A 72,089-nucleotide genomic window follows, 5' to 3' on the forward strand; every position below is an offset into this window, starting at 1 on the left:
CAAAAATGGAGCCTTCATAAGAAACATCAGATGCAGTAAGTGTTATATTTGTTAAACAGGTTCAACTAAATATATATTTTTTTAACACTAAATCAATAACTGTTAACCACAAGCACAAAAAAAGAGGTATAAAGTTAAAGTAGTATACTTTCCCTTTAGGTAGTTCATCGAAATGATATTGTTGCCATGGCAATACATTATCTCTCCACTGGTTTCCATAACAACAGTATCAAACAGTGTGGCTGTCATCCAAAAGTAATGTTAGCAGCAAAATTACTTGGAAGAAAGGATGAATGTGAATTAAACGGCAAAAATATAAAGCTATGTCACATTTCACAGTGTAAAATATGTCTATACTTTAGCAAGTCAAATTGAATTAATGTTAGGTTAAGTTTTATATTCATAATATGAATTATCTAAAGAAATTGTCCTTCTACAACTCTTTAAAAAAATCTGATCTAAATACATATTTTGAAACAATATCACATTTAAAATTACTTAATGAAAAACGAAACAAAACGATAGAAAGATTTGTTAATCTTGTAATTTTATATCAAATGTAGTCAGTCCTTGTGTGTTTTCATACTTAATTTAATGAAATATCCGCTGTGGCTACACCACTGCTGTCCTAGCATGTCCTCAGTTCGACGCCAAGAATAATGTTTCCCATCACACCCGAATAAATCGAACTTTAGCAATGTCATGGCATGGTTTGGGGATGTTTTCTGCAGCAGGAGTTGGGCCTCTTGTACAGCTACATGGCAGGGTGAATGCAAATGTTTATGTGAACCTCCTTTGGCAACATGCAATACCTTCACTGCATCTGTCTCCCAATCAGGTGCAATTTTCATGCAAGACAATGTCGCGTCACACTGCAATACGGGTTCAGCAATTCCTTGAAGTTAAGACTATTGAAACGATGAAATGGCCAGCCCAGAGTCCAGATCTAAACCCCATAGAGAATCTCTGGAAAAATCCTTGGCAAGAAAGTAATGGCTAAGAAACCCACTACAGTTACCGAACTGTGGAAGAGACTGAAGAAGAATGGACAACGATCAAACCAGAGGAGTGTGAGAAACTAGTGATGTCCTGTGGATGCTGATGTGCTGAAGTCATTCAAAGCAAGGGCCTCTACACTTCCTATTCTCTTCTGACTTAAGAGTAACTGTTCTCTAATTTTGCTCGCTGATTTTTACACAAAATAAATGTTTTTTGTTGAAGTGCCTTGGTTATTTAAAACAAACATGCTAGGACAGCAGTGGTTTAGCCACAGCGGATATTCTATCAAATTCTGAAAAAAACAAAAACAAAACAGTAAATGAAAATTAACACATTGTTCTTTCATTTTGATCTCCACTGTATATACAAATATTACATTAAGAGCGGTTTTATTTTGAACACGGTGTGGATCGTATCCCGGAAATACAGTAAATCTTCCGGATGTGACGTCCGGTTAGCGACAAGAAGGCAGCGGCTAGTCTCGGTTAGCTCATCTGTGTAGTTACAACTTGAGTTAGCTAATAAGGAGCCTTCATTCAGCATATCAGAGTGAATCTTGAGCGTACTCATAACTTAAATAAATATGAGTATAAATAGATGATTAAGTAAGCGCAGCTAGAGGTAAAATAGGTCCCAAAAACAGCCGGTTAAGGTAGCACAACAAAAGCTAACGGCAGCTCAGTTAGATACCCGTTTGTTAGCATTGTTTTGAAATTACAGGCATGACTCTGGCTGTCGACCGGGAGCCCAGAAAGACTGCGGGGAACCGCCTATCAAAACTACTGGATGCTGAAGAAGAGGATGAATTCTACAAAACCACGTATGGAGGCTTTAACGATGTGAGTAACGTTAACATGAACCAATGTGACAGATGCAGGGTGAATTAGCTAAGACGTTAGCATTGGCTTACAGCTACCTTGAGTTTGATTAGCTGCTAACACTGATTTTTTTCTTCATTACAGCCCAGAAGGGACACATCATATTATGCTGTAACAGACTAAAATTGAGTAATAATTAACTATTTATTTTTTTATTCTATGACAGCCCTAACATCCGTATAGACACTTAAACATACAAACTGCATTGTAGTTACAGGCATACATGGGGTTTTTATGTTGTCTTTTTGCTAAAACTGTGAGGTGAATATCAAAATGCTAGTGTAGAATAAAAGAAAATCTTCATATTAAGACAGGCGTGAAAAAACAGTCTGATGTAGCTTAGGAACGTAACTCCATGTTTCTTTATAGTCAGATAAAGACATTTTAAAAGCCTTCTGTCTGATAATCCAAAGCACATAACGCTTCGTTCTGTGAGTAAAACAAAAATCAAATCCTTCAATAAGGTTGGCCATTTAAAAAAAATCCGTCCCAGGTTATCAGAGGCCACAAAAGGGTCATTATCTTGCAAAATACCTGAACAATAAACAAGATTCCTTGAATTGTCATGTTTTTTTTTGTACCCAGCAGCTAAATGTAATTTGTAACCACTGCTGTAGATAGACAGGTTACTAAATGGACTAACTGCCTGCATTGTACCAGTTACAAGGAGAAACATAAAATTGACTTCATAGGCCAATATGTTAATGCATTATTTTAGAAGTAATTAGGTTAAGTTAGATAGCAGGTAGGTCATTTGATTTGAGTCTTATCTCTCTGATATAGATGCTGTGATCATATCAGTGGCAGTTTAACAGCAGCACACACTACAGTGCTACAGTATAACCATAAAGTTGAAATGCCATGCTGTATTTTTTCTTTTCAGGTTCAACATTATTAGGATTTTATCTTCATAAAGGTTGGATTGATTGTAGGGCTGTTACTTTTAGCTACGTGTACCTCTCTACATCTCAAAGCCTCTGTAGTGAAGTGACGCTAGTTTGACTGTGCTCCTGCCATCACTCCTGCGGTTAAAGCACAGCCAAATTTTAGGAAGATCATGGACATCAGTATGGGATTTTTATAAACTGCTGCTTAGAGCGCAGGTTTTGGAGAGTGAGATAAATACCCATTAGCCGGTGTTTCTCGGTTCTGGGTCTAGTGCTTGTCAAGTGTACTTAAAGCCATAGCAAGATGAGAAAAATACAAGCTCAAAGATGGAACAGATATTAACCAACCAACATGAAAATGCCACATCAAAGAGTGCATACAAAATGTGCCTTTAATTAAGGCCTAAAGCAGCTTTGGCCTTCAAAACCACCATGCCAATGTGATTCATCCGAAAACTGTGACCACCACTCCAAAATGTCCTGGCCCAGTCTATCTTAACAGCTGACAAGTTTGTGGAGGCCGTATGAGAGTGCCAGCCTTTCCTGCGTCACACTCGAAGAGAGAGGAAAGCTATAAAGGCTTCAGGCTATATTGTGAGTCAGACTATTACAAACTCTTACTTGATATTGCAGCAAATTAATTTAAGGCTTACATTTTAAGATGTTGTATCCTCCATTTACCGTCTAGGTAATTTTCTTCAGGCATCTGCTGCTTCAAAGGTCAACTTGTGTGGGGGGATTTGGCAGCGACTGCTCTGGCAGTTCTGACGTTAGTCTCAGCTGAATTTGACAAAAGTAGCTAAATTATTAAAAAAAATCTCAAGCAAATCCTGAGACTCCTCAGTCATCCCTGCTGGCTCTTCGCTAAAACAGTGTGACCCCTTGAACATATTTAAATTCAAAGACTAGTCTGACTTACTTAAAATTTCTGGTGAGTATTTTTAGCTTGTGACTGACGTTGGTCTTTGTCACCAGCACAGTTTGTTTGTCATCATTCAATAACTTTGTCTTATCTGTGCACTTGGCATTCAAGAACAGATTATTTTTGTTCCTTAAATTTCTGTTAATTGCCACATGCTTTGACAAGATGCAGATTTCCAGGACACTTTCAAAACATATGGCTGATTAGCATGCATTTAGCTTAAAATAACTCACTTTGTGTTTGTAAATGTGATGTTCAATGAGAATTTATGTTTTAGTACACACAATGTTGGTTATACTTTGTCTACCCCTTGTGAACACACTATATGGGCCTGAACACTATGTGTTTGTGTTGTTTATCTGGGAGTGTGTGAGAGCTGAGTATCTGAATTAAAAATAAACCTCCTTTTTGACTACATCACACCTTTTTTATTTTCTAACAGGAATCAGGAGATGATGAGTATCATGGGGAACATTCAGACACGGAGGATGAGGTGGACAGTGACTTTGACATCGATGAGGGGGATGAGCCAGACAGCGACCAGGAGGAGGATGCACCTCGGAGGAAAAGTCGGGTGGTCACTAAAGCGTATAAGGTAGGCACAATCATTTCAGGAGCTATCAGACTTTGAATCAAGTTTCTGCTTCGTAAATGAATTACATTATTCTCATCAGTCTACATTCAAATCTGAGAGACCTTTTTAAATGACAATGCAGCATGAGTCAGTCGACATCTTAAGAATTCTGGGACTCTGGACACAAGTATTATTGGTGACAGAGATGAATAAGGATATTCATACTTGAATGAAAAAGATTTGCAGTCAGTAGACTTTCTTTCTCTCTCAAATCTTCTTTGCTTGTTATAATTTATTGTTTCTTACTGATGCTTCTTCTGTGGTTGCGTTCTACCTTTGCTGCGGTAATAAGGACATTTCTCCTCTGTGGGACTAATAAAGGAATATCTTATCTTATCTAAATCCAAGGAACCAATTAAGGTGGCAAAACCAAAACCCAAAAGACCCTCTGAAGAGCAAAAGAAGACTGAGAAAGTGAAAGTGGAGCTCAAAAGGAGGATTCCACAAGAATTCCAAGATTTTGCCGAGAGTAAGATTGGTACAAAACTTCTACAGTTGCCTACACACTGTTCTCAAATACCTCCCAATAAGCTTTTGAACATATGAATAATTCTTGAACAGGAGTCTTTCTTATCAACTGTATATTGTAATTATTCTACAGCTCGGAAGTCTGTGCGACAGTCCACTAGTGAACATACCCGAAAGACCAATCTGCGATTGCAAGAGCGTCAGGATGCCCCTCGGAGACGCAGAGGTGCTCATCGGGACCGGCCCCTTACCCAGGAAGAACTGCTGGCTGAGGCAAAAATAACAGCAGAGATTAACATTAGATCTTTAGGTAAGAACATGTTGGTCAAGTTACTGCAATGTAAAGAGAGTTTTGTTCCCAGAATGTTCTGTCTTCAGTAGAATGTTATGTGAACAACCTAAGCTTCAATACATACACTTGTATGTTAGTCGTGACACAAATTAACTGAGATGACAATAGAAACGTTAAATAAAATTAAAACTACATTAAGTTATATTTCCCCTAATGGACTTCAGACCGTGTCAAGTCCATAACCTCTCCAACATGGCCATATGAGACAAATGTTGTATCTGTTAATGGTTCAAGTGTAAATAAAAACGTAGTTGGTTTTGTGTAGTTGGAGGAGCAGATGCCACTAGCTGTAATGTTACCCAATGTAAATGTAACCCATCTGTCAGGCAAAGAGATACACAAAGTCAAAGTAAATACTGTTTAATGATTACAAATGTATCAGTGTATTGTCTCTGTCTGAAGTTGTTTCACTTAATGACAACACACCTGGAATAAAGATGCACATATTGAATTTTCTGTGTGTAGAAAACTATGAACGTCTGGAGGCGGACAAGAAGAAGCAAGTCCACAAGAAGCGGCGTTTTGAAGGACCAACCATTCGTTATCATTCAGTCCTGATGCCACTAGTTTCTCATTCAGTCCTAAAAGAAGAAAATGTGGATGTTGAAGGGTACGTTATATATGATCCTGCTGCACTTAACTGGCTTCAGAACCATTGTTTACATTTCTGTCTACTTGAAATAATCTGCTTCAGCTGCATTAACCGAAGTATTTAACCAGGCGAATCTTGCATAGACCAGCGGCATATAGTATATACTGTATGTGTAAACATTTTTTGTTTGTTTGTCATTTTCCCATTTTCCATAGGTTGGATCAGGACGTCCCACAGACTGCATCACAAAATCTCACCACACCGTCGCAGCAGCCCGCCGGAGGTCTCTGCTCCCGTACTTATATAACATTCAGTGAGGACGAAGCGTTCGAGGCAGCCTTTCCACACAGCGGCCAGTCAAGTCCTCAGCTGCCCGTCCAGGAGGTTTGTCCTGTAACCCACAAGGCCGCACTATACCGAGACCCAGTCACTGATATACCTTACGCTAACACGCGAGCCTTCCGCATCATCCGAGAAGCGTACCGTAAATACGTTGCTGCTCATGGATTTCCAAACACTTCGGGAGGGGTGGCGGGACTTGACTCCTCAGCAAACAAGGGTTCCCGCCAGAAAATGGTTGTCAAGCAGAGTGCTATGGCAACATAGATTAGTTGAAACAATATTTAGAAAATAGGGCTCTGCTTCTTTTTTAAACATGTTAGTTCAGGCAGAATGACTTGATTGAGAGACATGAGGAAACACTGCCACCCGCATTTGTCCACTAGCTTGGGCTAAATACCTTTTCTCCACACAACAGTCATCGAGTTTAATCTCCATCCATGAAACGGGATCCTTGGCACTGGAGATTTCTCGTAAATGTTGCAGATGTTTTGGGATTTAGAGGTCGCTGTGATTAATACGTCACAGTTGTTGAAGCATTTCAAGGCAAGCGCAAATAATTTCAGTGCTACTGTTGAATGGACAAAGTATGAAATAAAAGTAAAATAATTCAGTAAAAAACAAACATTACCACAAATCAGTTGGTGTTTTCCGTTAACTGCAAAAAACGTCTTACTTGTGATTTCTCTGTGTACAGAAATTCGTTTTGTACATTAACACCCTGAAAGTAGTTTCCATCTGTGCATTGGCAGCTTTGGAGTCCTTTTTTTCTGTTCTTAAATGCTTTTTTTTGTTTTTACTGTCAGTATATTTGGTTTCTACAAATGTACATATTTCTCAACAAAAATAAATATACTTCATATTTACAATTTCTATGAACTCTTGGTTTATAACACATTTCACACTTCAGCAGCTACACTGTAGAACAGCACACTCAAAAACATAACCATCATTCTGTCATTTGAGGCTTTTGTTTATTGTTTTTAATCTGATTTACAGCTTTTATCACCCCATCACATTAAAACTAACTCTGTCTGTAATGCCCCTCAAATCCATCTTCAATCTACTCATACTGGGAGTTTTTTTTTCATTAAAACTAGTTTAACACTGGCTTTCTCAGAAGCCAAAATGACTAAATGTCATATTTGTTTTTAAAAACCTAAATTTCACATTCAGATGAACGCCATTACTGAAATCCCATGAGCGCTTTGGGAAAACTGGGACCAAGAGTTTAATTTACTGTTTGTATCTGGCAAGTCATTACGATCAATGCTGTGATTCCAGAAAAACGTCCTTTTTCTTCCACTTTTAATATTCTTATTCCTTCTTTCTTGATTCAAATTTCCACTCCCTGCCTCACTGTGTAGACAACGGACAAGACATCTGATGAATGCCAGTCACATACACTCACCGGCCACTTTATAAGGCACACCTGGTGCTTAATAAAGTGTCAGTGTGGTCTTCTGCTGCTGTTCCCTATCTGCTAGAAAGGAGATGCTCTACTGCATTCCTCTGTTGTAACCAGTGGATATTTGAGTTACTGCCTTTCTATCAGTTTAAACCAGTCTGTCCATTCTCCTCTGACCTCTGGCATCAACAAGGCATTTGCTCCCACAGAACTGCCGCTCACTGGATATTTTCTCTTTTTCTGACCATTCTCTGTAAACCCTAGAGGTGGTTGTGCGTGAAAATCCCAGTAGATCAGCAGTGTCTGAAATACTCAGACCAGCCCATCTGGCACAAACAACCACGCCACATTCAAAGTCACTTAAATCACCTTTCTTCCCCGTTCTGATGCTCGGTTTAAACTGTAGCAGATCGTCTTGACCATGTCTACATGCCCAAATGCTTTCAGTTGCTGCAATGTGATTGGCTCATTAAAAATTTGCATTAACGAGCAGTTCGAAAGGTGCGTGTGAATCACATTAAAGTATCAAAATAAAACAGACAGTCGATTTATGAGTCAGTCGTGAAGCTGGTAAAAGAAAAGGTGTTATTTCTGTTCCTGGTAAATAACAAAAATGTTTCAGCTCCAGGGTCGAGTGTCACAGCGAAAACAATATTACTCTCTTGAACCCTCTAGGACCTTAAATTATGTTTTCTATAGCCATTCTCTCAGGGCACAGTCACAGTGCAACAGTGTTACCCTGAACCTCCCCAATACACACGTACATGCACACACACACACACTTTGAACAAGAATCACTCTTCTCAGCATCCTGTAGCTTCTGGCCGTCTCGACCAGTCTGTCGACCAGGCCCAAAGGGGAACAAAGATAATGTAAACGTTTAGTCACCCGAGTTTCAAGGGTAAAAATTAGGCTCTTGAAATACAATGAGTAGCTTTCACATTATTTCTATTATTAGTTTGTAATTCAACCGCAGTAAGGCAGATGACTTTCACACTTCAGCCGGGAACAGGGTCGATAAGGATGTCGGAGTCACGGCTGACTGGTGAAGGCGACCTTGAATTCCTTTGGAGTTTCAGGTACCAACCCAGTCTGCCTTCATCTGTTAAGCCCTCAGCAGATGGTTCAGGCAGACATTTTTAATTTTAAAGGAAAGCTCCCAATATTCAGATTTGACGTTGCTGCCAAAAGGATCATGTTGCACTCAAGCGGATTTTCTCCTGCTGTTGCTGTGATGTCCTGGTGATGTTAGGCAGAGCGTCATGCTGCGCAGTCAACCATGTCTTTGTTCTAAGTTACCAGGCTGTTGATGCTAAAAAACAACAACAACTCGGGCTTCATTTCATGTTTTTTACCTGTCAGCTGGTTCTTGATTAAGGAAAAGAAAGAAGAAATACATTTTACATGATTTCATGTACTCGCTTCAAATATCCTGTAAACTTAGGTTGTTTTGTTGGGTGACGGAATAAATTATCTGATAGAAAAACAACCTTAAAGGAGAACCATCACATCCAGGATGAGCCGACCAAGACAGTTAGAGGTGAAACAATTAGTTGATTGATCGATAAGTCTGTTGGCAGAAATGTAACGGGCAACAATTTAATGTAGTTCAATGTCTTTGTATGGTTTCTCACAGTTGGTGGAGAAAAACAAGCAATTTGAAGGAAATTGTAATTGGCCAAACAGTCACCATAAAAATAATATGCAGTGTCTTTGATTACTGATGAATTATGACTTGCTTTAATGCCAAAATGACAAACATTCCCTGAGTCCATCTTGTCAATTGTGAGATTGTGCTGCTTTCATTATAAACTTTATATCTTTTGTTTTTGGACTGTTGGTCGTACAAAAAAAACAAGATAATTGAAGATGCCATGTTGGGCTTTAGGAAATCAGTAAGGCTTTTAATTATGTCTGACATTTTGTAGACACATTGAAACACTACCTCAAATCGCCTGAGCTTTGTGTTGGATGTGTTAATGGATAGCCGACACACTGTCAGTGAGGACCTCTTTATAATACTGTTTTGTACATGTGTAGGTGAAATATAAGTGCTTTTAATGATGACACCGTGATCTACTAAGATAAGATTGGCCATTATTGACTCCCTTCAAGAGAACACAGGTGACCTACAGCAGCAACAGCCTCTCCGTATAACACAATAGTCCATTATATGACAGTCATTCACACAGATATCAACAGTGATTTTATATTTATATTTTGTGTTTATGTATGATGTATGAAAAAAACCCCATTTACATTACATAATTTATTATTTTCACTGATATTGCAAGTGCGATACTTCATAATATTGAAATGAATAATGCATTTTGCATCATTATTCTCATTTTTATTGAAAAATACTGTATATTGAAAAGATCAGGGAGTATCTGGACCAAACAGGTTTTTCCTTAAGTCTGTAGAATCCGACTTGCACCACAATACTTAATTCAGAATGTTGTTTTGACACATTTTGCATTAATAATAAATGCTCTGCCTCCTGTGATTTGAAAATTGATTGATTGAATTTTGATTAAATGTCGATCAATTGTTAACTTTATATCATCGTGAATGTCACAACAAACTAGGCTACTCAAATGACACCAGGGAAAAAGACTCACTTTTCACACAGTCAGATGCTCTCTGTCATGATACAAACGATGGTGGTGAAGTGAAGAGCATAGGCGGATCGGCCATCTGGAAGTTCTCCTGGTGGGCCAACTGACCTTACTTGCTCTGTATTTGTCATATGCTGAGCTGATAGTGACAGACCGATTGCACTTTATATTAATCACAACAGTGATTAACATCAAATGACAGAAGACCAGACCAGGACGATTCCCCTCAGACAAACGTGTCCAAACACCACACATTTTGGTAGCAGTATTAGTTATGCTAACAGCAGCATACTCTGCTGCTCTGACAGTCAAACAAGCCGTTTTGAGACAACATGAATCCAGATTAAGATGAAAAGACTGTGGAAGGATGGCTAAAAAAAGGAGCGGTGGGTGTAGCAAGGACTCATTGTGTCTAATCATTTCCCCAGCCTTTCTATGGTTAAGACACAGTATATAATTTAGGACACAGTGTAAGCACCCTTGTTTGATACATAACACTTCAAGTCAACATGTATACAGCACAGTGCCACTTTTTTAGCAAACACATTTCAAATCTGTTACACAAAACCATCTCTTAAAGGTTTTGAATTGTTATGGTGTCGCTTTACACCAGCAGCGGGAGATATATTGGAGAAAAGTCATTTATGTTATCATGCCCCTTCAATTCTATCAACCGCAATTCTTGTTATTTGAAAGCAACTGCTGCCCACACACTGTGCCACTTGCTTTGGCGAAAGAAGAAAACAACACATTAATTCAAAAATAACAAGTTATCCCTTAAAGCGATGATGATGAATTCGGTGTCAGGCTAAAGCCAACGTCTCTGGTGGATAGACTGACGTAACGGATGCGGTCAAAAACATTTAGTGTAAGCCAGTAGTGTTTAAGAAGCATTACATTGAAAGTATTTCTCATATAATCTGCAGCAACAGAATACTGAAGCTTTGTCTCCCACATACTGCACGGTGCATATGGTACCAATTGAACAGTTTTCAGAATCGGAAGAGAGGGAACTGCATTATCACTCGTTCTAGTGTGGTAGTTGCCATGGAGACTAGTGTAGGTGGTGTACTGTGCTGTACTCTGTGCTGTACTCCTTCCCTTGTCCTCTCCCCTCTTCTGTTGCCCACCCTCTCTGTTCTGCTATCTGCAACATCCGCGCAACTTTCACTCCTTCATATTTACTCAAATCCTTCTGCTTGGTTTGGATTCTGTAGCATTTGCATAAAGTACGTTTTTCAGTTTGAGCCACACTTGCATTAAATGTGATTAAATTAAGCCCCTAAAAAGCAAAAAAAAGAAAAGAAAAACTGACAAACTTAAATTGGGTTGAGTGTATTTTAGGCTCTAGTCTTTGTGGATTCAAAATGTTTACACAAGTATCATATTATTCAAGTTTTTGGACATTATAGCTGGGTTAATTTAGCATTTCTTCATATCATATTACTGAGAGCCTTTCTTCTGTTTAGATCTATACATTTATTCCTGTATTTTTATTTATTTTTCCATAAATTTGTTTTTTGCTGACTATCCAAGTTATTGTATATGCTTTGCCAATCACTTCTTTTTGCAGACCAGCTAGTCCTTTATCAGTTGCCATGGAGATGTATGTGTTTCTGTGTGAGTAAGGGGTTGAGGGTGAGTGAAAGAGAGGGGATGTTTCATTTCCAGTTTACGGTTTTGGTGTATTATTAAAAACTAAATGTGCCGTCCAGTGTCCCAAGTTAGTCTTTGACATTCTGTGACATCACCGTTTGCTTCTCCCCATCTTCCTATACTTGTCTTTGCTCTTGTTCGGCACGGATCACACTTTAAATCCCAATAAAATGATCATAGTAAAAACCTCTAATTTATACAAAGAAGATAAAAGAGAGAAACATCTCAGTGACTCTAGTGTAACCGACATGTTTCATAAGTAGAGCCATGTGACCGTCTATAAACATGACAAATGTTAATCTGTTGTCTGTTTTAATGCTTTGAATCTAATGCATGGTTTGTCTGTGTATTTTAAACATATCCAACCTTAAGTGATCCATTGAAAGGATTATTACCATTTAGGAAAAAGGTTACCTTTATCATGTCTCTAACCATTTCTATATCCAACAGCCTCATGTTTGTGATATGGAGACCTCCTTTAAAGGGGATTTATGTAACGGCGTCTTTATATAGGCCCACAAAATGATCTATGACACATTCAGGATGCAACAATTAGCAATACATATTTATGTAACATGTTTACATAGTAGATATACAATAAAAAAAACACTTTGAAGCAGAACAATAGCTGGTGCCTCCACACTTTTGCACCTATATGGACACTTGTTTGTTGGACTGTCTGGCATTCTTTCAGTGACAACAATGAAAGTGATTACAGACTATTAAAATACAAATGAGTCACCCACAGACTTTGACTTTTTCCTGTGTTTGGACTGAAAACAATCCACTGAGCACCATAAATGATTGGCTCACATTCTTCAAGTCTGTCACACTGAATGAGTTCTTGGTTTTTGTTACTCTTTCTTCTCCAAACTCACTTGCTTGAACTCAAACTGCTGAACCCTCACTTTAGCTTTGGCTGAGCTGAGAGGGACACTCCGCTGCTTTTATACACCAGAGTCAGTTTACTTTAGTCACTGAGAGTTCTGCAGTTGTAATTTCTTCTGTGGCTTTGTTGCAAACTTTTAAAGTTTTAGAAACCGACCCTGGTGATGTCATAGTGGTTTCATCGGGGTTTCATCGGGGTTATCTCAATTTGATTGAATCAAATCATAACAAAAGATTGAGACCCTTCACATGTAGCCTTGTAAGACCATCCGGATCTTGTGAGCTGCATTGTATTATACTCACAGATCGGTCTGGTAACGTGCAACAACGAAAATTAGGAGTAATTGCCAATCAGAGTTGGTTTCAAGGCGAGTTTAAGTGTGACGCAACGCATGCAAATCGGACCTGATCTAGACATATTTTCAGACAGCCGTAGCCTTAATTCTGTTAGCTGCTCGCTGACGCTTTTTTCTCTAAGATCTTTCTGTTGGAATATGGACCGGGCACCTGAAGTTGTGCCTTTTATCCGTAAAGTTTCATTCCACAAACGGCAAATATCCTTTCCCCACATGTTGTTAATGTTTACTTTCTGAGCTTTGCCTTGACGCTGTTAGTACATCATACGTTTTGTTGATCTGATTAGTTGATTTGGCCCGATAGACAGATGGTTTATTGAATCAGCAGCCAATATTTTCGCCCCTTCCCAAAATAATTTGCAAATGAGAGTTCCCAGATGGATATGCTGAGCAAATGCGAATCACGCAAATCAGTCTATGTCATAGAGCTACATATAGAGTAGGTCAAGACCACACTATAGTTTCATTCATGATTTACAGAGACCCAACAATTCCCCCATGCGCAGTAACAAGTCGCACCATCTTTAATAATAATTATTCTTATAGTTATATATACAGTAGTTATTATACACAGTATTAGTCCAGCAATGTTGTGCAAACGATGGCGATGAAAACCTTCCCTTTAACAGGCAGGAACGTCGAACAGACCCAGCTCTATGGAGGACGGCCATCTTTCTTGACCAGTTGAGGAGGAAGAAGATGAGAGAGAAGAGACAGACAGACAGAAAGTTAGTGTTACACAATATCATGGAGTTTGAAAGACATACATTGACTTGTATTATGGGAAACGATGCAGTGTTTTTGGACCTTGATGCAAAGGGACTTTACCAGCTTTGCCACACAACTCCATTCTGCAAGGTGCTGTGTTGGCCAATCAAATACATGCACATTGCTGGTGGTTAATGTGAAAGCTGTATTCCTGCTTATCTTGTGATCATTGTGACAAAAGAAAAAAAGAGTTCCCACTGAGATGACTTTCCACTTTATCTCATAGTGTTATGAACAGCTAAGCAGTGTTTTGGCGTCTAAAAAGTCACTAATTCACAAATCTGTTTCTCAAACTGGACGTAGTCGTATGTTGTGTCTCACTACCTGAAGCATTCCCCTGTCAACACAACCCCTTGTGTTGTTTTAAGGCAGGGCTGATATCAGTCTGATCGCCCGCTAAAAGTCTAGGTACCTCTGCTGTTTCCATTTTGACCATTCTTTACGGCCAGTATGAACAGGAGAAACAAGAGAGTATCGTAACAAGACAGACTTTAAAAAAACATATGAACCTCTCCTTTAATCTGTTTCTGTTCTTGTTGTTGAATGAACTTGAGTGCCCCCTGTCCTACATGTAAATCAGATCTACCCAAGGCCAGGTTAGTGTACTAGGGGCATAATTTCTAAGCTGAAGCATCACATATTAATATAGGAATATTAAAGCATCTCCTAAAATAATACAGATCCTTAAACAAGATTTTCTTTAAGGTTGGGCAGGAAAGCAACATCCGTTATCATGCCAGTTGTGCATATTATATTAAAAAACAAAGCAATATAGTGAATCTTTTTTGGGGCCCCTGGGGATCTTGTTACCAGAAATCTGTGGTGCCAGTGACCATCTGACAGAATAGACTGTTTTTTTCCCATCCATCTCCTCATTGGTGTCCATACTTGCGGCTGCTGAGGAAATATTAGGCTATTTTTATGTTCTGAATGTCCCTAAAGCTGTAAAAAAGCGTCTAAAAATAAGTTTATGGTAATTTTTCAGGTGTGCAAACTTGAGCCTTATTAAAAGTGCAACACCCCTATTTTAAGACTGTGCGTGAGACATTAAGCCCTACATGTTTAAGAAGTAACTCAAATTCACTTTTATTCCCCACCGTAATTATTGGGCGCAGTGGGCGGCCGGCCGTCATAGTTACATTTTTTTGTGGTATAAACTCCAGAGATGCTACAGCGCGGGGCGGGCTCGAGCTGCCTTTGGAGGCGTTGGTTTTCTGTTTCTGTCTATCTTACGCGCTATCTCCGCCCTCAAGGGAGAGACTTCTCCGTTTACCGAGCACCTTTTTTCCCCCACGCACTGCCGTTAAATCAAAATTAGGTGTGACGGACTGCAAGAGCGCGAAAGGACACAGCATTAATACACCACCGGATCCCCCCCACCCTCCTCGTCATGAATTTTTGGATTATGGGGACGTCGTTATGCCACGCAGGGTGAACTACAGACGCTCTCCAAGATTAAATCACCCGAGCTAGAAGCAAGGAGCACACCAAAAAAAATAAATGTGCATGAATCAGATTCTGCACACCATCTGGATTTCGTCTGTAAATGCCTCTGGGATGTTTATTTTTGATGTCTTTTGTGGGTTTTAGTGTGCGCAATGTGCAGTAGGTTTGCCCGGAGTTGGCATCACCTTGATAATTATCCTCATTTTAATATCGGTTATCTGCGTGATACATGTGCAGCGTGCAGTAGTTGTAACCATGCAAAACCCGTGTGGGGTTGTTAAGAGTGTTTTAAATGTAAACATAAGTGATAAATGATGATCTAATTGGCTCTGTGCATCGTTAGACCAAACGCGCTAACAGGAGTTGGTATCATTCCCACATAATAAAGCGACGCAGGGGCTGCTTGAAGTCACATGTGCCCAGAACAAACAATTAAGATGACAAAAACCGTCCTCAGAAGAGATTCTCATTATTACCGAGGAAGCTGCATTGGGATCACATCTCAGTTTCTGGATTGCAATAGAGTTGGAGGACAGGGAGCAGAGGAAGAAGAGAGGGAGGAGAAGCAGAGGAGAGCTGCTGAGCTGCACAACAGAGCCACAGCTGATGGGCAAGCTTTGGCTGCAGTGATGGACTGAGCTGAAGGTGACGGAACCCCCGTGCACTCTCCTGTGAGAGCCAGCTTCGCGTTTTCCCTCCAGAGCCTTCACACTTGAGAAAAGGCATGTATGGACACACGGCAGTATAGGTGAGAACAGGAGGAGCTGCCCACACCGAACACATCAGATTGGCCTAATGGTTGAAATACAACTATCTCTGAAAGAGGACAACTCTGGCCTTGTATTTGGAAACAGTCTCTCAGGTCTGCACAAACTGATTCTACCTTTGTCCCAAAAAGAACCTGGAACCTCATCCCCTTCCCAAGTGCCCAGCTGGGAACCCGGATTCTGTCTGCAACCACAGATGTAACTAAGCTGTCAAGATTTCGTCACCAGGAAGTCCTGTGATTTTGGGTAAGTGTTGTACACAAGTAGGCATTAGTGACAGAAATCTACCTCATCGCACAGTGAAGTGTTTACCAAATGTTCGTGATAGCTGGCCTGGAGAGGCTCACTAATCGAGGTGTTGAAGCTGGTGGTTCACCTTACAGCCTGAATATTTTTCTGCAACACAGGCAGTGGGGTCTATACCCGCTGAGGTGTTTCTGAGCCTGTCTTTAAGTTGATGCATTGCAGGCCGAATCAGTGATGAGTTCAGCTTTAGTGGGACTTCAGCACAAAGGGAGAACATTTAGGATTTGCTTAATAATTTCACATGAACACCTGGTTCCTGTGAAACACGTCTTTCATGTGTTTTCATGCTGCAGTTTATTAAGAATTGTTTTACCAGTCTAAATGTAGATTATATTTTCTTAAAAATGTGTAGGCTTTGAGGGAATTTGGCACAAAAGCAAAGTAAGCCTCATTGGGATTTGCCTACTGTACCGGAGGACCCGAGAGGACCAGAGGTTGGCCTGATTGGTGGATGTTTGTAAGGTATTTTTTGGAGAGTTTTACGGTGGCCAAGAAGTGTCAAACAAACTGTATATCCGAATCCCTTTGCAAATTTGAAAAACACAAGGGCATTAACAGTAAACACAAATGCAAAAGCCACAACAGACAATAGGTTTTGTGTTTTCCATTAATGCATGTTTTTTAAATTTGCAAAGAGTTTTAGATATGCAGTTAGTTTGACACTCCTTCGCCACCGTAACGATTCCACGTATAAAGTTAGGATTATGCGCCCCGTTCTTTGCATAGGGTATATGAGGCCTCAACTATCACATGTTGAATTGGCATAGGGCATAAAATGCAGGCTGAGCCACTAAATGTATGACGTGTTTATGAATGCAGTTTTCTGAACACAAGTGCAGTGAATGTTGCATTGTATCTGCATTTTCATGCATGAAATGTCTGTTAATTGGCACAAAGCTGCTTGCATTAAGTGTCACTGCCCCCAAGATGCATTTTGTTCACGTAATTATGGATAGCAAATTACCTATACCATTCTGCCACAAAATGCAGCATGTGACACTGAGTAGAATATTATTTATTCACATGTTATTTTCAATAGAATTTTAAATGATCCCCTCCAAAGTTTAAGACAGTGTAAGGACCTGATTGATGGGCAGCTTGCTTCTGTGAAGTCAACCAGACTTTATTGCCATTTCACACTGATGTCAGTGATACCTGTAGTTTTCTAATTAGCAATCTCTGAGTGTTGCATATTCAACACCTGCACAGTTTACACAGGGAGGAGATGCAAAATGAGGCATGCAAATCAGATATTTACAGCTCTACTTTTACTGTACTTTTCCTTACGTCAGAACAATGTTTTTTTCCCAATAAGTTGACTCTGACTCATTACATTATCCAAAAAGTGTTCCAATTTCCCTGGACATTGCACTGGGGTCTGTGTGTGTATTTTGGATGATTTTTTTTTCTGCTGTGACAGTTTTCTTCCATGTCAGCTGGCAAAAACAGATGTACTTGATATTTGGACACCATGTAATGTAGCACAGGTATGACTGAATCTTTACAGTTCATGATATTGTACTGCAGGCTCTTGCATACAGCTACAAAAAAGGAAAGAAAAAAAACATAATGCAGTTGAGAGAAAGAGAAGAGCTTCAGTTAATGAAATGTCTGAGGCTGCACACTTGATCAAACGAGATAAGTCCGGCTCACTGTGACTCACTGCCCCTCGCAGGATTTCCTGATCCTCCTCTGTATGAAATGCAAGATATGAACTATCTCATACATCTCTTTATGGAATAATTTTTCCTAGTTCAGCTGAAATAGAGAGGCGAGAGTCATGGATGTCTATTAATCTTCCTCTGTTCCACGTGAACTGTTGAGAATCTGGACTCCTTGCCTCTCTGCCACAGTTGTCAGCCGGGAGCCTGACAGCCGGCAAAGAGCTGCATCTACTCCAACACCAAGTTTCCGTCATTATTCTGCTGCTCTTCAGCCATCTTCAATGCAACGCATGGAGGGGGCTTTCTCTCGCTGCCAAGGACAGAAAGGCTTTGTCAGTCTGTTTGTCAGAATGTTCTCTAAAAAGAAGTAGGTACTCCCTGTCAGCGAGATCCTGTCCTACAATCGTCTCAAATTGTTTGCTTTTGCCTCGGGCCATGAATTTCTTTGCCATCCTCCATTTTTTTTTTTTTTTTAGCAACCCAAAAGAGGAAACATGATATTTTTACCCTTCTTGTAATTCTTGTCCATCCCGAGCCTCTGTTCTCGTAGATTTAACAACGCACTGCCTCTTAATACTATTTTCTGTTTTCTCTTGCAGAACTGCCTAACAAACCTCTCCTTATATTAACTTCTTCTTAATGTGTCCCTTCTTGAGTTAGCCACCTCAGAAGGCTGTATAATGTCTGTTTTTGAAATTCTAATCAGAGAACTAAGAATACAACTCTGATGTGTCGGTAGGAATGCTTATCAATTAATCATAGTAACAGCTTGTGGTTAAGCAGCATGACATTTAGTCCATAAGGCTATAAAGGGCAGCTATGATAAGTCGAATGTTGCTTGTAACACAAGTATATCATTTACTGTGGCCTGCAGGGTTTCAGGTTTTTTTTTTAGGTGAGTGAATTAAATTAAAGGCTGTTAACCATCAACACTTTTGGGCGTAAAAATCTGATTTGTTTCAAGACACATAGACAAGTTTGTGAGTGTGTTCCCATGCTCTTATTAGGTCAAGATTGTGCCTCCCATGTTTTATCATTGCATTTGATTCACACAGCTAAACATTTTTCTTTAACTGATGCATTTATTTTTAAGAAAACCCAGAGGGTCATTCAACAACACTTACTGCTGACTCTCTATTCCCTATTCTAAACCTGGAAGTAACATTTCTCCTTGTTTGATTTGAACCTTATTCTTTTCATCTTTGATCATATTTGTCTATATTAATGTTTCTTTCCTTTTATTTTTTATTAACATGCACAATAATGTTTTTTTTCTTCTCCCTGTCGTTGTTGTAAATATCGGTTTCTGAATCTTAAAAACTGAAGACCACACTTGTGTCTGTGCAATATAGCTGCATGGACACATCTTCAAAGACGTGGCTGCCGCATCAGAGTCAGTTTGGGTTGGGTGGTCAAGCGGAGGTTTGCTGTGGCGGACCTGGAGTTTTAACCCCAAGTGAGTCCGTTCAGAGGTCTACTCTTCCCTACTGTCAACTGTACCTAACTTTTACAGCCTCTGCTCCAGTCTGTCGTGGTCCAGTGCGATTTTTCTGTTATATATGTTTTATATGTTTCCTTTCAACCCACTGTTTTCTCTGACATCCATCGACACGGCTGTTGCCAATGGTTATTGAAAGGTTTAACATACACTCCCGCCTCAGCTGCGACATTCTGCTCTTTTTTCCTTTTCAAAAGTACTTCAATATATTGAGGATTTTTTCTTTTCTTTTACCTCTCAATTCTCCACTGGAGCATCACTCACTTATTTTTACATCCTCTAGATTTGCCTTTTTACTCCGGCTTTGATACACTCTGAGGCTTCCTCCTCTCTCTGCTCTCTTTACTTCCCCAGATGAAAGCCGCCATTTCTGCTCCCTCCAGCAGGGACAGGAAGAGAAATCATTTTCTGTTAGCGCAGCGTGTAAAGCTGTTGTTTCATTTCAAACACTAAGACGTAGGCAGTAATGTTTTGGGAAGAAACAAACAAGAGGCAGTTCATATTATAGGGGGATTCTTCGTTGAGACTCACCTTATTTCAAATAGTGATAAGATAATACAGAAGTATCTCAGTACAGTCGTTGAGAGCTTCAAATTGCTGCTTGATCTCCAATTTAATTTTCACAATTTTCAGCAGTTTAATTTGGCTCTGCTCATTTACAAGCACAGTGATAATAAATACAGTAGTAAAAATGAAGGTAGTTTGATGGAGAGCTGTGCACAAGCTGCGAACATGTTCCTATGGTAACTAGGCCACACTCCCCTTGGCTCGCTCTCACACACGCAGGCAGGCAGACGGACAGGCAGGAGTGAGACAGGAATGCTGGAAAACCCACGTGATGGAGAGCAACTTCAGATTGTTTATCCAGGTTACTGTACATATGTCGTCCCGCACATGTGAAGGGTATTTACATTTTGAAATGTCTTTGTCTCTGGGCTTAGAGGAGTCGTGGTTACATTGGATTTTCTTTCTGCTCCTCCAAAAATATCAAGCCGATCTCAGGTTCTTTCCCGTGGCTCCCTCGCGCCCACACTGCCCCTGCTTCCTCAACCCCTCCACCCACCTCTGCTTTCAAATCCTGCAGCTCTACCTCTTCTGTGCATTTTCCGTTTATTTGATTACAGATGTTTCTAAACGTAGTACCGGAGTGGTTCTGAACACTCTTACTGTGTCACTTGTCCCTTTTTGGTTAACTTTTCTTTGCATAAATTTAACGGGACTATTAAAACGGCTTAAATAAAAACACTAATGCTTTAGTGCCATTATCATTTGGACCTAGATTTATTCCATCAAGCAGCTGATTCTCTTAATGCCAGCAGTGTACGTCTCTGCGCGCTCAGCATCTGCATCTGTCATTGAATGAAATGTCATTCTATGGTTTTATCAATTGCTGCTCACTTTTAGGCCGTGTCAAACCTCCTGGGGCGATGCTGCCGGCTTGTCAAAGAGCCCAAAGGTTGACACAGTGAGGTTTTCCGCCTGTCAGTCATGCAGGCTGATTGTTTGGACAGCTCTCGGTTAATGAAAGACCTTAACTTTCTGCACACATTCGCAGTGTCTGTTGTTTTTCAACAGCTGAGATGCTGTGATGAATTTATGATGGCAGATAAACTACCTGCTTTAGCCCAATGTACTTTGGCAATTGGCATTTCTTTCTTAAACAAGCCCTACTAGAGTCAAGCGTTGGCTTAAAGAGTTAATTCTCTCAAATTAAAAACACGAAAAACAAATAGATTTTCTCACTCGCCCCTTGTGCTATCTGATGATTTAAAGTGCGACTTCACACCCTGTTTTAGCTTGAATACATTTAAAAAAAAAAAAAAAAGGATTCAAGTCCAGCATGCAATAATCACAGACATCAATTTGCTTAGTACTTTGTGGGCATGTAAAAGACTGATTTTTCTGATTTGTTTGGTCAGTGGAGCAGAATAATTCCTAGGTAGTTTCCTGGGAGAACTGCTAGTGCAAGAAACACTTGATAGATTAATAAAGTAACTCTACACACAGTTGACTAATTCAAAAAAAGTAGATTCATTATAAATGACTCTTTAGAAATAAGAAGGGATGATATTGATTTGTTTACATTTTTAATATCTCAAATGTTTTTTTTTCCAAGAGTTGCAACTAAATATCAAGTGGGACATTTAACACTTAAAATACATTCAAAGAGCCTCATTTATACCCTCAATATGACCGATACAGATCCAGATTTGAGAGAGGATAATGTAGAAGGCTGCTTTCTAAAACTAATAACTTTATTAAAGAATATGTAACATTCTTATACATGATAGATTACATTTTCAATTAATTTTTGGAATGAACACTGAGAAAATGAAGAGTAACTAAAAAATAAAATAAATAGTTATATGACACCATTTTTAAATCACCCTGAGCATCATTTTATGCACTAAATGTTTTGTAAAAAAGATTTTTATTTCAGGGAAACATACCCCAATACTGCTATTGAAATGTCTGTGACAATATCAATTGATATTGGCCAATCGACATATTGGTCTGCCTCTACCCTTAAATATTATATATTTTATTTTCCCAACAGTTTTATGATGGGCAGATTTTGCAGTTGGGTAAATAGTGCTTTTGATCACAACAGCGTAAAATTAAGACTTAGTCAGTACACCTTGGCATATCGACATATGTTATGGACGTGCTGGAGCCGTTGTAAAAATTCTGCGCCAAAATTAGCATTTTGTTGTTGACATGAGCACTATTTACGAATATGGCAATTAAGGAGGCTTGCATATGACGTGAATGCAACATCTGCCCCAGCAGGCCTGTCTTTGAGTTTCCAGAGACTCCTCGTTGTCAGATGCTCCACACCACACAACAAGATCACGGATGTGTGTGAGATCTGTAACTGGAAACACTGTCACGCCAAGACAAATTCTCACAATCTCAATAAAATTCTTAAACTCACTCAATTTTCTCTAAAGGCTCAGGTCCCCCCCCTTGATGCGGTGAATCACAGATGTGACATAACATGAACAAAACACCTGTCAGAGGGCACACAGTAGCATACAAAATGCGGATTCTCATCACGACTGAAAATGCAAATGATGATTGGAGAGATGCTTTAGTTTCCCAGTATAAATGGGTTTTTGCTTTGGGATGCAGAGTAACATCATTAAAATCACCCGTCTTGGCATAATTTGTCATTTAAAATGAAAACTACCGTCATACTTCTATGTCTAAACCTGACTGAATGTGATGTAGTGACTGGATTTGAGGTGTTTAAAAATACAAGCATTTATATTTATACTTTTCTAAGATGCAGGTAGAAAAGTGACTGTATTAAATAATAGCCTGGCATCTACAGTATGTTTTTTCCCAGCAGTATATTTGGATTTTCTTTCTTTTTCAGTCATGGGTGTGTCCTCCAGATGACATTATTTTAGGGGACACAGTCAAACTTTAAAATAACTTTCCGAACAAAATAAACTGTGGGTGAAATGAAACGCCTTTTTAAAAACAAACAAACAAACAAAAAAAACCCAGTAAGTCCCAATACTTTTGTGATCCCATGACTTTTTCTCTTGGGCCTCTTGCGCCTGTGAGTTTGGCAATTATTGTGAGTGACAATATAGTTTTAGCAATTACTATACAAAAAAAACCCTAACAACACTCTTAATTAAACCTTTATACTAACAGGTAGGGCTGGGTATCATCCATTTTGGTTCTGATACCGATAAAACAACGATATTGTGTTTGTGTGTCAGGGAAACGGCTGCAAATGCACAGACGTCATTCAGTTTGGGTGCTGCTTAACCCCCCAAAAAAGACAGTGACTGTGGATCTGTTTACCGGATCCCATTATTTTATCAGAGAGCAAAACAGAGAGCTGCTGCTTGTGCTGCTCTGAATCACCAGCATTGTAGAGCGGCCGTGTTTAACTCCAGTGGCCAGAACACATCGCAGCTGCCCGATACAATCCAACCACAATCCTCTCCCTCTGCCGTACATCCCAACATAGGGCCACTCAGAGCTAATGGCAATAATAAGGGAAACTGTACCATAAAGTACTGAAATTTGGCACCGTTTTCCTTTCGATACCAAGACAGACATATTCCAGTTGGTGCCTTATGGCTTGGCATAAATGACTTTAGGGTTTAAATCGCTAGTTTAAAGTCTTCCTCAATACATTCAATTTTGTGAATGATGGTCCATTTAGAGTATAACAGAAGATAAAGCAGGGTAAAAAGCAGGTTCAGGGCATGGCTACCTTGTGATTGACAAGGTGCTACCACAGCACACGGAGAGTGTCCTCGGATCTGATCCACCCTCGCTCTTCCCCGGCTCAACCCTCTTGTCCAAATATGGTCACTCCTGGCTCCGAAAAAACCAAGACGGCAACGGCACAAATGCCAACTCGCTTCAAAACGTCAGTCTGCAAACCAATGTGTGGCGTCACAGTGGCTTCGACCACTTATTTTGTACATTCTGTTGTCACTACAAGTTTAACTTCACAAACAAAAAGTGTCTTTAAGATATAATACTTTTTGGCACAGGGTTCCACGTGAATCTTTTAGCAGCATGCGGCTTAATCAGATGGACACATCCCATCTGTTAGTAGTGCCTCCATTTCCTTTGTGCATTGCATTGTGGGAGAATAGTTTCCATCCACAGCACGCTCAAAAATCGAAAAAAAAATTAATTCTGTCCGGTTCATTTTGTCACAGTGTGAACACACTTTATACCAAAAACCTGCTTCGATGCAGAATGGGTCTAGGACACTCTGATTGTCATTATTAGCCTGCTGGGGTTAGCATTTAGCCCAGACCACTGTTGTGCTTAATTATAGGCTAAAACAGCCGCTTACATGGCTGTGGGCTCTTACCGACCAACAGTATTGCTATGGGGCAGTGTTTTTGAAGTGCCATGTCGTTATAATATTTAACTCGCGGTCAGGGATAGTTATGGTAACTTCTAGCAGACACACTGAATTGTTTTATAAAATAAAGAAAGTAAATGTATTTGATGTGGATTGGTGCCATAATAGCCCTAATAAGGTCAGTTGTGGTGCTGATATGAATAGCTGCTGTGAGATTTCATGGTAATTAAAAAACAATTTTCTGGTTTGTGTTCAGCAGGGCTGTTTATGTCACGATCACTTAGTTTGAGGGATGGTACATTATCTCCGGGCACAGCATTTCTTTTAAATGTCTATAACAAATAAAAGAAATTCACCGTTTGAAAAAAAGGTTGAGATTTTATTTAATTTATTAAAAAAATAAAGTTTCCAAATGTGTATTAATAGAGATATATACTAAAGGTTGAGTATGTTTCTCCAACACCCACTCACAGTCTTCCTCTTTCTGTCTTTTCTCCCTCTGTATCACAGTTAGCTAGAGGCTGTTGCCACCCACACACTCCACACTCGTCCTGACAGCAATTTACATTCAGAATAGACCAAGTGAACGCATCCATGTGTTATAAAATGTCACGTTTACTTAGAGCACCACACGTAGCAGGTGACTGTTTTAGTGGCAGTGATGTTAAACGCTGAAAATATGCTAAATATTCTTCCGCAGTCAGGATACAGCCCCTGCATGAGACGCAGAAGAAACAGAAATATTTCCTTCAGTTGGGGAGGATAGGTCTGATCAGTTCACTGGCGTCACTGTTACCAGAATTACAGTGTTGTGCAGCATTTGTGCCTTTCATCATCTTTATTGTGCAGTTTTGAGCCAATACCTTCTACAGTTCAAGTAGAAGCCCTTGGAGTTGTTTCCATGGATACCAAACAATTAGCTTGGATTCAGAATAGAACCTGGAGAGTCGCCTATTTAGAGGCTTTGGGAGCGAGGAAATCATAGGATGACAGAGTGTCTTGTTTCTCTGTTGGAAGGGGAAAAAACAGCTCCTTTGGGTAATGGGGGGTGGTCTAAAAATAAAAAAAATGCTCCATTGGATCAATCACAGACGAAAATAGAACCATCACGTTTTTATCTTTAACAGGCCGATCTATTGATGAATCTCTGTTTTATGTCACACTTTCAAATGATCAAATGAGTTATGAACAGTTCTTATTACACAACCAGCTTCGAAAATGCATAAAACCCGAACAATATATGAGTTTACAAGAGGATGTGACATAAATGTACAGCCAGGATAAAAGAAATCGTCTTTGGCATCAAATTCAACCCCCTCTCCTAGAAAATGCTGTTAAGTATCAAAATGTATTTTCCAGCTTTAGATTACTCATACAGTCTAACAATAAGCATGTTTAAGATGATATTATTAACACTTATATAGTCCTATTAACACATATAAATTTTAATAAGCATTGTATGGACTAATAAGGTCCTTGTTACCTATAAACTAATGCTTATTACAGCGACTTTAATGTAAATACGTTGTAGGGAGATGTTGTCTGGTCCGCTCTTTCATTCCATTTAAACTCTTATTGTTTGATTGCCATCAATGCTTTAAAAAATTGTACATGTGGGCGGCAATTCACAGGTCTGGATGTTTTACCCCCACAAAAATGTCCCATAAAAAAAGACACAACTCTTCACACAGTTTACTAATTTAAAAAAAAAGTACATTCACTATAAATTACTCTTTAGAAATTAGATTAGGGATGATATTGATTTATGTACATTCTTGATATCTCAAATGTTTTTTTTGTGATGTTGCAACCAATCACAAGTGGGACATTTAACACTTAAAAATACATTGAAATAGAGCCTCATTTATATGATTGCCATCAATGCTTCAATGCCAGACCTATTTCAATTTGATGAAAAAATTGCACACGTGGGCGGCGATTCACAGGTCTGGATCCAGGCTAGAAAAAGGGACATTTTTTTCCCCACAAATGCATCCTATAAAAAAAGAAAGCTCTGTTTATCAAACCTGTCTTGCATTGCTGTTGTTCATATGGAGGAATAATGATTTTGCAGTCTCAAGGATGCTCCTGTACCTGCGCATTGATCTTGTATTTCTTAGCCAACACAGTCAGGTAGAGAAAGTATGAGATGTGTTTCCCTACGGACCACTGTCTATACTTTTATAGATCCATCATCATGTTCCAGTTTGCACAAACCCCAAAGTCAGACGAACACCATAATGTCCAAGATGACTCATGTAACATTCTTTCCACTATATATAGAGGTCCAATATTAGTTCTCAGTCTTACCTCAGGTTTTCCGTCATTTTCCACCGGCCTTGGAAACACTTTTCCAGTAGAGGGCTGAATAAAATGGCATCTGATTGTCTTTCGCATTGTCACAATGTTGTTCTCTGTGCTTATTTGGAGGCTGTCTGTCCTTGTTGGTGAGCGTCACACTGTCACTAATCTCTATACTATCACTAAGATAACTAAGGACGAGAACATAATAACTCAAGTTATATCATGATTCAACATTATAATGACATGTCTGTTAAGCTGCAATGTTGTACTAATGTGTTTTATTCCTTTTGTGACCCATTTCAAGGGATATCATCATCACATTTCTGTAATATTGTTCATGGACACATCTCACAAGAGTGACGGAGCACTTTGTAAACCAACACAAACTGTTAATTGAAATTCAAGTGGAGGAAAAACACCCTTCTTACGTATTATCTAATCTTCAACAAAGGTGGTACATAATGCATTTAGATGTGCTCAAAAAGTTATTGAGTTATTTTCTGATTCCATACCATTTTCCAATTATTGTCTTCCAAAGGAGGTATGACCCATTTGACATTAAATTGTCATAATTGTTGAACGCATTCTGTAACTTCTCCATAGTTTAGATAACACATATAAACTCTGTCTGCGCAATCTTGCAGAATTGGATGGAAATGTACTCAGCAACAGTCCCCTACAGCAACAAGCTAAATTTAAATGGCCATAACTCAGAAGCCATTAGTCTGACTCACAGTCTGACTCAAAATCCTAATATTCCCAGCATTTTGGTATATTGCAAAAACAATGTACAGTATTTTGTTGTTGTATCTGGATTCAGATGCAAGAGAAAAACTTAAAAAGAACAGAAACATTTTACATTTATTAGCATTTAGGAAATTGTGATTTCATGTCTCTAATGTTCTTATTTATTGAGCTCTTTTTTTCTTTATTTGCTCATAGACCAATCTCGCAGGGCAAGTTTTGCCTCTGTAAGACAGTCGAGCATGGAGACCCCTCCCAATGCCACCCCACAGCCCTTCAGACAGCCGGTGAGTACAGAAACGTTTCTGGGCCCAGTCTGATATTGTAAATTCCCTTTTGCATTGTCAAACTACGTTGCAATTTATAGCCTACAACTTAACAGAGACAATGCAGACAATAACATCGTTCAATAAATGTTAATTTAGGTTAGGCAACTGTTGGATGTTGATACGGCTACTCTAATACAGCTGCAAATTAGAGCGAGAATAATAACTAAAAAGACAAATTCTAGTCAATGAGTCATATTAATAGATTTTTAGATTTTTAGATTTTAAATTGTCACCAGTGATTTCCTTTACAAAAATAAAACTTTAAATTGGTGCATAAAAATCCACCTGAACGCATGTGTTTGACACCCCAAATATGTATCCCCGCCAGTGGCTAATTGGCTGCCCTGCTCTCTAAATATCAGCATCAACCATTGAAAAAAATCCTATGTGGGCAGTGTTTTTACACTGTATTATTTTCTGTTTTCCCTTGTTGAAACTTCAGAGTTTTCTCAATCGAAGGCTGAAGGGCTCCATCAAGAGGGCCAAAAGTCAACCCAAACTAGACCGGACCAGCAGCTTCAGACAAATGATTTTGCCCCGGTTTCGAAGTGCTGACCAAGAGAGGTAAGTAACCTTCACTGTAACCGTTCATATAATTCAATGTTTTACCAGCAGTTTTCGGATTAAGTGTCACGTTTGCACATGTCGGTCCTGCTTGTACATGTGCAAACGTGCTCTACAAAAGCCCACCTCTCTCAGACGGGCCGTGGACAGCCAGCTGGCCGCAGCTATGCGCGGAGTGGGTGCACTCACACTGGTCCAATGCACTAGGCTTTAGTGCGGCCCGGTGCGGAAGGACAGTGTGAGTGCGCCCTTAGTGTTTGCAATGTTAGGGCTGGTGAGGCCATGGCTGCAATGTTTTGTCATGTGATCATAAAATATTTCCTTGTTATTCCAAAATAATTATTAATCATCTCAGAGCTACCCAAATGGTTAGGTTAAAATTTGTATATTTCTGATATCTCAGCAGACATAAGGCATGATTTTTACATGTATGTGGCGGTTTGTGTTGTGTCACGATCATGCAATAATTATGTGATCATGATGAAAAAATACTTACAAATAATTGCAGCATGGCCTCTGTGTTTCCTCTGGATCATGTTCTCTGACTGGTAGGAAGCTGGAGCACCCAGGGGAAACCTACATAAATACAGGGAAAATACACTGACTCCACGCAGAGACATTTTGGCATTTTTGCCTCAATTTGATTCACAAAAAAATTGGGGAGAAAGAGAGGGGTATGACCTGCAACAAATATTAGATAGAGTAGATAGAATCAAGCCAGGAAACACATGGCTGTATGGTGTACGTCTTAACCACGAGGATGCCCCTTTTTATGGCGTGGGAGGTGATGGTGTTAACCACTGAGCCACAGTTCTGCAGTTCTGCCCCACAACCATCATAAAGATGCAGGAAAAGCACAGGTATAAATGATATCATTAATGATAAGCAGTTCCCTGCTAAGGTTGTGGTTATGGTTTAATGGGCTACCTAGTTAAACATACTTTATGAATGTCTGCTGTGGAAAAAGGTCTATTGCTACTTTCTATTGTGATGATCCCCTGATTTTCATTCAGTGCCACATCAAAATGTCCTCTAGCCAAAAAAACTGTCAAAAACTGTCAACTGTTATTTTGGAAGAAGACAATAATTGCAAAGGTCTGCAGGACATTCAAGTAAAATTTCTACAATTTCATAATACCTTCATTTATCATTTCAGTGTGATTTCTGTTTTCCGATTGTCAGGATGCAATAGCTTGCAGCTCTCACGAGCTGTTGTTTTGTATTCTGACTCCAGGTCACATCCCGGAGGGTTCGGTCTTGCATTGTGACCAAAATTTTATGCAGTTCTCACACAATCCAGTCACGACGCACATATGGGAAGTGTAAAGATGTAGAGGGGGAGAGGGGGAGAGGCAGAAAGTAAAAACGCTGACAGTGCACTTTCCTCCGGCAACAGCCTGGAGATGCATAGTAGACATTTTAAGGGCAGCGGTGGATGTCCGATGCTGAGATGTGTCGTTTAGCATGGGATGTAAAATTCCTGTTTAGTAAAATGCATGGTGAACAGCAATGCAGAAGCGCAGTTTAAATGTTAAAACAAATGTTATTAGAAATGTTTTCTGTTGAAGCAGCACTGAAGGAAGTGGAGGGAGTAGCTTAATGGTGATAGGGTTAGAGGGACTTGCTGCCTCAGCCAGTGTTCTTCTCCCTCTAACCACAGCCGTTCACCGTCCCACCGCTGCCTCAGACAGCTGCCTTCACAGCCTGCTTTGAGTTCTTCCCACACACGCTTAATTCACTCAGTAGTGTTAAGTTGACTTTGCTATAAATCCTCAGCGTCCAACTTCACACTCTAGCTTTCCAACGCAGCTGCTCTACCTCTGCTGCCAAGTCGGTTTACCAAAGCCTTTATCATGTTCTGCATTCTGCAATGGCACCACTCCTCAAAATGACCAGCATTATCTGCCTTTCAATTTGTGCTCCTCATTTGTGCAAACTAATCAGGTGTTCCTTCAAAAGTGCTGCTTTTTCTGTTCCCTTACTTTTCTCTCTTACTATTTGTTCAAAGCATACACCGTACATAAAGAAGCCAGTGTTAATAATGCAGTATGCCAGCTCCAGCTTCTCAGATAAACCCCACATTTTCAGTTCTTCAAAGACAGTTTCAGAAAATGCTCAAGAAATAATTCAACATTTCTGGCCGTATGCTTGTTCACTTAGAGTTGGATGAGATTATTTATACCACTGTTATATTTGTTTGTTAATGAGGTTAGAGCTGGCAGCTGGTTAGCATAGCTTAGCATACATATTGGAAACAGGGAGAAACGGCTAGCCTGGCTCTGTTCAAAGGTAACAAAATCTGGCTTTGAACATCTGTGAAGTTAAAAAACAAATAAATCCACAACTTTTTATACAGAGGAAAGGCTTTCTTATAGATTAAACATAATGATGTGTTAATAAGCTTTAGAGGCAATGGTGGCAGGACGTGTTACAGAGCCAGGCTCAGCTAAGATGAATAGATAAGCTGCTGGTCGTAGAGGAGAGGTATGAGAGTTGTATCAATTTTCTTATCCAAGTCTTTGCAAGAAAATACAACCAAGCACAAAATATACTACCTACTGCTAAAACCATCATACAGCTAGCTACCTCCAACTTTTCAGTGTAGATTAACCCCAAAACATTTTCTCTATCTATTTCGCCATTGTAAAAGAGACATCTGTAAAACTGTTCACAGGCCACCTTGAACTGCTAACAAGGTTTCTTATGACTGTTTCTTTTATAAATAGTTAACCTATGGCCTTTTACATTTGTAAAACATTCCTTGAGCCCTGAGGTTTTAAAAGCCTGTGACATCCTCCAAGTATACTAACTACTGTGCATATTTAGTGGGTTGCATATCATCGAGTTAAACCCTTTGCCCAAACTTTTTCTGTATGCAACAGGCGAGCAGTTCTAATAATGCGTCCATGGCTTGGCAGGATCGTCCCTTTGTTCCCAGTGTCCTGTGTTTCCAGGGCACATGTGTCTCTTGATATAAACTAACATAGTAATTGCATGGTAGCTATCTTTGCAGTTCACCTGCAAAATAATTAAGGGGGATGGATGTTTCAAATACAGTTTGAATGGTAAAAAATACATACAGCCACTGTGGAGAAATACATTTGAAAAACTGCCTTCAGTAGGCCTGTGGAAGTTCTCATTTGTCCAGGTCATCGTTACCCTCAAAGCAATTTCAGTCAAAAGCAACTGGACTTGGTTATTTGTCCAGGAAGATGTTTCACCTCTCATCCAAGAGGCTTCATCAGTTCATGTACGCATCTGACCAGGCTGGGACTGGTCCTTCAGTAGGCTTTAGACTGTGGGTGATTCCAACATATTGACCCAGGGAAAGGAAAAAGGACATATAACCTGTGGAAAGTTCTCCTTAATGTGTAATATTAAGAAGATATTGAGCTGAGGAACACATGACCCTGGGAACATGGATACACAGTTTTCCTCCCTACATTGTTTTTCCATTTGGCCCACTGACCCTGCTTCGCCTGACAGACAGCTTTGGCTTACCTTTTGACTTACATTTCTCAACAGCACTTTTCTTTGTCCTCATAGAGCTGCCCTCTTCTAAAGGTTACCCAGTGATCAGACCCAGCACTGTGCCTATTTATAACTGCACTACAGTATTTCTGCAGACTAACCCCACTGAACAGCTTATATTTTTACCCATTTACACAGGAGGAAATGCCAAAATTACATTAAATTGTACCGCAGTTGTAGGGAATTATTGAATTGCATTTCCAACACCACAATTGAGACACTGTAGGCCAACATGCAGTATGACTCACACGAGTCGAGTCAACAGACCAAACTGCAAACACCAGAACTGAAAATCTGGTAGTCTTAGCTTTTCCATAAACTCATTATAAAAGGATCAGAGTGAGGATTTCTGCGCTGCGGTGACTCATTTTGTCATAAGAAAACCTCTCTCCTTTCTTATTTATCTAAAGACTATAAATAAAATAAGATATTGTAACATAATGTATAAAAATATCTGAATTCTGAATTGTTCTCTCACTAGGACACGTTTGATGCAGAGCTTCAAAGAATCCCACTCCCATGAATCCCTACTTTCTCCGAGCAGTGCTGCGGAGGCTTTGGACCTAGTTTTGGATGAAGATGCCATAATCAAACCTGTCCACTCGAGCATTTTAGGACAAGAGTACTGCTTTGAGGTGTGTTGTATGCACATCTCATATTCCCTGGCTTTACCTGTCTTCTAATGGATTTTTTTAAACTAGTTGTAGATTTCTTTAGCCAAACAATTTAATTTAATTTTAAGATATTAAATTAGGTGCCACTATAAAGCCACTTCTCAGCTTTGTCCGTTTGATAAATAGTATTTTAAGAAACTTGCAATAAAATTAATATTTGATTTGTCTATTAGAAAATGATTAGGCAGCCGTTTTGAATGGTTTAATTGTCTTTTTTATCAAGAGTTTCTCGGGTTTTAAATTAATTATCTTATAAGTTATGGACACAACAAGCCATTAGAAGACGTTGGCTTGTCAATACCACATTATAACTAACTGATGAATTAGGAGAAAATCAATCAATCAACAGATTAATCAAAAGTAAAAATAATTATTAGCTGCAGCAGGAATATTTTATAATAATGAATATAATAAAACTTAATTCACAGGTGACCACCAATTCAGGGACAAAATGTTTTGCCTGCCGTTCAGCTTCTGAGAGAGACAAGTGGATTGAAAATCTGCAGCGAGCTGTCAAACCAAACAAGGTAGATACAATAAGAAAAAAATGTTCACAGGATGTGATGTGTAACATTAAGGACTGATGTATTTAAGGACTGTTATAATGCAGTAACAGAGTTCCCCGTTTCACTTCCAGGATAACAGCCGACGGGTGGACAATGTGCTCAAGTTGTGGATCATTGAGGCTCGAGACCTTCCGGCTAAGAAACGCTACTATTGTGAGCTGTGTCTGGATGACATGCTGTATGCACGCACCACCAGCAAACCTCGGACCGACACCGTCTTCTGGGGCGAGCATTTTGAATTTAACAATTTGCCTACCATTCGTAGCCTTCGTTTGCACCTCTACAAGGAAACTGACAAAAAAAGACGCAAGGTAATGCTTTCTGTATTAATCAGAATAGACAGTTCTTGGTCCACAAAACATTTTATAGTGCTGCTAACATTTCAAATAAATATTATTTTTTCTTGTTAATCTAGGAGAAAAGCACATATCTTGGCCTTGTCAGCATCCCCATCTCCAGCATCACAGGCCGGCAGTTTGTCGAGCAGTGGTACCCGGTGATACAGTCCAGCGTGTTGAACAAAAGTGGTGGTGTCGGAAGCACCAAAGTGATCAACGCTTCCCTACGTGTCAAGTCTCGCTACCAGACAATGAACATCCTCCCGATGGAGCTGTACAAGGAGTTTGCTGAGTACATCACCAACAACTACCGAACACTGTGTGCAGTTCTGGAGCCGCTGTTGAGCGTGAAAAGCAAAGAGGAAGTGGCGTTCGCTCTGGTGCACATCCTGCAAAGCACAGGGAAGACAAAGGTAAACAAGGGGTGAAATCTAACATGACTGTACTTAGGTTAATTTTCCATAAACCATCGACGTTATCTGTTTGATCTGTAGGTTTTCTTCATTGCAATGAGTTAAAGTAATATTTCCTTTCTCATGCTGAAAACGTAATCTCTTCTAAGGAGTTCCTGTCTGACATGGCGATGTGTGAGGTGGATCGGTTCATGGACCGCGAGCACTTGATCTTTCGTGAGAACACGCTAGCTACAAAGGCTGTGGAAGAGTACCTCAAACTGATAGGTCACAGATACCTCAAGGATGCTATAGGTGAGGCTGCTGTAGATGAACCCAACTGCACATACTTATGCTGATGAAAGGAAGCTCAGTATTTGTCGGACTAGGCTACACTCCAGCATAAACATCTGTAATTTAGCAAAAACTGACTGTGACATTGTTTAATGCTTAGATTGTTTACCGGCATCTGCAGTTGTGATACATTTGTGACATTTTTTTCAAATGACCATTTCTATTTTTATTTTTTATTTATTTGTTAGCAGCATTTTAGAAATACGTGTCTTAAGAGCACTTGTTTTTTATGTCACATAAACAAGTAGAAATTGTGCTTTAATAACATTTCTGTGTCATAACATAAAATGCAAATGTCTTCTTTTATTCTCTCGTAGAATGAAAGGAACATTGTAGGAATAGTTGGATTAGCTGTTCTGAGGATTTTCTTGATGCACACATTTCAGTATACCTTACTTAATATAAAGGAAGACATACTGTACCAGTTTGTTTGACAAGTTGATATTTCACATTTCAGCTCATCTTAACATTTCCATTCCCTTTAATTATTTTTTTAATTCCTTATAAGTGTTATAGGTTATGTTTGGTTATTCTCACCACAGCATATGCACATTGTCCTCCTGATCCATCTGTCAAGGTCGTTTATGGCTGAGCTTTTTGTATAAGGATGCATTTTGAGAAACATAATGACAGTGTGGTCTACAACTTACAGGTGACTTCATTCGAGCCTTATACGAGTCTGAGGAGAACTGTGAGGTGGATCCTATGCGTGTACCGCCGTCAGTCCTCGCTGACCATCAAGCCAACCTTCGAATGTGTTGTGAGCTGCTACTCTGCAAGATCATCAACTCTCTGTGGTTAGTTTTTCCACACATATATACCCATCCGAAAACACTTTGTGTCATGTAGGGTCTAAAACAGCCCACAAGTGTTTTTTTTAAAAAAAAAATGAAAAAATTGTATAGTTTGGATAAGTATAAATGTTCTTTTCAGGATTTAAGATTTGTCTTTCAGTTGCAAATTACAGCTTTACATTTACAATTTTTGTCTGTCCAATTTACAAAACATTTGGTCCCTGTCTCAGTAGTAACAACAATATTAAAGCTTTCTTTATGCAAACTCTGATATTTAAACAGAAATAACTTAATTGGAACATGGTTATTTATAATTTAAAAATAATTATCAAATTGAATTATGGAATATCAAATATAAGTGCCACTGTAACTCACAAAGGACATTGGTTAAAATGTGTATTTTGAAAGGCTTAAAACGAACATACACTTCTTAAATATTAATATAGGACTCTCGTAAATAATAAAAAACATCATCCTTATGAAGAACAGAAACAATATACAGTATCTTTATAGATGTGATCACTTGTCTCCATGGCTGCCATAAAACGTGTTTGCTGCAATTCCTCCTATTTTAAACACAAGATGTGTTCAGTTGGCCCAATGTTTGTGACATCACTAGAAAGCCCAGGAAGTCCTTTACACAACACATTAGGACTCAAACAGACTCCATGCATAGTGCTTGAAATAAAGGCTACAGTGGCATGTCCCCCACACAGGACAATATGAATTGCCGGGTATCAGTAAGAAAATCATTCTCAACAACTTTCTCCATCCTGAGCAGGGTACAGTCCAGTATTTTCCGTTTATTTTAGTCTCCTGACCTTGCTGAATTCCTACAGGCTTTGGATGAGCTGCAAGATTTGATATTGCCTGTCTCCTTGACAATGGGGTAATAAATCCATCTTCTTGTTTCAGCATATTTCCCCGGGAGCTGAAGGAGGTTTTTGCCTCGTGGAGAGCCAGATGTGCTGAGCGCGGAAGAGAGGATCTCGCCGACAGCCTCATCAGCTCCTCTCTGTTTCTTCGCTTCATGTGCCCAGCCATCATGTCCCCCTCCCTGTTCAACCTGATGCAGGAGTACCCTGCTGAGCGCACGTCCCGCACACTAACGCTCATAGCCAAGGTGATGCAGAACCTGGCCAGCTTCAGCAAGTGAGTCCCTGTCATCGTACGTCCTCTTACGCCAACATACATTTAATTCAGTTCATTTTTAGATTTCTAGACGTTGATGCTTGCGTGAAGTGGGATGCATGTCACAGAGTAACATCATCGAAATAGAAGCTTTCTGTTTTGACTGCGATGTTATAAACTGTTACCCACAGTGAGCTCCGAGGCTTTCAGCTGTGACAAATTGCTCCTACCTTCACTCTGAAACCTTAACTGAAAAATTCTTTAAGTATTAAAACAATTCCACTGGCTTTAATAGAGTATGCACCTACTGTATAATTAAGACATCAAAAGTTTGATGGTAATTTAATAGACTCTACATTCCAGGAATGTTGGATACAAATGATCTTTTGACACCCTGAAATATTATTCAGATGTCATCATTATCTTAGGCATATGTTGTATTGTCATACAATAATATTAATGCAAGGTCCTCTAAAGTGTTGAAACAATTAGTCGATTAGTTTATTGACAGAAAATTATTCATCGATTTTAACAATCATTCCTTTAAGGTATGTATCCAAAAAATCCCAGCTCCTCCAAGAAAATGATTTGCTGCTTTTTTAAAAAATATATATATCACTGCAAATTGAATGTTGGGATTTTGGTCTGACAAAAAAGCTATTTTACAACATCTTCTTTGGCCTTGGGAACTTGTCATGGATTATTTTTTATTTTATTTTTACTATTTTCAGGCATTTTATAGACTAAATGATGAAGTGAAAAAACACCTGACGCCAATCTTCCCCTCATATACGCCCACTTGTTTTCACATAACCCAAAGTGTATCCACGTCTTCACATATGAGGTTGCTGGTTATATATTTGAGCATAGAAACATATTTCGGATACCTGGAAACCAAGCTGATAGAAAATGAAAACATGTTATCCAGGTTTCTAATCTCTCTGTTTTTGACTACAATGGAACTTTAGTAGTAGTTTAGAAGTAGACGACAAAAGAGTGTAACAAGGGTCTATGTGACATGAAAAGTATTATGTCTTGACTATGATCAAAACCAAGATTCAAATTGGGAACCTAAACATACTCACTTTTGTTGTATTTTTGAAAATTCAGAATAATTATGTGAAGGACATAAAGGACAGAACAAAAAAAAAAAGGAAACCGCTGTCCACGTACCTTTTTAAATTCACAATATATGAGATCTTATTCAACTGAACTCCTACGCAGTCCTTCCACACTTCCACAGTGTTCTGAACATTATGTTTCCTTCATCATGTTCTCTGCCTTTATGTCTCTTGTCATTATTGTGTCTGCAGATTTGGACCCAAGGAGGAATACATGTATTTCATGAATGAGTTCCTGGAGATGGAGTGGGGCTCCATGCAGCAGTTTCTCTATGAGATTTCAAACATGGATGCCGGAGGAAACGCTGGAGGGTTTGAGGGCTACATTGACCTCGGCAGAGAATTGTCCATGCTCCACAGCTTACTGTGGGAGGTCATGGGCCAACTTAGCAAGGTAGGTGGAATAACACGCTGGAACATTAAAGGTCCCATATTATGCACATTTTGAAGGTCATACCCTGAACCTGAACTGAACAACGACACTGTTGCCCATAAAGTTGGAATAAAATATTCTTCTCACGAAATTATTATGACAATGTGATTTATTCTTGATAGATAAAAAATGTATTGATCAATGTCTTCCAAACATATCAAAGTGAGAATTAAACCACATATAAATAAAATTAAGAGGAATGTGTCTGAGCACAAAATGAATCCAACTTTATGGGTAACAGTGTATTTTGGGTTTCTACTAGAACATGTTTACATGCTTCAATGTTAAAAAAACACAATATTTTTTTCATGCTGTCTGTCTGAATATACCTGTATTCACCTTCTGTCTGAAATGCTCTGTTTTAGCTCCTGTCTCTTTAAGCCCCCCTCCTGAAAAAGCCTAGTCTGCTCTGATTGGTTAATGTTTCCAGGGCTTTCGCATCTGTGTTCTTGGTGTCAATGCACCATCATTGCAGCCGGGGAATGACTGTAACGGCACTTAAGCAAAACTTTCTACCTATATATTCTACCTACTATAGAAGTCCTGACGGCCTGTTTAAAGTTTCTGATTACAAGCTTTGTGCATTTCTCTGTGGATTGAACATTTTCATACTTTGACAGTATTTCTATAGCACCTCCACCTGCTTTATAACGGAAGACATGAAAATCTTACTTTTTACAAAATGGGACCTGTAAAGGAAACATTTTAGTATGATCTCTTTCTCGAACTAAAGGATGTAGAGAAATTAAAGTTGGAAAATGAGGTTCTTTAATTTCCTATCAGACACAGGATGGATAAACTCCATTAAAGCTTTGGTGGAATTAGTACTTTAATATTTAACTCTAGTGCTTAATTTATTGAAATTGTACTTTAGTCATAACATAATGAAAGTTGTAAATGCTTTATGCTCGGCCCTAAATTCTTGAAACATTATGTGCTTTTTAATTGCGGTATTCTGTGTTTCATGAAAGCCATTGTCTGTGTTTTCTGAATGACATTTGAGTTTTATGAATGAATAAGAATCAAACTGTATATAAAAGAAGTTTTCGAACCCAGAGGCACGGACCAATACTGGGCCGTGGAGCATTTTCTACTGGGCTGCATAAAATGTTAAGTAATCGCTCTCTGGATACAATAAGGATATCTGCCCATACTCAGTACCAGACTGTCCTTCTCCCAAAATTAAATATTAACGACGCATATTTTAGCAGGATAATGACTTTGAACTAAAGTAGGTCATCAGTACATGAGGTAATCAGTTCCACCTTGAGTTGGCCAGACAGCTGCAACATAATAAAACTGGTCCCTGTTGCAGAAAAGGTTGGGTACTCCCGGTATTGATTTTAAGAACCTTTCCATGCTATAGGATGCTATTCTCAAACTTGGACCTCTCCCACGGCTGCTGAACGACATCAGCGTGGCCCTGAGGAACCCGCAACTCCACATGCCTACAAATCACCAGCCGGACCGGCCGAAGGACAGACTCTTCTCACGGCCATCTTTCAACCGTCTCATGTCCTCTGACTTCCAAAGCCTTATGATGCGTGACTTAAACAGGTATCCTCTCATGGTTACCTCTTTTATGAATTTTTGTTGTCATCATTTTTTACACCTGAAATTGAATTTGTATGTCCACAAAGAGGACTGAGCCCGGATGGGTAATGCTGATTATTTCAACGGAGGATTGATCCCTGCTGTGACTTTATCAAGACAATGTCATCATTGCAAATATGCACCTACGGCACATACACAGAGGAATTACAGTTTCACATAGGTGTAATTAACAGAAGCACATAAAAAACAGGAATACACTAATAATAAATGATAATTCAGTAGCTCAAAACAAAACACTGGCATATTTCTAAGAGCCCATAATGCTAGTGCACCTCTTCATGATTTTTAAGTAGTTTATCAATCGGTAATTGCCAGCACCATCTGTTCTCAGACTCTGTTACCCAAACCTCTTTCCTCTGTGTTTTAATTCATGGCGGCACTCTGCTTTTGTCCTCATTACAGCCTAACTGTTTAAATAAGAACTATTTAAGTAAGAGAGAAACTAATATCAGAGGAATCCACTGCAGCTATTTTGTGTTTATAGACATATGATACAGCGATAGTCTGTTGGAACAAAATCTGCAGCAGTAAATATGTAATTGAATGAGAATGACTTAAATCTGCTGCAGGCAGGCGTGAGAGGACAGCGATCAAACGTCTGGAAATTCAAAGCAACACAAGGAACAACAGACCTGCCACTCCTCGTAGCTGAAACTTTCAGAGGTATCCAGCTATGAGTGACTGACAGGATGGAGGTCATGCCTTCTTCACATTGGGTTTCCACATGTTTCATTATGCAACAATTGCATAATGAAACTTGTGTAGTTCTTGCACACTGTAAAATTTTATAGCCTCTTGCATAGGAAATAACTCTTGTGTGAGAAGGGTATGATACTACCACTGTGATTTCAGGTGTTAACTTATCTATTTATTTACCTTGGCTACCAAGCTTACTAATTTGATTTATTTGAAATATAGTTTACAGCTTCAAATAATTACCAAGATCCAGTTTCATTGAGATTATTTTCTGATCATACAATATTTATAAAACAGTAGGTAGGAGATGGGCATCCTGGTCGCCTCAGATCGGGACCCCTACAATGTGTCGTGAGACGAATCTTGTTAGTATTAAGATAATTGTAAGATAATTATAAAACAAACATTCTGATAAACAAAATGTCTTTGATTCAGACTTTTGTATAATCTTTATCCTTTCAGACCTCTGAAAATTATTCTAACAAATCCTTCTTGAACTGCTCATAACTTGAAATGCCATGCAAGCAATGATGAGGGACTGTAAGACATTGCTTCATATTAAAGAGTATCAAGCTAAACCATCTCTCCTATACTTACACGATATACTTACACTCTTGTTTCTCTCCGTACAGCCCACATTTAAAATTGAATGGGATAATGCAAAATGGAATCAAGTATAAAATATGATACAGTGTTAATAAACCCATCATACCAATTTGTAACATCTGGTTTCTCTTGCATATCTGCAGTTCAATAGACATCTCTCGCCTGCCATCCCCTACGACTGGAGTCTCAGCTGTGGAATCCCTCTCATCTAATCTTAACATGAGGCGTCATGCAGAACGAGACCTCCGCTCATCCAGGGAAGTGTTCTACGTGACCCGCCCACCACTGGCTCGATCCAGCCCCGCATACTGTACAAGCAGCTCAGACATCACCGAACCGGATCCAAAGGTACGATGTCAAGTCTGGTTATGTTGTGCTGATTTATGTCTTCATTCTGCAGCTGTTTAAGTCTTTTCTGCACGTATCAGAACATCCTTTTTTATTAACATACCATAAAAAAATGACAAGCATATTTTCATGATGAAATAATACATCATGGTGTGACTGATATGACTGTTATCGCACTATTAGCGACTTGAAGAGAGCACTTAGGCTTGATTGCACTCTTTGTTTCTCATTTACTTGACAGCCGAATTTTATTGTATTGTTAAAATTCTTTTTTTTTGACATTCTTTTTTTTAATGACAATAACCAGAGATTCCTTTTGAGAGTGGATTATAATTGCACTTCAGATCATAAAAACAGGTTTTCAGAAATGTATTATTTAATCATCAAAGCCATCTTCAAGTTTTACCTTTGATTTGATTTGAAAGAATTTGGTGACAATGTAAGATTTTATGATATGATATAATTTAAAGGCCAAAAAAGACATTAAGTCAGTGTCATCTCACTCTGCTAATAACTTTAAATTGTCTATAAACCCAAGATAGAAAGGCAGGGTTATTTTGAGATATAAAATGAAAAAAGGCAATACATTTATGTTTTTTTAAAAGAACATGGAAAATAACCTAAAAGGAATAAAATGTTTTAAAAACACTGGTCTAGCATGACTATATCAATGCATTTACCTGTCTAAAGTCATCAATGACACTTAAATGTGTTTGAATTTAAAACAAAAAAAGCACACATTTACTGTACATTTAGAAATAAAGTGAATTGTACAGTATGTGTATTTTCTTTGTCAATTAATGTTTTCATTGTTTCTCTCAGGTCCATAGTGTGAATAAAAGTGTGTCCATGATGGACCTTCAGGACTCCCGTATGAACAGCATTTCTAACCTGAACTCTGTGGGAGACATGCTCACCTCCTCTCAGGCCTCCATCGCTGGCCTGGGTCACAGCTTCGGCAACCTCTGCGGTCCTCTTCGTATGGGCGGGCATATGCCAGCGGGCTCTGCAGGCTCTGGTTTGAGGCTGAGCCAGATGGGCCACATAGGGGGGCCCACTGAATCCATCTCACAACAGCAGCAGCAGGCAGCAGCAGCCATGCACTTCCCCCTGTCTTTCCAGAATCCGCTATTCCATCTGGCCGCCCAGAACTCCCCGGCTCAGTCGCAGTCTCAGCCTCCTCCCCCTCCTCTCCTCCTCGCCCCGGAGCCAGAGAATGGCCACCACGACTATGCCCCGGCCTTTGGCAACAGTGCTTTCTCCCGCAGCGAGGACTTGTCCGCCCTGCGGTCACAAAGCAGTCTGGTGCAGCCCAGCATTGTCCACTCACACAGCTACAGTGATGATTTCACCCGGCAGAATCAGAGCAATGACTACGCCTGGCACCAGCTGTCACTGCAGGTGCAGGTAGGAATCTCTCACTTATCTTCACACTTTCAATTTGACAGAAAGACAGTTGATACTAATTAGCATCACTTATGGTTACCTAAGGTTAGCTAAGGTTACCTTATCTTTCACAAATATCTGCCAATCATGCATATGCAACATAGAAAACAAGATCTGTGCAATCCAGTGTTTACCATTTTATCTATACAGGTGACTCCCTAGTATAAAAAAACCTTTACTGTTTGGTGTCTACAGTAATATTTTATAATTTAGAGGTTTTAAAGCAGTGGACAGTACAGTGTAATACTGCCCCAATGCCTAATGTAACTAATTTTACAGGCAAAGAGGTGACTGAAATCATAGATTGTAAATTTAAATGTGTAACCACAGAACATCTCTCTGCCTATTAATGAGTGTTTAATAATTCGTCCCCATATTTTTACTGAGTCGCAGCAGAATATGGTCAAGACAGACCAGTCACGCCGTCCTCCATAGAGCTGGGTCTATTTGATATTCCTGCCTGTGAAAAGGAAGGTTTTCATTGCCACTGTGTGCACAGGATTTCTAGATTAATACTGTATATAAATACTATTATTATTATTAAAGATATCTCGACTTGTTGCTGCTCCTAGAGGAATTGTTTAGTCACTGTAAATCATAAATAAGTCATAGTGTGGTCTTGACCTACTCGATATATAAAGTGTCTTAAGATAACCTTTGTTATGATGTGACACTATAAATAATATTGAATTGAACTGAATATCCATGATGACATTGTGTTTTAAAGAGCACCACTGGGTGGAGCACTTGTTGGTTTGTCCTTTAACACACAATGTTCCCTGATATTAATTTCAGTTGTTCACTTGTACCTGTACCAATGGTCTCTTTATCTTTCTATCTTTCATCTCTATATGTAACTGTAATGTTTAAAATGATCACATTTTATGTTCATGTGTTGCATGACACTGGCTGATACCATTGTTTTGTCACAGTATACACTCGGTTAACTGTAGTACATTATACTGACATGTGTTTCTATTATTTAGTCCACCCCATTTATATCAATGAGAGTAGGCAAAATAATAGAAACATCTCAACGTGTGGCCACTTGAAGCTACATGTTTATTATTATCAAACCCTGAACATCTTGAGTGGAGAGTTCGGTTAAAAATAGTAACACTTATCTGATTATCTCTCATATAAGAATAGAATAAAGTTTCAAGCTTTTGACCTTTACTTAGGTTTTTCTATTGGGCAACAAAAATCTCCATATCAGTAGATCTTCCGGCCTATATCATTTTTCTACTGTTTCCTTCATTTTAGCAATCCCTCAAATTCAGGATCTACAGACCTTGTGATCAGGACAACCACAGCCAAGAATTCATTTTCTCAGTTTTCTTAAAAGTACCTGGATGTTTTGTTATTTCAAGCCAAATTGCCCAACATACTTAGAGTCTTGTCATTTATTCTTTGTGTAATTTTAAAACCTGGATTAAGCAACAAAAACGTCTGCATGAATTCAGATTCATCCTCACAGTTCATTAGATCTTTCTTGGACTTTTGTTTTCACTGCGTTCAGACTAGATTACAGCACAAAGCTCAAATTCAGACAAAGCAGGGGTGGGCCTCTTATGATCAGCGGAATATGTAAATGTAACAGTGATGTAAGGGCACTACTGAGGGACACTTGTTTCGCACTAGCACTGAAGCCGGATCATCCACTAGTCTGATCTGCTGAACTCAGTCGGGCGCTTGACATCAATTATACTGTGTGTCCCTTTTTCAACAGGGCTGAAAACTAGTTGTAAGTCAACAGGGCAGAACAGAGTGTCATAACTGTTGATACTACACAAATATAGTTATATTATACATAGAAACAGGAGTTCATCATTTTTATTTTTTTATAGCTTATTTATAGCGTTTAAGCATTTCCAGTAAAAGCTGATAAGCTAACTTTGTACATATGCAATTATAATATGTACCAATAGTGTCAACCTTGTTTTAAAACACACAGGAACCCACATTTTAAACAATAATTAAACTGTCACTTGTTTGACGGAGTTCAGTTGGATTCTTGTATTGTTTGGACCCGCTTTTAATGAATAGACCTTTTTGGCTGCGACTTGATGATGTACTCAGGGACTTCTGATCTGCATCACACTGATAAGTTTACTACAGCATGTCTGTGTATAATTATAGTGTTTAATGATACAGTCATGTATTCTTGAGCTATTCCTGTCCTGCTGCGTGGGCCTTAATGGAACAAACATGGTGTATCAGAACAAGGCTTTATCTATCTATCTATCTATCTATCTATCTATCTATCTATCTATCTATCTATCTATCTATCTATCTATCTCTCTATCTCTCTATCTATCTATCTATCTATCTATCTATCTATCTATCTATCTATCTATCTATCTATCTATCTATCTATCTATCTATCTATCTATCTATCCATTTATCTATCGTTCTATCTATCTATCTGTCCATCTATCCATCTATCCATCTATCTATCTATCCATCATAAAGCACTAAAAGTTAAATAGATAAACAATTACATTTCTGACCATCCAGGCCTCTCAGTTTAACAGGGACAGGCCTGCTTTTTCCCACCAGAGTCAAAACAGAAAAAACATCAGCATTCAGTTTTTTTAGCGCAGCATCAATTGGAAAAATCTAATGTCTGCTCCACCTCGAAATTATTATAAATCAAGGCTCAAAACATTTCTGTTTGCCACTGCCTTTTATTTAATTACATTTGGGACTATTCCCTTCTTCTCTTGCACTGCACTCTCACTACACTGTCATTTTTATTCTTTTATGAACCTTTTTTTTTCAGCCGTTTTTATGGCTTTTGAAAAGAACTTTAATTGTTTTTTCTGTCCAGATGATTAAGATTATTCAGATGACGTTTTTGTTTTTAGAAACGAGCCAGTCTGGTTAGTTATCGGTGCAGTGAATGTGCTTCTTTCATTCAGATCAGCTGGGGGGAGGTGTTGTAGCCATATATCCTGCTGTTTGGCTTTGTGTTTTATTTGATTTTACCACTGGGGGGCTTCAAAGATGAATATTAATTTTTGTTGACAATTTCTTTTTTGTGTTGCTTTATCCTCTTCTCTCAGGAGTCTCTTCAGCAGCAGCACATGATGGGAGTCGTTTCTCAGACAGCCACTGGGACGGGCACCCCCGCCTCTTTGGCCACACCACCTACTACAGTTCACCCTGTCCGCCAGTCATCCATGGCTCAGTCACAACACCTCAAGTCACAGCGGTCCATTAACATTCCAGCCACCGCCACACCTCCAAAAGTTCGCCCACAGAGCAGGAACCTCCTCCTCGACTCTTCTGACTCAAACTTCGGCAGTCAGCCGAAAACACGCCATTCTCAGCAGGCACCACAACAGCAGCTTCAGCAGCTTCAGCAGCAGCAGCTTCAACAGCAGCTTCAGCAGCAACTTCAGCAGCAACTTCAGCAGCAGCAACTTCAGCAGCAGCAACTTCAGCAGCAGCAACTTCAGCAGCAGCAGCAACAACAACAACAACAACAACAACAGGAACCACAGCTGCCAGTGACAGACAGTCCAGCTCCTGGCCTCCCGTACCAGACGAGCTCCGCCAAAGAGAACCAAGGCCCGTCGACAGCTGCAGAGGAGTCAACAGACACGCCCACAAAAAGCACCAAGAAGTCTCAACAGACACAACTGCAGCCGCCACAGCAGCATCTGCTCAAACCAGGCAATAAACAGGTCAATCTTACTACAGTCTCTTTATTTCAAGCTTGACAGTTCTTTAGTGTCTCACTTTAAACAGTATGCCGTTATTTTAACATGTTTTCAAGGCATTTTTAATATGAAGACATGAATTTAAAGTATGACTCATGTGTTGTTGTTTCAGGGTTCTCAATCGACCTTGAACACCCCGGCCCTCAATGAGCGGACAGTCGCCTGGGTGTCCAACATGCCACATCTCTCTGCTGACATTGAGAGCCTGCGGCCGGACCGTGAGGGTCAGCTGAAAGAGTACTCCAAGAGCATGGATGAGTCACGACTAGAGAGGGTCAGCACTTTTTTTCCTACTTGTTTCCTATGAATACTAAACATTCGGTTATAAAATATGAAAGTAAAGAAGCTCTTTCATGGCCAAAGTATAGCCGTCTTTCTACATGTACATAACCTGCATTGAAGTGACACTGTTTCAACGTGTTCTGCCATACTGCAGCTCTATATCAGAGCTATAACAGAATGATACATGAGTTGCACGATGGGGGCTATTATTCTGTGATAAATAACTCCTAAACTCTTGCCTCGATTAAACACATGCCTATGCGGTGCTTATCGCATAGCACTGAAATTTGTGATTGCACACATTCAAGCCAACCACACTGCAGCTTTGTCTTGTCGTTTTCACTTTAGCATAAGGAGAGCAGTGTATATATCGATCAAATCTCTCCTCATTCAGGATCATTTGTGCGTACTAGTGACGACATAGATGAAGTGACTTTTTTTTAATTTTAGGTAAAAGAGTACGAAGATGAGATACATTCCTTGAAGGAGCGTCTGAAGATGTCTCATCGCAAACTTGAAGAATACGAGCAGAGACTTGTGTCGCAGGAACAGCAGACAAGCAAGATCCTAATGCAGTATCAGAACCGCCTGGACGACAGTGAGCGGCGTCTAAAGCAGCAGCAAGTGGAGAAGGACTGTCAAATCAAAGGCATCATCAACAGGTGATTAGTGTTCAGGCAGAAATGAGCCTGTGCCAGTAACTGCAAACTGCTTTCTCTATTGCAACACATTTGACACACACACACACACACACACACACACACACACACACACACACACACACACACACACACACACACACACACACACACACACACACACACACACACACACACACACACACACACACACACACACACACACACACACACACACACACACACACACACACACACACACACACACACATACACACACACACACACACCAGGTTAATAAAAAAGAACCAGAAAACAAGATTTTTATTGAAGTAAAATGCTTAAAGTGCAGCTGTAAAAGCAAATGTTTGAGCGCTACAATATAGGGGAAATTTGCGCTAAGTAAAGTTGGTTAAAAGTGGTGACCAGTTTTACTTAAAATATTAGCGTTATAAGCAGTCAGATGAACACATCTGGGCTTAAAAAAGGAAGAAGTATCAAACAGCAATCTTTCCTAAACTTTAAGACCTTCACAAAATAGGATTAAGTTTAAGTTTTCCACACAGATGCAACTTGCATCATGTCATATGCAAACATTTTTAAAGAAATGGTAAAACATTTTCGGGCAATACGCTTATTCAAGAGATAAATGAGAAGATACCACTCTCATATCTGTGCTGGAGCCTGGAGGCAATTAGTTTAGCTCAGCATTAGGACTGGAAGCAGTGGCAAACAGCTAGCCTGGCTGTATCTAAATGTATGTATATATATATATATATATATATATATACATACATACACACTGGATATCAAATTAGAGAACAAACTATTAATACTTTTTCTGAAATTATTATTTATTTATTCATTCTGAAGTATTGTTATTTTTTATTGTTCATAATTTGATTAAATATCCACTGTGGCTATACCACTACTGTACTAGCATGTTTTTTTTAAATAACCAAGGCACTTCAACAAAAAACATTATTCTGTGAAAAAAACAGTGAGCAAAATTAGAGAACAGTAACCACTGTGTCAGAAGATTTAAACAATGTTTTTTAGGGATTTTGAATCATTTTTGGATTCAAAAATGAATAGAAAGTGTAGAGGCCCTTGCTTTGAATGACTTAAGCACATCTACGCCCACAGGACATCACTAGTTTCTCACACTGCTCTGGTTTGATCTTGGTCCGTTCTTCTTCAATCTCTTCCACAGTTCAGTTACTGTAGTGGGTTTCTTAGCCATTACTTTGTTGCCAAGGATTTTCCACAGATCAGATCCTCTGTGGGGTTTAGCTAGTACAGCAGTGGTATAGCCGCAGCGGATGTCCTATCAAATGCTGAACAATAAAAAATAACAGTATTTCAGTATAAATCAAGTATTAATAATTGATAATTGACTTGATTTAAAAGTACCCTGTGGAGTATTTGTTTGAAAAAAAAATCAATTTATATTGACATGACAATTTGTATCTGTCCATGCATTCCCACATTTATGTCATCGTCATGTGATGTTTATTTCCACAAGTTTTTATGCATAGTGCATAAAATACCTGAGTGGAAATGCAGAAAATATAAATGAATAATATAAATATATGTATAGAAAAAAAATGTTTTTCCACTTGAGGTGGAGAAGTTGGTGTATCAAAAAAAGCTTAAGCATCTACTCCAGATGAGATCAAAAATGGTGGCAGACTAAAGAGCGATGATGAGAAAGTGATTACTCAAATTAATACGTGCAACACGCATAATGCCATATTTTTCTACATTGTTTTCCACAGTCTGAGGTTCGACTAGCACTCTTTTAAAAATGTCATCTTAATGCAACCATCTTCTAATATTCATGTAACGGACCTAGATGGAAAGCACATTAATTAAACCTGTCACATACGAGATGGAGACAAACAAGGGATTCACTCAACACACAACACATTGTCCCACAGCACCAGCAGTGGTCAAAAACTCCGCAGGGTGCCTCCACGGGCATGAGAGTGGTACCGATCTTCTCAATCCAACTCTGAGAGGGAAAGCAAATAAGCGTTTTTTCCAAATGTGGAACTATTCCTTTAAAGGTAGACCATTTAAATATCACAACTTATACAGAAAATCACAGCAACTAATCTCATACGTTTATATGAAATATTTCACTGGGATGGTTTTATTTGATTTCAGTCACTTGATTAAAAGGACAGAAGAAAAAAACCTTCTGACTGTTGCTACGTGACAGAAATGTTACATGGGAACAAATTGGGAATCTTACCCAATGAAATTCTTTGTGCACCACATTCAAATTATTTCAGAAAGTTTTGTATAACTTGAGTATACAAAGTTCACATCTCATCTCATCTTGTAGTAAGCCTCCTTAAAGGTACTAGGTGTAATTTTCAGAAAATCCTAGTTATAAATGAACCTGTTGGCTGTTAAGTGAAATGCAGTCAGCATCCTGTTGCCCACGCATGTGCTGCAACTCTGTAGGTGCGAGCAATAATTGAGTTGATTGGCCTGCCGATGTTGATGTTGCTTACGTGGGTTGTGATGGGTGCCGGTCGTTTGTTAATGTTAGCATACTCAATTTCTAAGCTAATGTTGGACTCTGTTGGTGCTGTAGGGGAGCTGAAGAGAGGCGAGGTACTCAGGAGCGAGCATTTGGATTTTCCCAGCTAAACTGTTCCTGTTCTTTTACTTAGAAAAGAGTTCATAGGCTATTATATAGTTATATTGTTACAGGCAACCAACAAAGCCGGGGAAAGTCTCCATTTTACAAGTTACATTACAATCCGTTCACACATTGGCATTGGCAATGCGATCATTTTATTTGAATTGCTCCACAAAGTACTTTTTAAATTAAACTCTGAATACAGACACTGCAGATGGTTGCACACCGAACTATCCTGCACACACTCATTTCACAAGCTGTGTTTCTGAACAGCTGAATTTGAACTGCCTGAATTGCTCTAAAGGCGGTTCAGATTCAGTTTCAGGAGGCTCTGAGGATAGCTATACGCACCCAGAAACATGTCAAGACCTTAATATCATCATATGGCCACATAATCCTACAGTAAATTTGAAGAACACCGGCTTCGTAGCTCTATTTTTGTCAACCGGTATGTTTGTTTCTATTTCCCTGTTGTCAGACTCATGGCTGTGGAAGATGAGCTGAGAGGGGGTGCCATCCCTGATATTAAGCCTCGAATCCTCACAGACCAGGTTTGTGCCTGTGTCTTCATCTTTTATCATCCCTATTCGCTAAAGCAGTCATGTCCTAAAACAGCTTGCATCATTCTTACATCACATTCAGGGCATTTGCTAAAGTCAGTGCAGGGTGAAAAGTTTTGCAGCTGTCATACTCTTCACCTATTCCCATCATTCAAAAGCACGTTTATGTCACATGTGAAAGAACATTTCACCATTTTACGTCACACGCTTGAGTGCAGAGCGAAAACACAGTGCTGATGCAAATCAAGAGCTGGATGGATCTTAAATTGGTGAACAGAGGTTAATCTAGTTTTGTGAAGGAATAGCAAGTCTTCAACACTTAAAAACGGAATATTATTATCATACCACAGAACGCATTCATCGTTTGAAAACCTTGACTGTGTGACTCATCGGCTGCGTCACAGTAATTCTGCAGGGCTCAGTCTGAATGCACCATGTGAGTGTTTATCTGTTTGTGTGTGTGTGTTTGTGTCTGTGTGCGTGGATGTGCGTGTGTGTGTGCGTGTTAACGCTGAAATTACTCAGGAGAAACTCTTGTTTCGTTGAACTATTCTGTCACCTTTTGGTCAGAGCAAATGGACATAATTGCCTTTTGAAAGCTCAGACCATCTAGAAAAGTGTTTCTCCGCTGTGAGATTGTATTTTCACAACAGACTACTTGAGGAAAAACAAGTGTGTGATGAGGTATTATTAGTTTGCAAGCTGTCCTTTTTGGTGATGTATCAGTTATTGGACTCATAGTCCAAGTAAGAGTTGAGAAATGCTATTCCTTCAGATTGGAAGAGTCTTGTTGAACAGATCTTAGAGAGAGAAAATCAAGATTTAAAGGAATAGTTCAATATTTTGGGAAATGCGTCTAAAATGCTTTCTTGCCGAGAGTTAGATGTGAAGATAGATACCACTATACTTGTCTGTACGTTCAGTGGTTGAAGTAAGGAAGACTAATTAAAAGAAGCAATACATCAATGAAGAAATACTATGTTACTATTAAAAGATTTCCATTAAAAAGTTACTCAAGTAAAAGTACGAAAAATACACATTTTGCAGAACGCCCCATTTCAAAATAATGTAGCAAGGGATCAATAAAGTTCTATATTTATCCATAATAATGTACTCATTTTATTTAATATTTAGTATTATTTTATAAAGAGTACAATATTTGCCTCAAGTTTAATAAGTTTCACTTACTATTGCTTTTCGCCACTGTGTACATTAAGTACGTAGCTGAAACTTTTACATGTTTTACATGACTATTTCTTGGCCAGGAAAAGTTACTTCCTTCCTGAAGTCTCCGCTGGTTTCTCCTGACAAACATAACGGCATGTAAAATGGCAAAATGTAATCTCCACACTTTTGTGTGGATTAAACAAATTGATTTGCCTTAAAGGTGTTGGTAGGCACATTTTGTTGTCTTTGGATTGAGTGTAACCAGCTGTTTCCCATTACCAGTCGTTTAGCTAAGCTATGCTACAAATTTAATGTAACGGACATGAGAGAAGTATTTTGGAGAGTCATTTTCTCATCTAACTCTGTGCAAGAAAGTAATTAACCTATTTCTCAGAATTTCTAACTATTCCTTTAAACTTGCATCCGTAAGTGGAGATAAATTGTAATTGTCGTCTGTTTTCTTTCCATTCAGTCTATCAACCAGGGCTATGGCCACCCAGGATCCTGACTGTCAATTCCAATGTGACCAGAACTCATGATGGTCACTCGAGTGTAAGAAGACACTGATTCTGACCCTCGAAAAAACCCATGAATAGAAGCTCTGCAGTGGATCCAGCAGGACCACTGGAGACTTCATCTCACAACATTTAAAAAAAAAAACTTTGCACATGTTCAAACTTTGCCTGTACCAGAACTTGACAATCAGTTTAGAGCGAGGACCAATATGTGCAGTGAATCATCTGCATATTTTGATTGAAATATAAGCCAATGCCACAACAATGGCAATACTGACCCATATGAGTTTCTTTATTTAATCCGAAGAGGTGTGTGAAACATTGGAAGATGGATTCATTATTTTTCCCACTACAAGCAGCATACACACTTCTTACTGAAGTGGCTGCAGACAAAATATAGAAGAGGCTTTTACAGGCACAACTTTCCTCATGGTGACACCTGTGACAAGCAACAAGCATGTTGTTAAATCCGTTGCCATCTATGATCCTCTGATGTAGGGCCCAAGCAAAGACCTATATTACCATTTGGTATTGATTCAATCATTTAGTAACCTATTCTCCCTGCAAAGGTATTCTTACTTACAAAATGGTGGTTTATTGTCATGATTTTTGTACCCCTTTGCATCCTTTATAGTAAAGCCATCCCATCTGAATAGATGCCAAACGAATCTTACAATCAACTAACTGCTTTAAATACAATCTAAACCTTCTCTTTGGTTACATTTTCCTTCGGCACACAGTGTAATGCCAGAACAGTCTCTTGACTTTCAGTGTATAGAAGAAGTATTTCCTAAAGCTACCAAACTTTTTTAAAAATGGATATACTTTACATAAATAATCTGACATCATAATGTGTTTTGTTCACTTTGTAATAATAATATTAATCATAATGAAAAATATATATGACATTTCAAAACAGTGATACAAAGTGCTTCATATAAGACCTGACATGAAAGAGAAATCGACTTAAAATGTAAGAAAATATTCACTTTAAAGGGGCATTCAACAGATTTTAGACGGTACCGCCTATGAAAACAGTTTTAAAATGTCTTCTGTGGCTCTGGAGAGACAATAATATATCTGAGCTTGGACTTGGGAGACTCCAAATTTACCAATCGGTGGTGTCGGCAGGGTTGAAAATATGCTTTTGGTTGCATTCTGGGAAATGTAGGGTTCAGCATAGGCACCATTTATACCTGGTATTATCATCTGATCAGTTTCTGGATAATGGCATCCAATCTGCACCCTTTGCATTTACACCTCGTATACCAAGCAATGCCATGGTTGTGTCTAGATGGTAGAGGTGGTTAAGGTTATGCCTAGACCAGGGCTGGTTAAGGTTACTACAGGTTGTAGGAAAGCCTTTCAAAATCCATTTTTGCATGGGAAGACTTGCTAGACTTCTATTTGTGGTTTCAGTATTTATTTTTTTCTTAAGAACTGATGTAATTTACACCAGGTTAGAATCCCATCCCCAGAGCTGTGGTCTGGTGAATCTGATCAAATTCCAGTCACATGTATTTGAACCTTGCATTTAAATGTGTTTTTCTTATCCAGATACAGATCCTATGTTAATCCCAGGCGTAAATTGATAGTTGACAGTTTTTTTTAATAATCTATCTCTTTTGCTGTGTTCACACCAAATGCGAAGTGAACTTTCGCCTTTCATTACTATAGCCAGTTTGACTTTGGGATCACCTTGGGATAGTTTGTTTTTATTCACTCTACTCCTGCGAGACGTGCCGGGGTAGATACCGTCAACGTTTCTTTTTTTTCATAAACAACGGCAATCACAATTGCTGTGGAAGTCCCAGTTACGTGATGCCAAAATACCTACATGATGCAGATTTGTAAAAAGACGGAATTCATGTTTATTCAGGTCTGTCCACCAAACGACAAGCAAACAACCTCATCAATCTTCAGTCTCAATGCTGATAGGCTTTTGTGACAGCCTCACATAAATTCCCTGCTCATGTTGAAATATTTCATACTACTTTGTGTGAAACCAAGCAGCATGAAAAGTTTGCTTCACGTTTGGTGTGAACAAACCATCACAAGGCCTGTAATGTAATAGAGGTATAATACTAAATTACTGGAGTGCCCCCTTCCCTTAATGAAGACAAACAATATTATATCTATTTAACCTTGCCTGTAAAAAAGGTTAAATTGTCATAAATATTTGAAAGATGATAGTGACAGCTGCAGTTTCTTGAGTAGCAACAGCAGTTTCTAATGAAAGTTTCTAGTTACATCTGAGAGAAAGCCTCTACAAACCAAGCCTCAAAAGTAAAAGTCATGGCCTTCATGTCTGCCATTTTCATTATTTATCATTTAAGCCATTTTATGTTATGTTGTACAGCACTTTGTAACATTGGTTTGAAAGGTGCTGTATGAATAAACCTTTGAATAACTATGATTATAAACATTATGTGCAACTGGAAACAAATCATATTATAGCAAGTAGTGAATTACTCATCTATTGTGTTTAATGTTTCTGAAGCATAGGTGTGCAACAGTTCTGCATGTGCTTTTTAAATGCGAGGACGAGTAAGTCGATTTGTTGTCGGATATTATTCTAATGTACAAAAAGCAAAACTTTGACATGGCTTCCTTATTGGAAGGCATCGTTTTTTTTTATCCAACCTGCTGACTCTTCTTTTTTTCCAGAAGAGGGTGGCATTCAGCCTTTTGCATTATACAACATGACAGTACTGCGAGAAATGACCAGAGAACGAAAGAGGAGAGACAGTGAAAACAACAGAACAATAAAGAGATTCCAAGCAGGGAAATGTAGTATATGTGCATAGGATTTGACTGCCTTACAGTCTGTGCCACAGGGTCCAAAATAACAATGCCAATACAAAACAACTTGTACACTTTGTATATTAAATGTCCTTTTTTGTAGTCAGGTGATGAATTAATAAGCAGTGTGTTGGTTAACTCTGTATGTTAGAATTAAAAAATCATGGCTGATATAATTTATCTTAACCTCTTGCCTTTAAAAAGACATTTTCTTTCAAGATAAATATCAAATGATACAAAGTTATATGTTTATGTTACCAGAAATGTATAAAATAGCTTAATGTATATCTATTCTTATATGTAAAATGTATTCAAATCAAGGGTAGGCCTTCAGGCATGTTGAACTTGTGGTAAAAAACACACAAAAAAACACCCTTATATTATTTACTCTTAATGCTGCAATCCAGAAACTACAGTGCTATGGTGAGATTGCGGCCATGGGATGAGAGTTGAATAATTTCCCAGCCGAGCACATTTCTGTCCTAGTAAGACAAGTTCTTAAAGTATCTCGCCTATGTTTGTGTAACCAAAATAGTGGTGCTTTCAACAATACTGGATTGCAGTTTTAAGTAATCTTTTGAAACTGCGTTTTATTTATTTGGCCTGCATCGCAATACAGTATTTTAAAAATGCTATACTACACTTCTGTTTTCATTTTATGAGAAGCTGCAATCGATGATCTGACAGATGTTTATGAAGACATACAATCTATGATGTTCCCATGTATTCTTGAAAATGTCTTTGAGTTAGCTGCAGTGGTACAGTGTGCTACCTCTGAAATATTTATACCACAACCTGAGAGGATATTTTATTCCCATTCCTAGAGAACCTCCATTTATTATACGACAATGCTAACAAAGAGTTATCATTTCTTTCCTGGTTGCTTGTTCATTGCTATTTCAGGATTTCCTTTGTATAACTTTTCCCATCACAGGGCCATTTCTAAAGTTTGTCCTGTTAGCTATTGTATTTAAGTGCCGTTACCATTATATCCATACAAATGTCCTCTGGATTACAGGATGAGATGATCGTGTTCCAGGTATTAGTCCGACTCTCAGGTGTTAAAAAGAACACAAAGAAGAACTTTTGATATCTTCAATGCCAAATGCACAAAAATATTACCACATACTCTTCTGAAATGATCATTAAGCTATTTACAATTCAAAGAGAGCATGGAAAGAGGGATCTGGTCAAAGAAAACTACTCTACGCTTTTATTTTGGTTGGTTCCTGGCCAACATCTCATCCATATAAATAGTTTAATTTACACCATCTCTTATATTATGCGTTACATAAAAAGGGAACAAGAGTTTGGTTTCTTGACCCAAATGAAAAATGTGACTAATGCTCCAGCATAATAAAACTTGAGAAATATTACTGAATTATTGCTACTATTAAAGAAGTGATTTATGTTTACAGAAACAAGATATTTAAGAGGATGTATGAATCGTTGACCCAGGGGAGAATAACTGCCACTTTGCTGCAGCTAAAGCAGGACCTAATAAATGAAATATGATATCTTGTATATTTTAAAAGGGTATTTAACATCTATCAACATATTTATGTTTCTAAAATGGATGTATATCATTATGAAATGAAAGAAAGTATTTTTCTTGGCAGCTACTATTCTGCACAATTGATCTACTGTGTCACAAATATATAATTGGTGGGATTTCTGACTGGAATTGGGCCTACTGGATGTAATACCTTAATTTACTTGACATTTATTTTGAAATAAGCCATGCCCCATGGATAAGCCATACCCTCCAGTTCCCCGATGTTGTGTGGTGGATGTTTAATGTTGGTAGTTTTATTTATAATGGTAGTTATGGTAGGTATGATTGCGCTTGTAATTATTATTAGTGTAAGTATACTTGATTGATATGATTTGTTTTGTTTGAACAAAGGGAATGTATTCATTTTTCAGGTGATTTTTCTGAGTGATTTGAATAAACTAATAAATCCCTAATTGAAGATCTTTCATTTTAAGAACCAAAGTGAGCTCCACATGACTGTTAGGGGGTTACATGTTTACACAACAGAGTAAGGTAAAAAATGTAAGCTGTTGAAAGTAATAGTATTTAAATGGACTGTGTTTGATTAACATATTATAATGTATGTGACTCATGTCATGTTCAGAGGCTGTACAAAATGTTTATGAAGACCACCATTGGACTGAAGACCACACTTTGAGAAACTATGTTCTACTACAATATAATATAGTAGTAATATACCGTCACTTTTATATGTCATAGCAAACTATACTAGGACCTTTAAGTGAAAAATTAATTACCTATATCACTTACTATTTCATAAAAATTTTACTTTTTTCAACATACTTTTCTGTGACTTCACTAACTATGCTGTAGGTGGTTTGGAAACGCTACCCTACAACTGCTTTAAGCATTTTTTGGACAGATTACTTTTAAACTTTTTTTGACAGACATTTTATTTGCTGTTTTTACAAATTATATCATAACCGGCATACACACACTATCCTATGCCTGACGGAAGCATTTTTGGACATGCTATTCTATGACTTTACTTTACTTTTCTCAACAAATTATGCCATGACAACTTTAGTAAGGCTTATTATGACTGATTTAAGCATTTTTTGGACATGATAAATTTTAACTTTTTACGACATACTATGACTTTTTTTTGGACACGCTATATTGTGACTTTTAATGACATTTTTCAACAAATGATGCAATGTCTGCTTCTGACACACTATCCTATGACTGATTTAAGCATTTTTCGGACATATTACTTTCAAACTTTTTTTTGACATTTTTCGACATACTTTCTGCTTTTTGGGGGGCTTATTTTTTGGACACCAATATAACCAGGAAGACAGTGTTTGGGATCGTCCGGATGCTGGAGAGCTGCCAGCAGGAGGCTCCACCTGCTGACTGTAGGTTCAGAGAACTTGTTAATCAATTAGATCATGTAATACTTTATACTTTATAATGAACTGAACCCCAAACTTTCCAAAACTGAACAACTCTGCCATCTTGTGGTGTACTGATATCACAGAAGGCAGAATAAGCAGCAGATGAGAATTTTCCAAATTGGCCATACAGTATTTTTCAGTTTATTTACTATGTAAATTATATAAAGCAATTATATATTTCGGACTGTTTTGAGTGACACCATTCAGATTTCATGTGGAAAATTATTACATTTCTTATTATTTTCCCCCAGATATGTCTTATCTAACAACCCTTTTTAGATAGTGTTATTTGGCCCTAACTAGAAACTTTATCAACGTACTATTGAAAGCTTTAAGAATTTCCACGTAAAATCTGATAACCTAATATATGATAACATTTAAATAGCATGCCCAAATATATTTACAGCTGTTGCCAACAATTTAGGTGTCAAAGAAATCAAAGGAAGCAAACTTGTTCTGAGTCTGGACAAGCAAAAATAAATAAATAAAAAAAGCAGTAAAAAGTGCAGATTAGTTACTTTTTCATTTATTAATTTATTTCAAGCAAATGACAAAAAAGGTCTTTACACCACACAAGAAAACCAGAATCCAGACATAAAGTGCGATATTAATTGTAGTAATTTGAACATTAATTTCTTCAACAATGTAACAACAGGATTATGTAGAATAAAAGGAACAGAAGGGACATATTGACACATTTCAAGTGAATTAGTGTATTCATTCTCCTAAGTTGAAAGTCTTATTATGCCTTCACTGAACAAGCTTCAAGTCATGCAACCATTCAGACAGCTCAAACTGTCAAACACAAGACCCACAAGAGCTTAGGTTTGTTTAAGATGCAGCCTATTCAACATAGATCTGAAATATACATACTTTAGTATATTACACAATTAAAACTCTTAAAATCGCTACAACATCTTTCTTACTTAAAACCATAGGTGTAAATAATACGATTATCGTGTTGTGGCTTTACAGGGTGGACACCACAGTTGGCAGTGTTGACAGAGGTGCATATCTTGTGTCAGTTTCGATTGTCTCGCTGTACAAGTTATTGAGGGGAATGGCCAGCTGCCCATTTTGTCCTGACTCCTCATCAGAATTAATGCCATAGGGCATCTTGGACATGATAGCCATGCTCAGTTTGAAGAGAATGTTATGGAGAGCCACACGGTATTCTTTTCGCACCAGGCAGTAGATAACAGGGTTGAAGCAGCTGCTAGTGAAAGCCAAGCAGTTGGCCAGAGGGAAAAAGTATGTTTGAGCCAAATAGAACGAGGGACTGATATCAACGATGTCCAGTTGGATCAGGACACTCCAAAGTGAGAGGATATTGTACGGGAACCAGCAGGCGCAGAATGAAAGCACCACCACTGCCACGGACTTTGAAATATCAGCCTTACGCCGAGAGTTGTTGCCCTTCAGATTATGCCGACAGAGGAAGCGCAGCAGGAGCAGGTAGGATAGGATGATAATGGCATAGGGCAGCAGAAATCCCATCACCACTCGCAGGAGCTGGTTTATTCCAAGCCAGGCTGTACCATCTGGGAAACGGAGCAGGCATGCTGTGTCGTTGCCACTGCCTACATAACTCAGGTCTGCAAACACAGCTCGGGGCATTGCTGCTACGAGTGCCCCAGCCCAGATAAAAGCTGTGGCCACCGGATAAGTGCAAGATCTACTGCATAGGGGGGCTCTGGGTTTGAGAGCATTCGCCACGTAGCAGTAACGGGTCACACTCATGGCTGTCAAGAAAAAACAGCTAGAAAAGACATTGAGCCCCGTAAGTAAAGACACAGCCTTGCATGTGGCCAAGCCAAAGGGCCAGCTGTAGTCCATCGCAATGTCTATGGCCCAAAACGGCAAGACCAAGGAGAACAGCAGGTGAGACAAAGCTAAGTTGAACACAAAGAAGTTGATCGTGCCTGTGATGATGGTGTGAGTGGAATACAGCAGGAACATCACTAAGAGGTTTCCCAACACTCCTGCTGTAGCCACAACAAAGTACACCACAGAGATGACTATTCTGAGCCAGGGGGACCCATCATCATCAATAATCTCCAGCCCATTATTGAGGCTTGTGTTGTGGAAAATCAAATAGGAGTTGTTACAGGATTGGCCTACATTGCAACTATTCAGGATACTGCTGAAGAGCTCAAGTCTCTTGAAATCAATGTTTGACATTTTGGTATCCTGACGGGAATCCTGTTGAGGGTTTATGTTGTCCAGCTGTTATTTAAGGTGTTTATCCTCCTCTTGCCAATACTGAGCCAAAAATGTGAGTTCTGTGTGTCTGTTTATTAGCTGGCAGTCATCTATTCCTGCAAGGAAAGAGGAAATGATTATTACATAATAGGCGCTGCAGTTTATGAGTAAATAAGTGCATTAGCCTTGTCAGATAAACAAATTACACTTAAGTGTTACCCACAGAGTTAGATAATCCAATTTGGTTCTCAAAGAATCAAACTTCTGCGAGGAAACGTAACAAAAACATGAAGTGATTAAACTAATTTCACCCTTTGAGGTGGAAACGCCTGTCAAGAGTCCTCCAGAGTCTATTTTTTTTAATCATAATATATAATTCCATTGATATAATCTATTATAATCAATAGAGGTTAATTGACAAACATGATGAATTGAGTTGAGCAAATATACAATGTACTGTAATGTATAGAAATATGAATGTTTGATTTGTTAGACATTTCATTATTTACATGTTATGTCATAATCTACCAGATACTAGTTTTTGATGCAACACTAAATACAAGAAAATGCCTTTACGGGATTAGCGACTACAAAAGAGAGAGATTTGGAATTTAAGGATATCGACAATCTGATTAAATCTGGGTCATTACATAATTGAGACAAGTGCATTTCATTTGCTGCTCAATACATTTTTTTTTAGAGAAAATTGTTTATTGTAAATCAAATATTTTCATTCAATTTCCACAGATCTTGAGCTTGACAAGGTAGTTTTTTAAAGTACATTTTAGTACTATTTCAAACCGTAACTTGTTATTAATGAGCAAAAGGCAAGAAAAATGATTGGTAAACGTTACTGGTTCCAAAATCAGTTAAAAATGACTATTTAACACAAATGAATTCATTGTTTAACTCTAACATATTTACGTCAGGATGTTTTCATCATGAAAAATGTGCACAAATCCTTTGAACTCCACCAGATCTGCTGCTATTAACTCCAATACTTCTGTAGCAAAATGTGCCAGACACAGTAGCTCAAGGGCATGTTTTTCTCTTTCAGAGCCATAACAATTAAACTTTCCATTTATTTTTAAACTTTGATCAACTTTATAATAAACAACAAAATCTAAACTATTCAAATTTTACTTTGAAGTTACAGAGAGATCTAGCAGACTGCGATCTGCTTTGCAAAGGTAGTTTTCTTTTGGAATAACTATTCTCAGACATTAAACTAAATTAACTGAATGTACCTGTTTACCTCCACTATAGCTGTTTGTCAAATGTATTTACATATTTTCTAAACTAAATGGATAAAATGAAATCTTACCAGGGGGTAAATCTTCAGGTTGCAACAGTTAGTTGGGTTAGTTTTCTTGTAGCCACCTGCTCTGCTGCACAGCATGGGATCATCTCGAGGGCAACAACAACACTGTGGATGTCACACACCCTGAATTCATGCTCCACCCCATCAGATTTATTTCTCTGCATATTCAGACTGGAAATCACATGCAATGGCACTAGTGAAACACCAAAAAACAACAGAGATTACGTTGGAAAGATTAAAAAAAATAAAATCAATAACTCTAACCGCTGGTTTCGCTTTTGACTCCTGACAACGAGACTTTTCTTGATTCAGACTTATTTTTCACTCATCGGGTTGTCTGAAAAAAGTGTTTATCGTTGTTATTCTTTTTTTTAAATTTCAGTTTTCCTGTTGATTAACTTTAACTGTCTCTTTACTCTTGAATGCATCCTCAACACATACTCAAAGCAACATGCAACATTTGTTGGCATTCTTACTTGTAATCGAATTTACAGCAACATGAATTCAAATAAACACGTCACAATTGTCTGACTCACCTGTAAAATGCCTTGACAGTTTGTGCTCTCTGTGTGCTGTCTAGTATTGTATTTTTACTTGTATTTGACCCTCCTTCTTTCTTCCTTACTCCAACTCATACCTTCTGTTTTATGGAGCAGAACATATATTTTACTGTTGGGTTTGTTTTTTGTTGTCTGATTTAAGTAAGGAAAGAACTTTGTAATATGGTGTTTTGAAAAGTGCTAAACCAAAATGAATAAGTATGTGACAGCGACCAATTTTGGTGCTCATCTAGTTTATTTTTGTTTAGATTTTTAATTATGCTATTATTATTTTTATTTATTTTCGAATGAGAATCACAGTTTTTCTCATTAAATCATCAAATCCAGTTCAGGATCTGTCTGGAAAGGCTAATGAATGCCAATAATATATTTTCAACATTTACACTTATTGCTTACTATTATGTTCCTCTGAATTAATTAAATAAAACATATACTAAAACGAGTCTTGGTAGGTCTTTGCACAGAGGCTGCATGTAAAAATGTGCTAATATGTGACAGATTGGACCTTATATGCGGGTAAAAAAAACAAACAGACTTTGACACAAAATAAAAAATGGACCAAAGCAAATAGTTTTGTTTCTATTTATATATGGGGCGTTGTTCCAAGATTAGATTGAGCAGCAGAGATGATTCTTCATAATAAATCGTTGATAGTGGAAAGAACATCAGCAGTGAATGACTAAATGAGATTAGCTTGGGAGAGGCGGAAGCGTGGGGAAGTTGATTAATGCTGGTCTGTCAAAACTGAGCCATCTTCATAAACTAGCTGAAGAAAACATGCAGCTTCCTGAGTGTTTTTATTGCCAACAACATGCTACAGAAACAATGTGTTGATTCCAATGGGAATGTTTTCCTCTGCTGCACAGCTTTTTAAAAACAAATAATGCTGTAATGAAGAAAAAAAGGAAGATTTCAACTCTGACGGATTCATTATTGCCAACGATTTCAACAAACAGAGATGCAGATCTGTTCATTTTACTCTTTTGGTATCCATCTCGTTCACCACTGTTCTTTTTAACAGTAACAGTTTGGTGTTTTCCCTCATTCCCCCCATTTATAAGTACACCGTACTGCAAGATACTTGAACACAAACTTGAGAGGGACATCTTTTTTTTGTCTGCAACTTCAAGCACTGACACAGAAAACATGTCAGGAGACAGCAGCAAAAAAAGTGTGGTAACCAGGAAACATCCCAGCATTATTACTCTTGCCTGCAAGAAAATAATGATCTCCCAACAATTTTTGGTTAAAAGTTTGTTAAACTTAGTCAGGTGTGGGGTGTTCTTTCTAATATTTTCTAGATGTTATAAATCCAAATTAAATGTACCTGTAAAGATTAATAGACAAAGCATTTATTTAAATACTAAATAAAAAGAAAAACAAAGAGATTCACTTTTCTGATAGCAAGGTAAAGTTACTAAATCTTGTTCTAAAAAACAAACAAAATACAATTTTTTTTTTCTCCTATGGTTCTCGTTTTCCCTTGATATTAGCAGGGTAAAAGCACTCTGACATGATATAAGTGATGCAAAGTCTATTCAGAGAAGCTGTAGGGGCCCATTCACCTCTATGACAACCACTCAAAAGAGTACAAAACTACCCAAAATGTTAAATAAAGACAGATATGGTATGGCCAGATATGGCTAGTCGGTCACAGTCGAGTCAGTGACCATCATAACAGCAGTAGGCTATGACTTGTCTCATTCAGAGGAACAGCTGGACTGTCTGGCTCCCTGTATAACCGGAGAACAGTTGCATTGATACGACTCCTTCAAGGACATACGGAATAAACATAATACATACATTACATACACAGTGTCCCAGAAACAGGAGATACCTATTACCTAAACACAACACACACTAACATATGATGGGGGGAACCTTCAGAGTTGGAATGGCACTACACAACACTACACTGTGGTTGACTTGTACGGCTTAATCCTAATTCTGCTCGATCAAGTGTCAGTAAGTGTTTCAGTATAAGACCTTTCTTGTCTTCAGATTTCTCCACAAGACAATGTACTTGTTCCACTTTTATAAATGGTTTACACTTGGATTCACGCTCCGCCACTATGGTGTGTGTGCATTACTAAGCATGCCGGCGGAGTTGTGTCACCATGAGGAATTAGGGAGGTTTGTGAGGACTGAGGAGGGTGAATGTACCCTCTGTGTAGCTCTGTCGCCACCCTTTGTAAAAATGAGAATACAACACTTCACTGTGTAAAGAGGAGGACGTCTGTAACAGGCTTCCTTCAGTACAGTTCACTATGTTTTCTCTGAAAGTGAGTCCTCTGACCTAACGACAAGCGGCCCATTTACTGAGGTAGCTCAGGGAAATGATATATTATACATAAAAAACAAAGAACATAAAGTCTTCCTTTGTAGAATAAAATGAGCATGTGAATCTGAAAAGGGGGGCATTCTATCACATATCATTCACTTTCTCACCTCACCCCTTTGATTTGAACATTTTCCCCCTATATGAGCCTTTATGACAGTGTTATGTGGTTTGATTAACGATTGATTAACTAACAAACCTGGCAACCCAACTGCTGGAATTCTTTTTTGTTGTTGCAACGATGCACATTCTCCATATTCAACATTTAAATACGGGGCTTTAATGCTCAGAAAACCATCAAATTCTATTTAAATTTGACGCAGGGTCAAACTTTTGGGGGAATTGGGTTGTTGCTAGTAAGTAGTAAAAGTACTAAAAATAGGCTACTCATGTAGAATGGCCCATTTCAGAATAATGTATTATTATTATAGTATACGGAGTTATGATCAGTAATGCATTAACAGGCTACGTTGTAATATTGCAGCTGGTAATGGGGGAGTTAGTTTCAACAGCTTCATAGTCTACTATCTGATTAGTTGATTTTTATTTTGTATCAATACTTTTTAAGTTTGAAGCATCTATGAAATAATGTCATCAATCAAATAAAAACTTCCTTCCTAAATGTAGTAGAACAGCAGTATAAAGTAGGCTCACCTCAAAATTGTAGCCTATAGTAGGATTTAAATGTATTAATTACATTCCACCACTGCTTATCTTACCATTTTAATGCAGCCATGGTGATTAGTAGTCACGTGGCATTATTTGTTTAGACCAAATGTGGTCTAACACCTTAATTTTTGTATTTTAATTACTTCTTTTGGGGGTAATGACGGGGCATAATTCAACTTTGCTCCCTGCATTAATGAACTTGAGGGGTGGATGTCAGTATTAGAGCACATTCACCTTTATTCACACTACGACAGGTTCTCGCGCAAACTGACGTTGATCTAAGATAACTGTTTCGCGCGCGCGCCCACTGGTCACCTCTCAGCTCAGTTGCAGTGAATGGGGGCAGAGCCGCGCGCACGCAGAGAGATAGCTCGCGCCGTGGCTTGTTATTAACGTTAATAACGTTATCTCTCGCGTCACTCATGTCCCCAACCAACGACTGCTTACCGCTGCTGCAGGAGGAGGAGGACGGGGCTGCGGTCCAGGTGCACCGCTGTGATTGAAAGACAGTGAAGTTTTGACGCCGTGGAGAAGCAAACACAGCGGACGGATGGTGTCCTGATTTGTCGACAAGTGTAAACAAAGCTCGCCATCGGTGTTTTTTTTTTCTATCGGTGATGGGATTCCTTCAGGAGCGACCTGCCGCCTGTCGTTAACCCGTCCAAGGTAAGAAGCTAAACGACGGTTAACTAACAAAAGATAGTGTCCAAACAGGAGTGGGGTGCTGTTCGTGGTTACGTACAAGAGTGGGTGCTCTGTTTGGGGGAGTTTGCGTGTGCGAAAGTTAACTACAACGTCCCGTCAGTTATAATGATGTGAGTTGTATTAACAACACTCTGGGTCTCGTGTTGGAGCAGGCAGCTACTAGCTCCCCACACATTATCATCACCATGTGCCATTATTATTATCTGTACTGCGGTTTGGCAGGGCTTAGAGCCGGCTATCAGTGGACATTGTCAACGCACGCAAACTTGTGGTAAGTGAGTGCAAATGGGACAGACAACAAGGCTGCCATTGTACCAGATCAGCGGCGGATTAACGGAATTCCTTTTCTCTGCACCGTCTCAATGGCCTCCAGTTTCTGGCTCTCCCTCTCTCTGCCTGCCTCTGTGGGGACAACGTCTTGATTTCTACCTTCTTCCACCTCTGGCACTTGTTAGAAACAGAAAACTAACACCTCACAGCCTGCAGCCACCAGAGTCCAACTGGGCCATTGTGAAACATGTGGACGGGACAGAGAGCAGGCCAGTGGATTAATGCAGTTATTGTTAATCAGGGCTTGTATTTGGGGCTGCAACTATCAGTTATTTACTATAAAAAGTAAATATAATGACAATAATGGGAAATAACAGCCATAACGCCCCATGATGACATCTTTAAATTGCTGGCTTTGTCTGACCACAAGCATAAACCCAAGATCCATTAATTTCAATGACATAACAGAGAAAATATGATTATTTTTGGCATCTTTGCTTGATAACTGATTAACCCATTTTTTTTGGAGTTTGTCGTTTCTAGTAAACAGCATTGCAAGGTGATGCTGATGTCATCTAAACCTGAGATGTATAGGGTGAATGAGCAGGAGAGGATAATATGTGTCAAATAGGTCTTCAGGGGGTTGTTTGTCTGTCCTGCTGTTGTCTCATGACTGATCACCAGTGTTAGCACTGAAGGATAAATGAAGTCTAATTACAACCCACAGGCAATCAGACATGAGAGAGGTTGCAGCTAGTTTATGTTCTAGCACTCAGACAATAAACAAACCGAGATTTTCTATTTCTTACTCCTGCACCCCTCCCACCCTCCTTCCTTACACTTGCACATCATGCACAACATGCACCATCCCCAGAAACCACCCCCCACCCCCTCCCCCCTGTGTATGTGGCCAACCAACATGTGGGGAGGTAATCCCAGCTATTAGGGTAATCTCCTCAGCATGACGATCAATAGGGGAGGGTGTGCGACGACTACCAGACAAGAGTAGCAGGGAGACAAAATTTGTGCTAAAGAAAAATGATTTAATCATCTAGATTAGGTCAGGGGACTGGGGTCTGGACAGGGGCTTGTTGCTGGAAGGGGGAGGGGTGCAGACAGAGCAGACAGGATGATGTGAGGGGTAAGGCCATCTCCACTTTGAGCAGCTCCCTTGTGTGACAATGGGGCTGAGACATTTTGTTTTCCTTAATCTGGAGGAAATTAAACAACAAAAGCACAGCTTCAAACGGACAGTGCCGAGCCCATTTTGGGACTGCTACAAGAGTGTCCATGTAATGAGGGAACACATTATATAAGAAACCAGATTACTAGAAAAACATTTCTTGCACAAAGTGAGATTAAGGGTATAGAAACATAAAATCACAAACTAAAAATCAGGCTGTTTGGCTTTGTTGTCGTTCCATAATACAACAGTACAAATTACATTTTGAGTCCTAAAACTCCTGCTAGGTAATTCAAGGAGAGGGGAATTGTAAAGGGAGAAAACCCCAGGAGAAATGGGTGTTCAAAACAGGTCAGAGTCATTACGCTGTTGTTCCTGTGAATGCATTGCGAGGTCGTTAAAACACAGCATGTGCCGGTGGCTCACATCCAAAATCTTTTGTATACCATTCATTTTCATCCACATGAATTTTCTCCCTATTTGAAAAGTCACAAATTTACAGAAATTATATCAACTAAACTGATGCCTATACCATCAAAAGCTATAATATGTTAACACTTGCTGCAGATATCGCAAGTGTTTTTTTTTTTAACTGTTGAATACTTTGAGGTATGTTTTCAGGTGTGCAGTTTTTGGGACCAAAAGGCAAATTAAAAAAAAAAACAACCAGTTCAATACTTAATATATCATACTTCAAACAGTAAGGATAACACTTAAATGTAACTGTACAGGGCCACAGCTCTGCAAAAATATGTGTATCTGCTTCTAAAAAATAGTGTGAGTGTGAGTGCGTGTGTGTGTGTGTGTGTGTGCGCATGCATGTGCACATTCTAGTTGAGTGTGCAGCCTCTCTTCTGATGTTATCACCCAGCAGCAGAGCATACAGATGGACCACATACTGGATTCAGTACAATGTTAACATATGCTACCTGTCTCTCCCATGTTGTCTTTGTCTTTGTAAGGGTGCGTTGTTTAAGCTACCTGGACCTTGGGGAGTCCAAAATATGAATCAACTTAAAGTGACTCCATGTTTAACAGATGGGAATGGAGGCACTCCTAAAATATATATCTTTTTACATGACAAAAGACAGCTAACCTACTTGTTGTATCATGGCATGAAAAGAAACTTGATTTATTTAGAGCCAAATAATCAGTCTGTCGACACTACTTTATTGATTTCAGCTCTTCAAATAGGGATGTTTTCATATTTCCGTTTAAATATGTCAACTTGGGCATCTCAAAATTGTGACAGGAACTACTTTCTGGCATTTTATAGACTGAACTATTAATGTTATGCTCTGTCAATACATTCTGTCAATATAGCTATTCACAATATCTCAAACAGGTTTTGAGAATGAGGGAAAATCTCATTTACTCTAGGAACTGTTTCAATGTCCCTGCCATTGTTAATTCATTATTATTTGTTTTTATCAAGAGTATTGTAGTCTCATAAAAGTGAGAGACTGGTCTAATGCGGTGCAATGTTTCTCTCTAGTCACAAAGCAACTGTTTTTTGTTTTCTTGCTAACATCTCGCACACCAAAGCGAAATATTAATGGCAATAAGTGTTGAATGGGTTTTCATGATGAATCAAAGGAACTTGCCCTTTAAGTCTCCAGTGGAGGAACTAGAGTGCAAACACTGGCAAAATGTCCAGATGGAAGATGGGAGGGATGAGTAAGGCGTTCACAGATCCCTTCTGTTTGGCCCCATTGAGACAGAGGGAGACGAGATTGGATGGGTCTGAGGGAGTCAGGTTACTTATCGGCCCATTCTACTCCAAAGAAGCGGTGGTGTAAAAGATGCAATACCCCCTATAGGAAACCTAATCCAGACCCTGCTGCCAGCTGTCATTCTTTTGCTCCAGGGTAAAATCGCAGGTATCGCCTTACCCTTCAATCCTTACTTTAATCATAGCAGGAAATAGGAAATTACACACGTGTTGATTTGTACTACAACTCAACTACTACAACTGTGTAATTTGAGATTTGATGATCTTATGCATTGATAAAGATCTACATTTAACTTTAAAATAAGGAATCTCTGTGAGCCTATGTGTCTATAATTCACGTCTCAAGAACCGTCCGTCTGATCTACTTCCCCCTCGGCTGCTGTATTGCTGGGACCCAGTGATGTGCTTGTGTCAAAAGTGGTGCACCATGGACAATCAACATGTTAATACACTTTAAATGAAACAGATGAATGCTGCATTCATGTGGTGTCTGGAAAATGAGTTTCAATACAGACCAGGGACAAAATCGCTCAGAAATACTGGAAACGACATGATATATATAGGAATATTTGTGGGGTTTCTTACCTGTTTGACTGTTAGACAAAAATAACTATTTAGATGTGTTAAATTTGGCTTTAACTTTTTCACTAGCAAAGAAAATAATCAGTAGATAAAAAAATGCATAATCATTATATGTAGCTGTTTTGTAAGGAACTGGTCTTAAAATTTGTAAATATAAAGTTTCTTTCAAAGCCAAAATCAATAACTTTAACATAATCTGGTTTAAATTCTTAAATTGCAAAATATAGTTGTAGTTGCAAAAAATTGTAAAGTACGACTCTCATTGTCTAATTTTTTAGATCAAACCACAGGAGCAAGATTTAACAATCATGGTGTTGTAGTTTTTTGTGTGACATCAAGTTTTGGAGGAGGACACTGTACCACACCGTCCTGTATATTTAATCTGTGTTAATCTGTTGTGTTTTCTTCTGCATTGGGGATGTGAATTATATTTAGGTGAGAGTGAAATGAATGCCAGTGCTCAAATGTACACCTGACAGAGGTAGTAGGTGGGACAAAGGATGACAGAAAAACTGATCAAATGAAAGATAGGAAGCAGAACGATTGAGAGACATAAAGGGAGACAGAGCGAGTCTGAGCTGACCTTGCCATGATAATCTAATCCCTGTCGAGAGTGCTTTTTTTAGAGAGCAAGTTAATGCCAGCAGATTATACTCCAGTGTCTCCCACACTGGCCAATCCACACTGAAAAGAGAGTAGGTCCATAGTGGATTCTCAGTTATGTCAATAATAGAGGGCAAAATGACACGAGTCGTTTGAAAATGTCCCCAGAGATCACATCTCTTCACCTTTGCCTTTCTGCTTTCACGTGCTTTGTTCTGTTCATGTTTGATCTGCATTTAGGCCTGAAGGAGACCTCGTTTATTTTTTTTGAGTTCACGTTTTCACAACAGGTAAAATCTCTGCCAAGAATCTCCCCTTTCTTTGTTAGATTCCCTTTCCTGTGTGTGCTTTATAGCACTAAGGGGCATCCATGATAAAAGGCCACTCATTGAGCAGCTCATCTCATGCTATGAAGAGTAATCCCTGTATATGTTGTGTAACCCAGTGCAGAGTTGGACAAGGAGGGGGATGGGCACAAATGTGCGCAACTTTGTCCGTGCTTGTGACTGTTGAGCTCATGGCTGTCTAATCTCTTAGGTACAGTACGTTGGGCTGTTTGCCCACAGTGCTGTTTCACTGTTTTAAACACAATTAACTCATTCTAGGAACAGTGTTGGTCTTGAATATGGCTTATGCTTAAGTTATACATCAGTACCAGGTTGTGTTGAGGTATATTCGTCAGTGAGAGCTGCAAAGATTAATTGTCATTAGTTGTCAAGTATTAAACCAATCACCAAGTATTTCAACAATCTATTAATCGGTTTGATTCATTTTTGAAGGGGGAAAAAAGTCAAAGCGGGAACCCTTTCCAGCTTCCTAAATGCAAATATTGTCTGGTCTGTTTGACAGCAAACTGAATATAATTGAGTTGTGGACAAAACAAAACATATGAGGTTGTTATTTTGGGCTTTGGTAAACACTGATCAACATTTTTCACTACTACTACTACTTATAGACCAAATCACTTGATTCAAGAAAATAATTGTAAGATAGATAGACTCATGTACTAGCCAATAGCAATACTGATACCAGTATTTTATGTAGTATCTGAGGCGTTTACAATACTAGTAATGGAACAACTCTACAGTCAATATGTGCAACACAAAACAGATAATCAAGCAAAATACTACATAAATAAATCAAAAGTCTTCAACGTGTTTCTCCTGTGGTCACAGTGATGTTCCAAGGATGCTAGGATGCCTTGACAGTGTATTCGTTATTTGAGTAATTGTAATTTTTGTTAACTTAAAAAAAGCTACTTTTACTTACAGACCTGAATGTTGAGCATGCTAACTTGTGCTGGATAGTCATTAAACATGTCATCTTATGCAAGCACCTGGAGGTGTGTGTTGACTCCCCTACATCTGGAAGGAGTCGTCTTCAACTGCAGCAGCAGTGAATCAGCAGAGACATTTTCTGCATAATTGTTCCGAGTACACAAGTAAAGACATAAGAAAGACTCTTCTCATTTCTGGAGCATCATTCGGTACAGATGTTCAATACCGCTGACTATCTGCTCCTTGAGCTTTATTTTAGAAAGAGTACAGTATGATGGAACATTAAGTATTAGTATAACAGAGCTAAGACTGTATATTGTGTTGGGAATGTTGTTATAAGAAGTAAAAATATAGTTTCTTTGCCATCAGTGTGCAGTTAGAGTTTGAAGAAAGCTTAAAGGACTATGAATACAATCTGTGAAAATAGCCTCCCTTTGTATTTAAACGTACAGCAAAGGAAACATTCTCAGTTTGTTTGTTTATTAATTTCATTTTATGCTTCAGTTGCGTTTGCAGTTGGTTGAAACAGACAGGATTATTGGACACAAAACGGTAGATGCGAGCTGAGGCTTAGCGAGTGACTATGGCTTTGAACACTAGCATAAGGACAGTCACATGCTATCTCCACTCAGGGGTATGTTGGCACAGGCTTGTTGCTGGTTGTTGAGAATATTTGGATGACTTCAGCGGTGACACACACACACACACATATACACATGTACATGCGCAGTCATGGGGTTCACACATAATTGCTTCTACCAGTCTACAGTTGCAGAATTTTGCAGATATCAGCTAGAGTTGGACATTATCTTCTATTTTACTTACAAAAAAGGTATTTGTGGTAGTTTGGTGTGTTGGATAGTACTATAGTATCTTGAATAGTTAATTCAGGGGAAATTGGCTATTTCCAGATCCCTGCAGGAAATTACACCCACACTTTCAGTGCAGCAACCACCGGCACAAACACAAACACATCACAGCACACAGGCTCTCAGCATCAGAGCCCTGACCATAGGGAGTTTGTGCTGAGCTGGTTGGGACGTCAGGATGAATCAATGCGAGGACAGCTGACTGGA

At 38.8% G+C, this 72,089-nt stretch overlaps 3 protein-coding genes across 4 annotated transcripts; 2 read left to right on the forward strand and 1 right to left on the reverse strand.

Moving 5' to 3' along the window:
• The first annotated feature begins 1,483 nt into the window (after positions 1 to 1,483).
• vps72a (vacuolar protein sorting 72 homolog a) lies at positions 1,484 to 6,828 on the forward strand. Of its 2 annotated transcripts, none has more exons than XM_083925715.1 (6): positions 1,484 to 1,838; positions 4,129 to 4,281; positions 4,669 to 4,798; positions 4,922 to 5,098; positions 5,606 to 5,750; positions 5,948 to 6,828. In XM_083925715.1, the coding sequence occupies exons 1-6, from the start codon at positions 1,722 to 1,724 to the stop codon at positions 6,336 to 6,338; spliced, it is 1,113 nt and encodes a 370-aa protein (XP_083781841.1). In that variant the 5' UTR covers positions 1,484 to 1,721; the 3' UTR covers positions 6,339 to 6,828. The 2 variants fall into 2 exon arrangements, with proteins under 2 accessions (XP_083781841.1, XP_083781842.1); XM_083925716.1 differs by having other exon boundaries at positions 4,669 to 4,789.
• A 12,476-nt stretch (positions 6,829 to 19,304) lies between these two features.
• On the forward strand, positions 19,305 to 51,810 carry LOC310955314 (ras/Rap GTPase-activating protein SynGAP-like; the record flags this gene model as incomplete). Its single annotated transcript, XM_083925127.1, has 19 exons — positions 19,305 to 19,404; positions 27,539 to 27,627; positions 28,112 to 28,233; positions 32,246 to 32,399; positions 32,867 to 32,965; positions 33,055 to 33,315; positions 33,420 to 33,755; positions 33,905 to 34,049; positions 34,741 to 34,885; positions 35,798 to 36,034; positions 37,327 to 37,528; positions 38,934 to 39,124; positions 40,627 to 40,831; positions 41,654 to 42,238; positions 45,343 to 45,966; positions 46,115 to 46,276; positions 46,735 to 46,946; positions 50,054 to 50,126; positions 51,775 to 51,810. The coding sequence occupies 19 exons, from the start codon at positions 19,305 to 19,307 to the stop codon at positions 51,808 to 51,810; spliced, it is 3,978 nt and encodes a 1,325-aa protein (XP_083781253.1).
• A 6,730-nt stretch (positions 51,811 to 58,540) lies between these two features.
• On the reverse strand, positions 58,541 to 59,752 carry LOC310956119 (relaxin-3 receptor 1-like; the record flags this gene model as incomplete). Its single annotated transcript, XM_083926251.1, has 1 exon — positions 58,541 to 59,752. One exon carries the CDS (start codon positions 59,750 to 59,752, stop codon positions 58,541 to 58,543), a length of 1,212 nt encoding a protein of 403 aa, XP_083782377.1.
• Between the last annotated feature and the right edge of the window lie 12,337 nt (positions 59,753 to 72,089).

This window comes from Echiichthys vipera (assembly GCF_963691815.1).
Source record: "Echiichthys vipera genome assembly, chromosome: 13".
NCBI lineage: Eukaryota > Metazoa > Chordata > Actinopteri > Perciformes > Trachinidae > Echiichthys > Echiichthys vipera.

Excerpts from the sequence above, each read along its gene's own strand:
- vps72a (XM_083925715.1), top strand. The coding sequence starts at position 1,722 with ATGACTCTGGCTGTCGACCGGGAGCCCAGAAAGACTGCGGGGAACCGC. Across the intron at positions 4,799-4,921 it reads TTTTGCCGAGAGTAAGATTG|CTCGGAAGTCTGTGCGACAG; the intron begins GTACAAAACTTC and ends ATTATTCTACAG. Across the intron at positions 5,751-5,947 it reads GAAAATGTGGATGTTGAAGG|GTTGGATCAGGACGTCCCAC; the intron begins GTACGTTATATA and ends CATTTTCCATAG.